Source organism: Nicotiana tomentosiformis, chromosome 9, assembly GCF_000390325.3.
Source record: "Nicotiana tomentosiformis chromosome 9, ASM39032v3, whole genome shotgun sequence".
In the NCBI taxonomy this organism is placed as follows: Eukaryota; Viridiplantae; Streptophyta; class Magnoliopsida; order Solanales; family Solanaceae; genus Nicotiana; species Nicotiana tomentosiformis.
Window position 1 is genome coordinate 32,667,124 of NC_090820.1, and position 72,089 is coordinate 32,739,212.

Below are 72,089 nucleotides of genomic sequence, written 5' to 3' on the forward strand. Positions count from 1 at the left end.
ACGTCGAAACCTATCAAATCAAGTCCGATTGACCTCAAATTTTGCACACAAGTCACATTTGACATAACGAAGCTATTCAAATTTCCGGATTTCGACCTCGATATCAAAAAGTCAACCTCCCGGTCAAACTTTCCAAAAATTTAACTTTCGTCATTTCAAGCCTAATTCTACTACGGACCTCCAAATAATTTTCCGGACACGCTCCTAAGTCCAAAATCACCATACGGAGCTACTGGAATCATCAGAATTCGAACCCGAAGTGGTATACACATAGATCAATATCCGGTTGACTTTTCCAACTTAAGCTTTCCATTTAAGAGACTAAGTGTCTCATTTCACTCTAAATTCTCTTCGGACCCGAACTAACTAACCCAATAAGTCATAATACAGCTACAAAGCACAAATAGAGAAGTAAATGGGGAAACTGAGCTATAATACTCAAAACAACCGGCCACTTAAACATACGTTCGTCCTCGAACGTGCCAAGAGTTGTTTCCAACCCATCAAATCACTATTCCATCTTACCACGCGCGTACCCGGGGGTGATCCCACGTCACCCTATTCCACATAGTCCTGACTACACAATATAACTGAAAATCCTTAATTTAACCTTAGCCCAAAAACCTTGGAAATCAATTCCCAACCTTGAAGATTTCGTTTCAAGACACGAATCTTACATTTACACACTGTATAAGTCTGAACAAGCTGCATCGAGCCATAACTACAACCACGAATATAATCACCTAACATATTACACAACTCGCATGCTCGTAGCACCATTTCTGATCACAATAACTACTTCAAAACCAACCAAGTACTAGTATTAAACCCCATGTCGAACCAAACCTTATCCCAAAACCTTCGTACACAGTCGATAAATAAAGAAACACACAGAATCTCGTAACCCCTTATCAAATCAACAAGTCATGGATCTCTCTCTCGCCCCAACCAGAACCATAATCACTTGCTAAGACGACTTTCAATATTATCCTCCCGAATATACCGTAATCGAACCTGATAGTACCCATTCTAGGTCCAGTGACCTTATATTATTATACACAGCTATCCCACATACATGCCACACCAATATAACTCAAAGCCATAAACTGTGCAATCCGTGCGCCAATACGCAATAATTCAAATGTATTCAGTCATGGAAAATGACTCAAATGAGAGGACTGCCTCACAAGATTAACAAGTACCGCCACAAAGAATTGCTGAAAATCCATCACACACCGTAGAACCATCACAAGATTCTAACACAAGGTTCATACCTTAACATAACTCCGCTGCAATGCGTGACCCCATCCAAACACTGGTCTATATTATTACCCCGAGCCATCCTGCTCAAAAATCAATAACCCCGGAGTGGCAAATGACACAATGCCACACAAAACCTGAAAAAATATAACCAATATGCAATCAATCATGCAATACCCAAATACTCATCTTGCTCAAATTCCACCATAAGGCCCCTAATAGAACCGCGCCATATGTACGTATAACCAATGAATCACAACTCCTCATAGCATGGAAGAGTAACTCATAGATCATTTCAGAACACGAATAAGTCCAACACTAACCGAATGGCACATCCCTCAATAATAGCAGTATGGCGGTAACCAATTCGACTCGGTGTAGAATACACATCCTAATTGGGCCTACCAGTGGACCCCCAAATAACTCTGGTCACCCACAAATAGATAAATAACCCTCCAAAATCCACATCAACTGAGTCATAATACATGCTATCATCTGGCTAACTTCGGCCACTACTTCACAGTCCACAACCATGAAACAAGCTGCTCTTGAGAACTTCCAGTCTCCAAATCCATAGAACACACGAATCGCCATATCTGATCCCAACTCCACCGCCAGAATGTCTAACACATCTCTCATACACGATCATCCCACGAGGAATACTTCTAAAATTCTTTCGTGCCACATAAAAAAATTTGAATATCAGCAGTCGATCAACCAGGATAGTGCCGCAATACCTATGAAATATCCATGATTCAAAACATAGTGCGCCTTCTGAAATGTACACTCTACTCACGCAATACCAATTAGTTATAGCATTAATCTAAATATCAAAAATCATCCATGCCCTCTAAGAATTTATTACCTCCCTTTTAAAACTAAACCATGACCTGGCACACGCAAACCTTAATCTCACACAATACACCGCATATATCATGCCATCATGTGAAAACAAAACACGAGAACCTCATAATCACTCGGAGTCACAAGTAGAATACATATCTGATCAGCTAGAAGCCTTCCATTTGATCCCATCCGGTAGAAAATCACAATACTCAACATGCCACCTCACATCGGTAGAAAATATCCATCTCAGACTGTGGTAGAAATCCTTGAGAATGCCTTGGAATCCATTTGCACATAATCAAGCCATCAGAACTGAATCTCTCTAACTCAACCAAGCCACGCAGGTCACCAAACCCTAGAGTATTACCACAAGGTACCTGCAGAAAACCCCCATATCATAAGCACCCAAAGAACCGATCATATCCATTACCATACTGATCTAACCTACTACCAAGTTGTCCTATTTCTCTGAGCCCCTTCCGAATTTGTCTTCAGATTGATACTTCTCCTTGCTAAAAAGCCACGATCTCTAACCACAACTCACTCCACGAACCTTAGCATAGAACCACAATGCCTTTAAGAAATTATATTCTTCTTAAGCACCTCCATAAATGCCATAACTGTAACACTCACTCTGAAAATTCCTTATGTGAATTGAAATTGTTCTTCTTACCTTCCTTATGCAAAAATGTAGAATCCTTAGTCATAAGGAATTTCCGCAAGTCCAAGCACCATCAAATGCAAGTCTCAGATTTTTATCCATACACAAGTCCGGAGAAATTTTCAATTGCTATATATAAATCTCGGACCTATTAGAACTTTCTCGAGAGTCACCCACTTTGCTCAAATCTAAAAATTGCACCGCCCAAAATGGCCCAAAGACACGTGCCCCATTAGCACAACAACGCTCAAAGAAGTAACTCCACTTTAATACCACCTATCAAACTTACTTTGTGTGCACTACATCATTCACAAATAACAAATCACTCATCCCACGATTTTCATATACTCATAACGTGCAATATAACCTGTATCCAGAAATTTCCTTACTCGAGTCATTCTTGAACTTTACGTCTGCAAGTCATCACTGATTCCCAAGTATACCTCAGACCAAAATAAAAATTTGACACATAGCCATGAATTAAATTATCAATAGCAGACTTCCCCACTTGGCTCAAAGCCACAAATTTAAACACTCGATAACTCATAATATCCATACTCTATTAGTGTCATAATACCGTATTCAGTACAACAAAAATTCTTTTCAAGCTCATACAATGCCAACCATAAAAATACCTCCATCGTCCGCTAAGCTCGCATTCATTCTCTTAACACTCAAGTCACCTTTCTCAACCATATTCAAATTCAAATCTCAACACATACGCCCCACTGGCAGAAAAGAAACTCTCCACTCACATTATACGGAGCATACCCACGTAGATTACTTCGGAGGGGATAGTCCACATGCTTAACCTCAAATTGGTATCTTGTTATACCCTTTCACAGTTACAATTACTATGAAATCGCAAGGCCATTCCACCGCTCACCGAGCCACAAATTCCACTCGTAGGTACATTACCGGACATATGAGTCCAAATGTACAAGTTACAACTGAAGCTACCGAGCTTAAGCTACGGTCCAACCATGGCCTCAAGTCCTCCAGACTGGCCCGTCACCAAAACATAGAATACTCATCTCGAACTTCGTTCATGGAATCATAAGCTGGTGATGCACAGCTGATACCGAGCGCTTATGTACGCATACGAATGCGTGGAAGGAATTCAAAGAGTTATGTCTCAAGCTGAATCAATTCCGCATGATAATGAAAGCAAGAATGGGAAGTATATATCCTAAATGTCATGTAGCCTCTGGAAGATAGGTATGGACGTCATCATACCGATCTGCAAGACTTTACTAGACACTTTCTCATGACTTGTAGAACCTATGAACCTAAAGCTCTGATACCACCTTGTCACGACCCAAAATCCAACTAGTCGTGATGGCACCTAACCCAACCCGCTGGTAAGCCAATTATCAACTATCCAATTCTATTAACAATTATTAAAGCAATTTAAGTAAAGAAAAATCTTAACCTTATATATTCCCCAAGAACTGGTAGTACAAATCACGAGCTTCTAAGAATAGAGTATACAAAGCTGGTATGAAATAAATACATCATCTGTTTGAAAAGTACAGTAACAGAGTTTTATGAGTCTAAGGCTACCATGAACAAGAGGCAGCTACAACCTGAACGCAGATACATCTTCAGATCCAGCTCCCAACGAACGCAGCAACATCAACGACCAGTATCTGCACGCAAGGTGCAGAAGTGTAGTATGAGTACAACCGACCCCATGTACTCAATAAGTAACAAACCTAACCTTAGGTTGAAAGTAGTGATGAGCTTGTACCAAGGTCGGGTCCCAACTTCAATAACCAACAGTAGTTCATAATAATATAAAACAAGTAATACCAGAAGTAACTCAACAATCAAATGCGCAACAAAAACATGATTTCTAAAAATAGTTCTGCCTTTCAAGTACATCAATGAAAAACCCAATTCGTTTGCCGGAGTTGCCAAAAATATGAATAAGCTTGAAAAACAATAATTTTTCCCGAAATCCTTTTCGTAATAAATAAGATGTTTCATTTTCTTTTCAAATAACCAGTGTAAAACAAATGCATCAAAACGCCCATCTGTCAACATGTGTAAGAAATCATGAATGGTGTGATACCGTACAATATGAGGAAAATACATCTCTATGCGTGTAAGTCATGTGTGCATGTCAATGCAATGTATCTTAGAGATGAACTCATGTACTCACACTCTCAGAGTACTAAATCTCACTTTCTCACACATTCCACTCATCATGCCCAATCACTCGGTACTACTGTATATGGCCAATCCGGTCCAGGGAAGATCCATCCAGGAATTTACACATCAACTGATCATCAGTCACTCAGTACCGAGTAGGGCCAATCCAGCCCGTGGAGAAGATCCATCTCCGGATATATAATACTTCGGACAAGATCTATGTCCAGGGAAGATCCATCCCTCAATAATATCAACCACGCTCACTAGGGGTGTACACACTCTAGAGGGGCTCCTTCAGCCCAATCGCTATAAATCGCACGGACAACTCACATGCCATAATATCAAATATCTGGATACGCACGGAACACTCACGTGCTGCAGGGACAACTCACGTGCTATAGTATCAATATCCTCACAAATAATCCCCCTGCCTCACTCAGTCATCAATCTCTCCAGTCTCACTCACATGCTCTCAATGTCATGAACTAGCCCGATAACAATGATAAGATGTATCAATAAATAACAACTGAGACTGAAATATGATATGAATGCATGAATATGACTGAGTACGAAATATCAATGAAATCATTGAAATGACAGCTAGAAACGACCACTATGGGTCCTAGCAGTATCGTCATATAGCCTAAACATGATATCTAGCATGATTGACAGCTCAATTACTTTATCACGTGGTGAAAATATGGACATCAACAAAGTAGGACCACTATACAGTGCCACGAAAACAACATAGTCCCAATTCACATGGTGCACGCCCACACGCTCATCACCTAGTATATGCGTCACCTCAATACCAAATACATAACATATATAATCAGGGTTCATACCCTCAGCTCCAAGATTAGAAGAGTTACTTACCCCGAACAAGACGAATCCAATTCCGAGAAAGGCAAAAAATGCTCCACAAATTCCATTCTGCGTGTATCAACTCCTGAACAGCTCGAATCTAGTCACAATTAATTTGATTCAGTCCACACAATTTACATGAATTAATTTAATATCAAAATACTAATATTTTCCCACAAAATCCGAAATTACACTCCAAAAATAATCTGTAGGGCCCACGTCTCGGAATCCGACGAAACTCATAAAATCCGATAACCCATCCAATTACAAGTTCAACCATACTAATTTCACTCAATTCCGACTCCAAATCGATGTTCGAAACTCAAAAATTCGTATTATGAACTTTAGGCCAACACCCCCAATTTCCTCTTTAAATTCATCAACCAATTATTAAAAATGAAGATAGATTCATGAAATATAATCACAAGGGAGTCAAGAACACTTATCCCAAGTTGTGTGGAAAACGTCCTCTCCAAAATCGCCCAAACCGAGCTCCAAAATCCGAAAATGGTGAAAAATAGCGAAACCCCGAACTTAAAGGATTCTGTCCAGCCCTTTCGCAGATGCAGACAACAGGTCGCACCTGCAACCCTCACTTTTGCGGAAGAAGGCACGCATTTGCGAGGCTGGCCGCTTCTGCGATGGCCATGGTCGCATCTGCGATTGCGCAGGTGCGTCCAAGCACCCGCGTCTGCGGTCCTCACGCCCAGCTCCCTTCACGCTTTTGTGATGGCACTGCCGCTTTTGCGGCTCCGCACCTGTGCCCAACACTCCGCAGGTGCGGTCACACCAGAACCAGAAAAATTCCAGCCTTAGCCAAAACTTCAAAAATGCTCCGAACCTCATCTGAAACTCACCCGAGCCCCTCGGGACCCCATCCGAACATACCAACAAGTGCCATAACATAATACGGACCTACTCGAGGCCTCAAATTACATCAAACAACGTCAAAATCACAAATCATACTCCAATTCAAGCCTAATGAACTTTGAAATTTCCAAATTTTACAAACAACGTCGAAACCTATCAATCAAGTACGAGTGACCTCAAATTTTATACGCAAGTCACATTTGACATAACGAAGCTATTCAAATTTCCAGAATCGGATTTTGACCCCGATATCAAAAAGTCAACCCCCCGGTCAAACTTTCCCAAAATTCAACTTTCGTCATTTTAATCCTAATTCCACTACAGACCTCCAAATAATTTTTCGCACACGCTCCTAAGTCCAAAATCATCATACGGAGCTACTAGAATCATCAGAATTTGAATCCGAGGTCTTTTACACATAGATCAATATCCGGTCGACTTTTCTAACTTAAGCTTCCCATTTAAAAGACTAAGTGTGATGACTCGCCATGTCACCATGCCACATAGGCACCATTTGACATATATTAATACCATGTGGAAGCTTACATAGGAGGAAAGCTAGTATTTGTGAGAAGATTCTAGAGAAGTATGGACATTTCCTTTGGAAGATCCTAGATGCTTATGGATTTGCTAGGAAAGTCCTTGGAATCTTCTAGGCTTGTAGAGAATTCTAGAGAAAGCCTTTATCTTGTAAATATTAAGGACTTGTGTAACAATTAATATTTACATACTAACCCCTAGTATACTAGTATATAAAGGGGGCCATTCATTTGTAATTCATCAAGTAAACAATTCAAGTTCTCTCTAATACAAAGCACCCTTTAATAATTATCTTTTGTTCTTTCTACCATTTTATTAGCGATCTTGAGTATAGTAAGACTGACTTGACATAGAAAGAACGTGAGCAAGTTGTGCAAGATCGTTAGCGAGTTGTCAAGTGCCGCACGTGTACTTAGTTAACTACTAAGGACGTGACAACGTGGTATCAGAGCAAAGGTTGCAACTAAGAGAATGGCGAACGACGGAGAAATTAACTCTGCCAATACCCAAGCCAACGTCATCCAGGATGCTGCTGGCAAGAGTGGCCGTAACAAAAAGAGGAATGCCACCAACAAGAGCTAGAAGGTGCCACCCGAGGTTGTGTCAAATGAAGGGCTTACATCCCAAGAACTATCTGCCAATGAGGCGAGCAGGGATGAGGTGGAGGTCCTTCCCGAGGACGTCTCGCTCGGTAAAGAGTGGGTGATGAAGATGAACGCGGGGATTGACGCCGTGGAGATTTTTGGCCAATGCTTGGGGAAGGTAAAAGGCACCCTTAGCTTTCTTGAGGGGAACACTCTTGAAGAGATTGAGAGTATCCGAAATGACTTGGAGGGACGTACATAGACTGAGATGGAACTAAGGCAAACCATCACTGCCTTAAAGTGCAGACTCATAGAGGCTTTTTGTACTATCGATGCTATGAAGGCAAAGATAGAGTCACTCGAGGATCATGTTAGTGCTGGCGTGACCGATGCAGCCAACAATGTTATGGTGGCAAGGGAGGCCAAGATTGAGGCTCCCAAACCCCCGGTGTTCAAAGGTGTTCGTAATGCACAAGAAGTGGAAAACTTTCTTTGGCACTTGGAGAACTACTTTAACCATGGCAAAGTGAGGGACGACGAGGCCATGATCAACACTATAGTGTTGTACCTCTCAGAGACTTCCATGCTATGGTGGAGAAGGAAGATGGATGGCGTGGATAAAGGTCTATGTACTATTAGCACGTGGGATCAGTTCAAAGCCGAGTTCAAGAGACAATTCTTTCCAAACAATGTATTGTACGAGGCAAGGCGCAAGCTTAGGGAGTTGAAGCAAACAGGGAACATACGTGTCTATGTCAAGGAGTTCACTACACTTATGCTTCAAATCCCCAACCTGACAAATGATGACTTGTTGTTCCACTTCATGGACGGGTTACAAAATTGGGCTAAGCAGGAGTTGCAATGCCGGCAAGTCGCAGATATAGACCAAGCCATAGTGGAGGCCGAATTATTGATGGATTTCAGGCATGACAAGCACGACAAAGGCAAAGGAAAAGAAAAAAAGTTTAACATTGTCAAAGGTGGGGGAGACCGTGGCAAAGGTAAGGAGATACAACAACAATACTACAAGACTCAAGATTCCAAAAAGTCGAGTGGCCATCAGGGCTACACCGAGAAGAAGGCACAGGCCGAGAAGAAGGGATGTTACTTATGCGGAGGGCCGCACAACTTCAGGAATTGTCTCGACCTAAAGAGCCTCAGCGCCATGGTCCGTGAACAGAAGGAGCAGCCGCAAGCAGAGAGTTCGGGAACCGCACAGTTGGCTATGATCGGATTATGTGGTTCCGTCACGAAGCAAGCTATCCAACCTACCGAGAATGGCAATCAGTACATGGATCTCATCATCAACAACAAGCCTGCTCGTGCAATGGTGGATACTGGAGCAACTCATAATTTTGTGATTGAGGCTGCCTCAAAGAGACTAGAATTGAAGCTTGATCCAACCAACTCTTGCATCAAGACTGTGAATGCCGAGGTATAGAATGCTCGTGGGGTAGCTAATGGAGTTGGTGTCAAATTGGGAACTAGGAAAGGTATGACAAACTTTACCGTAACCGCTATGGATATCTTTGACATCATATTGGGGCAAGAGTTCTTTAGACATTGTCATACTTTGATCGACCCCTACCTCCAACATCTCTTGGTTATGGAGCGAGAAGGAGCTTGCATGTTACCTACAATGACTATGCCACACGGACAGATCCAAGCACAACTCTCAGCTATGCAAGTTGTCAAGGGGATCAAGAAGGGGGAGTTGACATTCGTGGAAACTATCATAAGTCTAGAGTAATACAAGAGTTTTCAAGAGACACTGCCACCTTGCATGGAGAAGTTGCTTGAGGAAAACAGAGACGTCATGCCCGAGGAGTTGCCTAAGCATTTGCCGCCTAGGCGAGAGGTGGATCACAAGATTGAGTTGGAGACAGGGGCTAAGCCACCCGCATTTGCCCCATATCGTATGGAACTGCCCGAGCTAGAGGAGCTCAGGAAACAATTGAAAGAGCTGCTAGATGCTGGTCACATTCACCCATTAAAGGAACCTTTCGGCGCACTGGTATTTTTCCAAAAGAAGAAGGATGGATCATTACGCTTGTGCATAGACTACCGAGCATTTAATAAAGTCACAGTGAAGAATAAGTACCCGATCCTGCTCATTGCTGATTTGTTCGATAGACCTGGGCAAGCCAAGTATTTTACCAAGGTGGATCTTCGCAAGGGCTACTACCAGGTTCGCATTGGAGAAGGGGATGAGCCAAAGACAGCATGTATGACGAGATATGGAGCCTTTGAGTGGTTGGTGATGCCCTTCAGCTTAACCGATGCACCGACCACATTTTGCACCCTTATGAACACGCTTTTTCATCCTTACCTTGATCAGTTCGTGGTAGTCTACCTAGACGACATAGTCATCTACAACAACACCTTGGAGGAGCACATGGAACACTTAAGGAAGGTTTTCCAAGTCTTGCGGGAGAACGAGCTATACATCAAGAGGGAGAAATGCGAGTTTGCACAATCAAAGGTGCACTTCTTAGGCCAGGTTATTAGCAATGGCGAGCTACACATGGACGAGGCTAAGGTACATGCTATCCAGGAGTGGGAGGCACCTATAAAGGTAACTGAATTGAGATCCTTCCTTGGCCTTGTTAACTACTATCGTCAGTTCATCACTGGCTACTCAGCAAAGGCCGCACCATTGACTGAGTTGCTAAAGAAGAACAAGCCATGGGTTTGGACGGAGCATTATCAAAGGGCGTTTGAAGACCTCAAGGCAGCTGTAATAGAGGAGCCAGTCTTGGCATTACCTGACTTTGCCAAGACATTTGAGGTGCATACAGATGCCTCAGATTTTGCTATTGGGGGTGTCTTGATGCAGGATAAGCATCCCATAGCATTTGAGAGGCGCAAGCTAAATGAGACGGAGCGGCGTTACACAATGCAAGAGAAGGAGATGACTGCTATTGTGCATTGCCTTCGTACATGGCGACATTATTTTCTTGGGTCGAGGTTCGTGGTCAAGGCCGACAATGTAGCTACTAGCTACTTTTAGACGCAGAAGAAGCTCACCTCAAAACAGGCTCGGTGGCAAGATTTCTTGGCCGAATTTGATTTTATACTGGAGTATAAGCCGGGCAAAGGTAACGTTGTAGCCTATGCCTTGAGTCGGAAAGCCGAGCTTGCTGCAATCACTTCAACAAGATGGGACATTCGTGAGGCTATAAAAGAAGGCATGCAACATGATCTAGCAACCAAACAACTTTATCGAGTTAGCCAACTAGGGCAATACGAGACGTTTTTGGGTCGAAGACGACCTACTACTTACCACAGGTCGGCGGGTCTACGTGCCTAAGTTTGGAGACATTAGACGGTGGATCATAAGGGAAAGTCATGACACAATGTGGGCTAGTCATTCAGGCCAACATCGCACTAGGGCCTTGGTTGAGTCAGTCTACTATTGGCCATGCTTGCGAGATGATATAGAATGTTATGTGCAAACTTGTCTTGTCTGTCAACAGGACAAGGTTGAGCAACAAAAACCAGGAGGATTTTGGAGCCGCTACCAGTTGCAGAACGTCCATGGGAGAGCGTGACTATGGACTTTATTACTTGCCTACCAAAGTCCGACAGTTATGGTACTATTATGGTGGTGGTGGATAGGTTTTCCAAATATGCCACCTTTATGCCCGCCTCACCAGGCTGCACTGCCAAGGAAGCCGCCAAACTATTCTATAAGAACGTGGTGAAGTATTGGGGCTTACCAAGGCATATTATCAGTGATCGAGACCCCCGTTTTACTGAAAACTTTTGGAGAGAGGTATTCGACATACTTGGCACGGAACTGTACTTTTCCACTAGTTTCCACCCACAGACGGATGGACAAACAGAACGGGTCAATGCTTTACTAGAATGCTACTTGAGGCATTATGTAATCACGCATCAGAAAGATTGGACAAGGCTCCTAGACATCGTTCAATTCTCTTATAATTTGCAGCAGAGTGAGTCCATGGGGCGGACACCATTTGAGCTAGCCACAGGCCAACAGCCACAAACTCCACATTCATTACCGGCCGCGTTCGAGGGAAAGAGTTTGGGGGCTTATCATATGGCCAAATGATGGGAGGAGCAGCTTGACACTGCTAAGTCCTACTTGGATAAGGAAGCTAAGAAGATGAAGAAGTTTGAGGACCGTAAGCGGCGTCCCACGGACTACAGAGTTGGGGACATGGTCATGGTGAAGTTTAACCCAAGACAATTCAAGGCACTATGGGGCATGCATAAGAATTTAATTCGCAAGTATGAGGGGCCATTTAAGATCGTCGCCAAGGTAGACAAGATCTCATACAAGCTTGACATGCCATCATATCTTAAGATATAACCTATCTTCCATGCCAGCATTCTTAATCCATATCATGAAGACAAGGATGATCCAAGTAGGGGCCAATCAAGTCGAGCGCCTATTACTATCACTGCCTCGCATGACCGGAAGATTGAGGCTATTATTGATTACCAGGCCAGGCGAAAACAAGGGCAGAAAGCCACCGCAATGTTCCTCGTCCATTGGAAGGGGCAATTTCCTGAGGAGGCCACGTGGGAACGATATGAAGACTTATGGCAATTCAAAGATAAGATCCGAGAGTTTATGCAGCAACATTGCACCGCGGTCATCGCAACATTAGGTGGGGGAGAGTGTGATGACCCGCCACATCACCATGCCACATAGGCACCATTTGGCATATATAAATACCATATGGAAGCTTACATAGGAGGAAAGCTAGTATTTGTGAGAAGATTCTAGAGAAGTATGGACATTTCCTTTGGAAGATCTTAGATGCTTGTGGATTTACTAGAAAAGTCCTTGGAATCTTCTAGGCTTGTAGAGAATTCTAGAGAAAGCCCTTATCTTGTAAATATTAAGGACTTGTGTAACAATTAATATTTATACACTAGCCCCTAGTAGACTAGTATATAAAGGGGGCCATTCATTTGTAATTCATCAAGCAAACAATTCAAGTTATCTCTAATACAAAGCTCCCTTTAACAATTATCTTTTATTCTTTCTACCATTCTCTTAGCGATCTTGAGTGTAGTAAGGCTGACTTGGCATAGCAAGAACGTGAGCAAGTTGTGCAAGATCGTTAACGAGTTGTCAAGTGCCGCACGTGTAATTAGTTAACAACTAAGGACGTGACACTAAGTGTATCATTTCACTCTAAATTCTCTTCGGACCCGAACTAACTAACCCCGTAAGTCATAAGATAGCTACAAAGCACAAATAGAATAGTAAATGGGGGAATGGGGCTGGAATACTCAATCTGTGAGGTACAATCTGTGCGTGGCTTATGGTATCATATTCAAAATTCAGTGAGGTAGGTCAACTAAAGAGCAATTATGCTTTAGAACATGACATTTTTGTTGACTTATCGAGTTAAGGTCCCTAGTTGAAACTTCGAAATCTTTCGGACATGTGAATTGAAGATAAAGTATGTGTAAACCTGATCATTATTTTTAAATATGGTATATTGTTTATATTGAAAAAAAGAAAACGGAAAATAGGCTCAATTTGGTCGTGGGATAGTAGCGGCCCAACTTGAATTCCAAATCCTATTGAATCCCAAGCCAAGCTCAGATATACGACGTCAGGACACATGTGGATAATTTTTGTTATTCTATTTTTCTTTAACTAAGAATTCCTAGTGCTATAAGCTAACTGTCATACTTCACTCTCGGAGTCTTGCTTCTAGCATAGGAAGTCAGGTTCAACCAAATATCGGTCATCAAAAAGATATTATTATTGAAACGTGATATTGTGATTCAAATTTTAATTTCTTAGCTATTGATTTGTCCTTTGGAGACAAACTTATTATTTATCTCGAGTTATGTCGTGACCATGATACCTCTATTTAATAAGTATTGCATAACTGAATAATTCAAGGGAAGACAGACTGCAAGGAGTGTCCTTTTAAGTAGATGACTCGTTTGGCGGTTGGAGCGGGACTTCTTTGGGAAAAAGAACTTGAATAAGTTCGTTTCTCTGAAGGAGTAATCATTTTCTATTAGGAATGCTATGCCATTTTCAATCTCGACGAATTTCGGATGCTTGAAGGCTCTGCTGACACGAAGTGATTTAGAAAGATATTTCTTTAGCCAAAAATGTAACGACCAGACCAGTCGTTTCGAGCCTTAGCGATCCGTTCAGTGGTTCGAGGTCTTGAGTAGTTACATATTTGTATTATGACTTGTGTTCATGGTCGGATTTGATTTTCGGGTGGTTCGGAATGAATTTAGATGAGTGATTATTTGTCACGCCCCGACCTCGGGGAGCGTGACCGGCGCTCAACCGAGTAAACCCAGTCGAGCAAGCCTAATTTACATCAACATCTCATCATTACTCATGCATGATTTACCATAACATAATTAGATCTTGATTTTTAAATTAAATACATTTGGCTCAATGGCCTAAAATTCTCCTCATGATGGATACATAGCTTCATAAATAACTGTAAATAATGTGAACATAAATATATGACAAAACTCAAAATTTTAAGTACATGACCCACAGTGTACATGGAGCTTCTATGATAATAGATACCTAAGTACATAAAATGAACTAGACTCAAACACCCACTCGAACTGTAGCGGGCTCACCATAAGCTGAGTAGTGAAGAAGATCCCTATCATCCAGTAGAAGTATACCTGCATCCATTAAAAGATGCAGCGCCCCGGCAAAAGGGACGTGAGTACACGTGGAATAGTAATCATATGTAAGGCAGACATAACAACACATGAAAATACGGTAACTCAAATAAGAGGCAATTGAAGTACAATAAGAAACTACGAAACGTCCCATCGAATCACATTTCAAGTTTTATTATACTTACATCATTCAGAACTTATTTTGGGATCAATTGAGCCATATGAACTATGCGTGGTATACAAAATATAATGTAATTATAACAACATGTACAAACATGGGCAATGAAAGTGGCACCTATTGTTCGTGTTGGCTATGCGTCTCACAAGACCGTCCATATCCCTCTCTTACTATGCACCTATGCGTTTCATATACCGTCCACAATGTTCACATATTATATTATACACTTATGTGTTTCATAGACCGTCCATAGGGTTCACATATTACATTATACACCTATGCATTTCATAGCCCGTCCATAAGGTTTATTTATACCATTCACCTATACGTTTCATAGATCGTCCATAGGATTCATTCATAACACATAAACCTATACATTTCATAGATCGTCCATAAGATTCATTCATATTATACACCTATGCCTTTCATAGACCGTCCATAGGATTCATTCATATTATACACCTATGCGTTTCATAGACCGTCCATAAGAATCATTCATATTATACACCTATGCGTTTCATAGACATTCCATAGGATTCATTCATATGCGTTTCATAGACCATCCATAGGATCTATTCATAACACATCATTATGCACATGACCATATATAAGCTCAAAGCGACATGATTGACATTACATTTAAGGTCGTAAGTTCTCGAATCATTGGAATACTTCATGTTCATGCTCATCATGGAGAAACACAACTTATTACATTAACACATGCATTGATGAATCAATAAGTCGATTTCAATGGCACATGGGCCCAATTTCTTTTCTCAAGTTTCATCATCATTTATCATAGGACATCTCCCTTTCATCTTGTTATTCACTCACTTGTCATCTTAAGGTCATTAGCTAAGTTCATGATTCTTGGGGACTTAACATCGAAGTCATTTGCATTTATTATTTTTGAAGCATACATACTATGATTGAAACCATTGGAACATATAATGCCTCATATTGGAAAGCGTCCACATTTCATGTTCATACTATCACTTCTTTTTTCTTGCCATGGATGACCAGAGAACATAAGAGCATTTAAAACATTTAGGAACACCATAGCCTTTACTCATGGGAATGTAGGAGCTTATAACACATTGGAAACAAAAGTACAAATACGTTCATCTCATAACCCTTCACACAATATATCACTTCATTCGTACTTTCAACCACTTACAACATCATTATTTAATTGACTCTCTTGGCCATACATATGATTCTTGTTTTATGGCACAATGACCGTATTTCATATTCCACACTTTTATTTCTTTACTTTCAAGGATCATCATCATAAATATCAGCATATAGAATATTTCGAAAATCACAACTTTAAGTTCATTAGAAATGAAGACTTTAAACACAATGGATTTCTTTCCAAGAAATGGAGTAAAATGATTAGCAATCGAAGCGTGAGTTAAAAAATCATAAACGAGTGACACACCATTTATTTTTGAAATATTTTTTCCTAAAAAGGGCAATACACAATTTCAACTCATGAATATGTAAGAACTCAAAACACATTGGAAATACTTACAAAGCATAGCATTAGTTAAAACAACCACATTTGGGCATGACTTGAGTACATAAGCTTTTAGGCAAATCTATTTTCGAAGTCATTTTGGAACAGTTGAATCAAAGCTCATTTCTTTTCATTAGCACCATTGACCACAAGTATAACTTTCATTATTGGCACGGTGGCCACACTTTACATCTCCAACCTACTTCTTTTACTTCCATCATCTTTATAAGTTATTAACAATAAGGAATTTCTAATCAAGACTTTAGGTACGCATATGAGCAATTAAGAGTCTTAAGCACATCGAGTTTTTCTGACACAATTTGGCATCATAACTTTCATTTGAAATACGACTCCAAGCCATAACATTTTAATACACAACCTATACTTTGAACACATTCCCAAAGGATAACATAACATGATAAGAGCATTCGGAACACATATTGAACATATCTCTTTCGGTACAAAGCTTATTCGGAATAGTCAATTTATAATGAACAACTCGGGACTTGCAAGAACATCGTGGGATTCGATTCTAAGAGGAAAGTTTAGCCAACATACCTTGCTTGAGCTTTTCTTAGATTACTACACGTCCCGATACTCTTAGCAAATTACATCTATAGGAAGATAGCAAAAATCGGATAATAATTAGAAGGATTCTCATGACATAAGTCTTTTGGGAATTTTGTCAAACACCTACTATGCAAAATCATCTACAAATCTCTATAATGATAATACCTTCCTCCCTCAACCAATTTCAACAAGAAACCACTCAAAATTGTTCAACAACCCCACATACTACCTCCTAATGTCACATGCATGGCCTATCTCTATCCCCACAATATATATAAATCCATAACTTCTTGAATAAAACTTAGGAGAGTGACTTACCCAGATAGATGATGGTTTAGGGACTACCTTCCATGATTCTTGAAGATTTTGGACAAGATTGGATGAATAAAATTTCTAGGTCTTCTCTCTCTCTCTCTCTCTCTCTCTCTCTCTCTCTCTCTCTCAAAATATCAGATACTCTCATTTCTCTCTAAAAATATCAGATTTTATCTTGTAAAATAACCCCCTAAGGCCTTATATCAAAATAGGGTCGGATAAGAAAATTTCTAAAAATGTCCCCCGAAGTCAATTATATGGTGCAATTATGTGATAACAGAATCGATATGTGGCCAGTAGAATAGATATGTGGGCAGCAAAATCGATTATGCAGCCAGCAGAATGGATATATGGGCAGCAGAATCATTATGCGACTAACAGAATAGTTTTCAAAATTTTCCCATTTTTCTGTTCCACTCTGCAACGGATCTGCGGTCCGCGGAGTGATTCCGCGGTCGCATAATTGACCGCAGAAATGCCATTTTCTGCAACAATTAACCTCTAACTCCCTAATACATTGTATAACCCAAAAGGTCTGTACCGTGGCTCATTTTCTACAATCCTCAAACCTATTAGCCTATCTCGGCACCACGAAACCTCGTATTCTAGGTACATTTTGTACGAGGCCTTACATTATCTCTTTAGAAGCTCATTTTGAAAATGTTTACAGAGGTTTGACTTTTGTGGAAACGACCCCGGAACGGTATTTTCATGGCTCCAATAGGTTCGTATCGTGATTTTGGACTTGGGCGCATGCCCGAAATCGAATTCGAAAGTTCGTAGGTTGATTTGTGATGTTTTGTAGAAAGTTGGCAATTTTAAGGCTTTGAATTTTCATAAGTTTGACTATAGGTTGACTTCATAGTTATCGTATTTGGATTTCTATTTCGAGACTTGGAATAAGTCCATTTTGTCATTTGGAACTTGTGCGTAAAGTTTGGTGTCATTCCGAGTTGATTTGATAGGAATCAGACGCGCGGTTGTGTTTTAGAAGTTCTTGAGTTTCATGTTGAGTCATGTGTTTTGAGGTCTGATTCGTGGTTTTAGATGTTATTTTGATGATTTGATTGCATGAGCGAGTCCCTGTTATGTTTTTAAACTCGTGTTGATGTCTGATTTGGAGCCCCGATGGCTCAGGTGAATTTCGGACACGTTTCAGAGTGTTTGGAGGGGTTTAAGTACTGCTGGTGTAATCTGGTACCGCAGGCCTCAGATTTGCGATGCAAGGCTAAAACTGCTAAGTTCGCAATTGCGAACAAATGGTTCACAATTTCGATGGGGGCTGGATAAGCTTTATTCGCATTTGCGACCAACCTGGTTGCTTTTGCGAAGTGTCTTGGGTTCGCAATTGCGAACATAATGTCGAATTTGCGATTGTAGAAGGGGTGTGAAGGTCTTCGCGGTTGCTATTGGTTTTTCGAATTTGTGGGGTTCGCATTCCAGGTCGCAATTGCGACACATGCGACTGGACATAAGAGCTGAGGGACGGGATTTTGTTCTCATTTTCATATTTTGGAACCCTAGACTCGGTAGGAGGCGATTTGGAAGAGGGATTTGCATCTACAAACTTTTGGTAAGTGATTCTAATTTATTTTCAATCATATTCCATCATTATATCTTGGATTTTAACATCAAAATCATGCGAATCAAAGTAAAAATTTGTGAAACTTTGTCAAATTGTTAAAAAAAAATAAGAATTTGAGTTTTAACAGTCGAAATGGACTCAAATTTTGAAACTAATCGCATATACGAACTCATGGGGTCATGGGTTGTAACACCGCAGACTTTAGACAAAGTCCCACATCGGCAAAACACAAGAGTGATGCTGGGTATATAAGTTAACAAACCTTAGACCCTAGCAACATACTTTAAACCCGTGAGGGCCTAGGCCCAGAGCAAACATGGGTAGACGGAATCTACCATTGGACCTGGGTTTTGACCGAGTGAGTCCCGGGTTGACTTTTGTTGACTTTTGAGCGATTATGTAAAGATCGTAGCTTTAATTATTGGAATTAATTTATTTTGCATTATTAGATGTTATTAAGTCAATTTTGATTAGATTTGCGCCGAGCGAGAGTGAATTGTAAAGGAAAAGCTATTTTTTAGAATTGATTGAGGGCTTTAGAGGTAAGTATTTTGCCCAACGTTGTGTGGGGGAACTACCCCGTAGGAATTGGTTTGTTTGCACTATTAGAACTACGTGAAATACATGTACACTAGGTGACGAGTGTGTACACGACTTATATGTGGAAATTTTACCGTCTTAGACTCTTAGGTTCTTATGTTCATTAAAAATAAAGTTGTCTTATCATGTTAAATCCTCTATTTTCTGTCTTATTTGAAGTTGATAGATTCATGTTCTACCCTTGTTGCCAAATAAACTCTTATATGCCTTAATTGAAGTTGTTGCCTCTTTACTTGTCATGTTATCTCTTCCGTAATTGCTTAACCTTAATTGGAGTTATTGCTATCTCTTCCATAATTACTTAACCTTAATTGGAGTTATTGTTATCTCTTACATAATTGCTTAACCTTAATCGAAGTTATTGTTATCCCTTCCATTGTTGACTTATCCTTTTTTGGAATCATTGTTACATGCTATCTCTCTTATCGTCGAGTTGTACTTATTTGGAAACATTGTTACATGCTATCCCTTCAACTGTTTAGTTACTCTTATTGGATTTCATTGTTACACATTATCTCTCCCATTGTTGAGTTATTCTTGTTTGAAATAATTATTACTTGCTATATCTTTCATTGTGAGCTCGTTCTTCCGTTTCTTTGTGTTTTGTAATTCTTGTATTGATTTACTTGCCGTACTCTCATGTTATTATTGGTGTTATTGTTGTACTCAGTGTCGTTGAGCCGATGGCTATATGTGGTTGTGGTATTGGAATTGTTTTAAGGAAATGTTGTGGCATATAAACATATGTGGTACAAGTCATTATATTGTGTTGTTATGTTTTTGTCACACGTGATATTATTGAGAGGAATGTTGGGTGTTCACATGTGAGTTATCCGTACTATTGTTATTGTTAATTGCATATACGGCGTGACAAGGCGGGCTATATATATTTGGATAGTGGTGTGCCTACTTTGTGTGAGTTATGCATTTTATGTTTCGTTGTGTTGTTTCCTATATACTATTCGGTTTCTCTGCTCTTACTTGTCGACTTGTGTTGTGGTAGAACACTTGCACAAGCATTCACGTAATTAATCATTCATATCGGTTTAAGAAGATGAATCCTGACGTTTATTGACCATTTACATGTATTCTTGTTTACTTGCCTTCTGTGTGAGAGTTGTACTATTGGCACGTGAGTCATCCGTTCGGTCATGAGTTATTGTTATTGTTGGCACGTGAGTTGTCTGTGCGATTATGCGTCATTGTTATGGTATTGGCACGTGAGTTGTCTGTGCAGCACGTGAGTTGTCCATGCGATTGTGAATTGTAATGTGGGCACAAGATTCTAAGTGATTAGGATTCGTGAATTGGGACACGTGAATTTAAAATTATGAGGTGTGGTACCTCGAGGAAACTCTTGACTAGATCTTGTGTGAAAACAGTCATTTTTATTGAGTTGTTACTTGTTTTCCTTACTTGGTTTCAACGGACTTAAACTGTATTCAGCTTACCCTATTGTGCTATTACCAATTTGTTCCTTGTTGATAATCACTGCTTCTAGTTTCTGTTGCAAGTACTATTGTCATTTACTATGCTTAGCCTTATATTGATCTTGTTCCTTGTTAGTTTCATATTTATACTCGTACAGGTTGTCATGTCTAGTAGGTGTCTTGACTGTCCCTCGTCACTACTCTACCGAGGTTAGTCTTAATACTTACTGGGTACCGCTGTGGTGTACTCATGCTACGGTTTTTGTACATTTTTGTACAGATCTAGGTACTCCGGAGTTTGTGGATCATTAGCTAGTTTATCAGACACTGCTGTGGAGACTCAAGATATACCTGTCATCGCGTTCGCAGGCCTTGGAGTCACCTTCCGACACTTTACTTTGTACATTTTATTTCTATTCTGAAACAGTTGTACTTAGAAATTTCCTAGTGAACTCAGTAGAGCTTATGACTTGTACTACTGATTTTGGGATATTGTATTGCACTCGAGATTATTGGTTTACTATAGAAATTTCAGTTTCATGCTTAATAGTTATTTCAGTAAGTGTTAGGCTTACCTAGTCTTAGTGACTAGGTGCCATCACGACATCCTACAGAGAAAAATTTGGGTCGTGACAATTTGGTATCAGAGCTCTAGGTTCATAGGTGCTACGAGTCATAAACGAGTTTCGTAGAGTCTTGTGGATCGGTACGGAGATGTCTGTACTTATCTTCAAAAGGCTGTAGTTAGGAAATATTGCGTCTTTCATTCCTATCGTGCGAGTTTATTGATTTCGGAGTTTGAGCTTTTGTCATTATATTCTTTCACAGATGGTGAGAACACGAGCTGCACTTACTGATGACGTTGCCCCCAAAGCCGGTGTTGCTAGGGGCCGAGGATGAGCACATGCTACAGCTTGAGCACCTGCTGTTAACGAATAATTTTGACCCTCCCTTTTAAAATTAATTTACTTATACTTAATAATTTACAATAAATATTTTAAAAGTATTTTCTAGTAATAAATACATATTTCTGCAAAATAATTAAGTATTAGTTTTGAAATTAATTACTTAGTATTAGTATTATGTAATTACAAATATTTACTACTTTAAGATGATTAAAATAACCTTCATATACATTACATAGACCTTATAATTAATTTGACAAAATTACTCCTTAATTTCTAGTAAATTAGGTTACTATCTTAATATTTTAAAATTAGTGCTATAATTCAAAAAATGAAGCATTTATAAAATATTAATTAAAATAATTAGTAGTATATTTGATAATTATAATATTTACTACCTTTTATTGGAAAGTGGTTAAGTTTATTTAAATTAATTTAAAAGGGGGTTAAAAGACAAAAGACTACAATTGCAAATCTCCAATTAAACATAAAGTGGCTATTCTTTAAACTAATTTTGGCCTAATGCAAAAGCCTAGTCCGAAAATATCCAACCCAAATAACCCCTTCAATCTCTGTTGGCGATCATTGCCATTACTTTTGAACCATTCACTGCGTGCCACATCACCGCTCTAATTCCCTCACAAAAGAAACACAACTGATCTGAGCCGTCCATCTCACAGATCAATGTGTCTGAATTTTATCTACATCTCCCTTTTAATTTTAATAACCTGGCGAGCTTATATTGGCCGTTGAAACCAATGAATCTAACAGCCCTCAAATTTCGTCCATAAAAAGCATTTAATCTTAAATTATAAGGACCGTTGATTTCAAAGATCAACGGTCCAGATCCGATCGCTCAAACTTAGCTCAGAGACGGCCTCCCTATCTCCCTAACCCCTAATCATTTTTTTTTGACCATGTCGCCTCTCTTTCCTTTTCCTCTCTCTTTTCTCTCATCCTTTCGAGCCCTATCAGTCATGGAGCCTTGCACAAATCAGTACAAGGTCACAAACCCTTAACCAAATCGTCCTTCTCTACTTCTCCGTCCCCAAATCCTACCAATTTTCCTTTTTTTCTCTTCAAATCTGAGACGCCAGACACGACCTATAAAGTTGAAGCATCCATTTTACCTTCGTTCTTTCAAATCTAACTTGCAGATTCGTCTGCTTTGTCTCTAGGTTGTGAGGCCAGTGATTGAGTTTCCATTTTTGTTGATTAAATTCAAAATCCCCAATTTGAAACCCTAGACCTAAATGACGAAACTTTATTCGTCTGATTTCCTCACTCGTTCTTTCAAATCGAAGCATGCATGGCTGATATCTCTAGTTTCATCATTAATATTCGTTGTCTAGAGGTTAAATGTAATGACCTCTAGACCTCCGGTCTTTACCCGATGGATTCTTCACTTGTAACGGTTGTCTTGAACTGAGGTAAGAGTCTCACTCATTTTTCTCTCAGATTCACTCAGATTCACTCTGATTTCACTCTGTGTCTTTAGATTTTCACTCAATCATGCTCACATTATCTGCCATCCGTCATCTTCCATTACTATTTTGAATATGTTGAAACCCTGGAGCCATTTAATGACACTATAAATAGAGGCTTAATTTCTCTCACCTAACATGACCAACCACCGAAGAAAAACAACATTAAGAACACCTAACAAAAGCAGAAAATCAATAGTAATGTTTTAGAACTTTTTCAACTAGGGGTAAGTTCTTAATAGATTTTTGATTTTTCTCTGAGGTACTCATTGGTTGAAGTTTTGAGTTCTTGGATCCTAAATGGCTAAACAAATTCTTACTTGGTATGCTGCCCTAGAGAAGGTCAGTACACCTTCACCCTCTTCTCTTTTGATTGTCTTACTTGAATATCATGAGCATGTTGTTACCTTTTGTCAATTATGTTCATTTATAATGTTTGTCATTAGTCTATAGATGTCATTTCCAATTCATGATAGTATGTTGTTAACATGTGGTCATCTGTCATACTTTGAATGTTTCTAATCAGTGTTGATTAAGCTGCTATATGATTTTAATGACTTTCATTATGATCTAATATAGTAAACATGATTAAGTCTCCTTAATATGCTTTAAATGATCTTTCATGCTTGCCTAGGTTTCAGATTTTCTATTAATGATCCTGTTGTGATCTCTATCCCTATACATTATTTTCCTGCATTCTGTTGTCTTATGGTCGAGAGTTAGCTTAATCCTTCACCATTTAACTGAAACATGAAAAGTCTAAGTGTTTAAGTGTTCTTCTTCTCTATATCTATGTCTGTTAACTCTAAGAGCAACTTCTGAGTTGTCACTATGTAATTCTTATGTTCATATCTAATTGTTGGTTGCACCTAAATTAAACAGTCTTATTAGGGTGAACTCTTATAAACTTTAGTGACTTTTTGCATATATTCTGTTATTATCAAGTTGTCTTGCATAAAAATAAGACATTAGTCATTTTGTTAAAGTTGAATGATTGCTACTTTCAAGCTTGAGCACAACTACCTCATGTTTAGATGTAAAATCTCAGTCTGTATATCTAAGTTGAACTTATTTGAAATAATACTTTCCTTATCTTTAACCCCTTTATGATATTGCTGACCTTGTTAAGCTTACCATGTCTTTGTAATATCATTAAAGTATCTATGTGTAGCTGATGTTGTATATTCCCCTGTTTGGCTTCATGATTCTGTGCTTTTGTTTTGAAATTGTACCCAGTCCCCTCTTTCCTGCTAATCTGAACTGAATCTGGTTTTTAAATCCTATGTGAAGTTCTTTATTGCTACTGCCTAAACACAATGGTTTGCTTAAGGTTAATACTATTGTGAGAATTATCCTGTTAAGCATCTTTAGGAACTCCATGTTTGAACCTGTAAACCCGTAGTCATACTAAGAGTCCTGATCATGTTCTGGTAACTTTGGTAACACTTGTAGAAGATGCTTGATTATAACTGTTTGTCTGAATTCTTGTTGATGATTTTTTAGTTTCAAGTAATGTTGTTAATCTATACATATGCTTGGGGGTAAGACCCAAGCTAATCAATCTATAATTAGTTTACCAAGGCAGAAGTATCTATTTCTGGGTTGCTGCCTATCTGAGTTATGTGTTCTTTACTTATACTTTAAATATGATTCTAAGTGTGTAGATCTTTAACAGTAATGCTATAATGTTTCTGCCTCCCCCCTCCCCATGCGTGTTTGAAATCTGACTTTCAGACTTATTTAATATGCGCATCATTCATTTAGTATGAGAAGTGTAGTTATAAAAAAATGAAACTGTTTTTATATGCTTATGTTATTCTGACAAAGGACAAGTATACTTCTATGGTAGGGAGTATTATGGTAGTTAGTTTACGTTGAAAGGGATTCATTGGCACTTAAACCCATAGGAAAAAATAAGTCATTAGTGGTTAGGGGAATTTGGGAGTGGAGTTTAACTCTAGGTTGGCCTACTCTCCCCGGCACAAGTATTTCCCTGGATCTTGAGATCCTTGGGAACTTTGAAGTGTTGCGGGATCCAAAGGGGGCATCGACCCTGAGTAGATATTTGTTGTTCTATTTGGGTTTAGTGTTATATGACAACGAAAGGTTTTCAATGTAAATTACTTGCCATGTATAACCACCACATTAGTATAAGTTCCTCATGGTATTTGAGTGTTGATCGTTTATTGTATTTTGCTCCAATCATTTGTTTATGAGTTTCATACATGGCTGATCACGCATAATCTGTATCTAATGACTTTTTTTTTAACATGTGCATTTGTTTGGGCCTACTGAGTTCTTAAGGAATTCAGGCCCAAGTCCAGCCTTGCTGTATTTTTTTGGAAAACCTGAAGTGTGTTGTAGCCGTCACTTTACTGCTGGGCCTACCTCTTTGAGGCCCAAATATCAGATTCCAATCCTCTTCCCTTAAACTCCTTTATTATTATTATTGCTTTGTTACCTTAGTCTACTGCCTTGTAACACTTTGTTGTTGATTATTCTATCTCACATGTATACAACACTTATATATTGGATTGAATGCTTTATTTTTATACCTTAATATCATATAAAATATAGGCAAGCCCTAAATAACATAGAATTAAAAAGAATTAGTTAGTAATTAATTTCTCGTTCGCTAATTATAATTGCTTATATCATTACTATGTTTTCGCTCACCTTCTTTCTTAAAAAGATTTTGAAGTCCAAAGCTTAGTAAGGACGGCATCCCCCACATTCAAAAGGAAAAACCGAACTGAATCGCAAGCTTTATCTTCAGAAAAGGGAATCAATTATTTTGAAAAAATGAAGTGTTGTCGCCCCAAGGGATTTTTAAAAAAATAATTTTTCTTTAAGTCTTCAAATCAAGGTATATCTTAGGCTTACCCCACCCCCATCTCATTAAAGCAATATACGCCTTCATGCTTTAGGAATAAGTATTTTAATTTAGCTCCCCTTTTCACATACTTTCCCAAATACAAACATCCTACACTCCTTTAAAGCTCTTTCAAATATATATATATATATATATATATATATATATATGTATGTATGTATGTACTAATATTATTTTCTCTATTAATTCATATCCTTTTAAACTACACCCACCCTTCGTAAGAATTATGCGGTAAGCCATATCTTCAGAATACTAGTTAAGGCATAGTATAAATAATTGATTCTAAATTTAGTCTAAGTCCCATGGAGCTACCTCAGGTAGATTTTAAGGGGTGCCTAACACTTCACCTTAGAAGAACAAGACTCCTTACCCATAATCTCATCGGTTAGCAGACTAATAAAGAATATGACTTAGTAATTAAATAGGTACCCTAGTATACCTTTAAACATTAGGTGGACTCTCTTTAATCAACAACAGAGAAACCACAAGTTGAATCTTGTTTTGACTTGTGCAAAATAGGATGCAACAACATGGCGACTCCGTTGGGGATCTCACACTAAGGTTCTAACTTTAGCAGACTTAGACTAATTTGGCATCTAGATTTATTTGTACATTGCTTTAATTGTAGATAAAATTTCAATTATGTGCTTACCTGCCTTATTTGCTCTTCATGCTTATTATCATGCTTAATTGTTGCTACACTCTTATCTGTTATTGCTTTATATACATTGTCATCACATTTCTTCTTATCAAGTCTTGGCTGTACACTATCACACACAATGGAACGCGAAGGTTGTCTTTTACACCCCTCCGAACCTTCTTTCAAAAACTCTCTAGTTTCAGAGAATGGCTTTGTCAGGTCAACTGACATAACTTCTCGGAGCCTTCAGTCAAATCAAAAGTAGGAAATACTCTACTCTAGCAAAAATTGGGCATACTGCATAAACCTTAGATGAGTCGGTCCTTGACATCGACACACAATTAGGAAAGCCACCCTAATGTCAATGGATCATGCACCCAATGACATGACTTCTGTGGAAAGACAAATAAAAGTGACAAGACACTTAAAGATCCGAAGCAAACACTTACCAAACTCCTTTATTTAACCCACTTCAGAAAAATAGAAATCAACCAAAACATCCTTGAGATTAACATGGTAATGGGAGCGCCACATAAATTGAAGCAGTGGTGGAAGAATATTTTTCCGGGAACACGTAGATGAGGTTTAGACGCACCTGGGAGCACTAACCGCTTTGCTGAACATCCAAGCAGACAGGGTGCTCACTCACCTATTGATAGAATTTTGGGACCCGGCTAAGGTAGTGTTCAAGTTTACCGACTATGAGATAGTACCGATATTAGAGGAAGTCACTAGTTTCACGGATCTGCCGTTCAACGAAAGGAAGTCGATATTGCTAGTTACTATGCACAATTACCGGTTCTTGGATGCTTTAGGGTTGGCCAATAGTAGGGTTTTAGAAATATCGAGGACGGATGGGTGAGCCTCGACCAGTTGTTCGATGGATTTGGGCATCGTGAAAGCTACGAGTGGTATTCGGGAGAGTTTCAATGTGACAAAGTGACGTGGGAGAGTCTCAGGCCTATCGCCTTCTCAATGGCACTGTTGGGGTTATTGGTCTTCCCGCAGTGAAGGGGTTGGATCAACATCAACCTATTACCTGTGGTTTTTGAAACCTTCCGTGGCAACCTTCAAGCTACTTTGGTGCCGATGGTGCTAGCTGAGATACTGAGGGCTTTGTCCGCATATGCACAAGGGTATGATTTCTTTAAGGGTTGTAAGTTGCTGATTCAGATCTGGGCTACTGAACATTTCTTCCAAGTGAGAGGCCACCATCGACGACTTTGTGGGCATCAACAATATGATCTGCAGCCACAACGAGAGAATGAGACATTGGGTCTCCCCACATGGGCAAGAAGAGTGGAGGGAAATGCTAACCAATCTGAGTGGAGAATGGATCAACTGGAACCTATCATGGTTAGGTGGAAGAGCAATCTTGAGTACTCCTCAGAAATACTTCATTGAGCTGATCGGACATGAAGGTATTCAACCATACTCACCCCTACGGGTTCTCAGACAGTTCGGGATGATCCAAGATATGCCTATGTGGACAAAGACAACATTATACGAGGATGAGTACAATGGACAGATTCCAATTCCCAGGATAAGAAGGCTCCAAGAAGAGTGGAACGACCTGGTCACAATGCCAATGGGTCAAAACTCGTGGTGCACTCCTGAGTATTATGTCTGGATCAACGAGGAAGACGAGCTGGCCTGGTCAAACAGAGAGGGTATAGCCTGGTCTGAAGATGCAGTGGCTGCTTTGCAAATTTACCATGAGATCCTGCCACATTATCTTGTAACTACTTCAATGCACCTACAAGCAGTCCTACGATCCATCAATCATATGTTGCCACCTGTTGAAGATGATGACGTAGTAGTGGAGTGCATCCAAATAGAGTCTAGCACATAGCCCGAAGAAGATCCGGAGAAGGGGTCAAAGTTCAGCGAGGACGGGGAGGAGTTTGAAGAAGACCCAAAGGAGGATCCGGAATAAGAGCCAGAAGAAGAAGAGGAGATGGAAAATGACTCAGGGGATGGTTATTAGAGTTGGTTGATTTCCCCCTCTTTCCCACTTTGTACCCTTATTCCCAGTCTTCTATTACTTTCCTAAAGGGCAAGTTGTCCAAGCCCATGAGTTCTATGAAACAGTTTTTTAATCTTTGTTCCCACTTATATCAGTCTAAATTATCAATGAAAACAAACTTGCTTCGGATCTAAATATGTCAAGTCTAAATGTTTGTCAAATATCTGCGATTTAGGCCTACCTCCGGCAATGAGAGGCCCCCACGAATTCTAGGAAATGCGCTAGCCTTAATGCAAAAATTAATTACTCTGTGTGATTTCCTGCTTGCATAAACGAAGAAGCTGACCCTTGTTTCTTTTTCTTTTTCTTTCTTCTTATTATCCTTTTGCTTTATTATTACCCTGAAAAGAAAAGAAAGTTGGTTTCTGTCGACCGAAACTGGCGGAACCACCATACAATCTAAGATCAAAGGGAAAGATGTCAGTCACAGAAAACCCTACTAAACAAGCTCTGGTCATAGCCGACAGCCTGGGGCTATTGAGGGAGAATGACGATACCAGGAATAATGAACATGTGGCTAGGATGGCCCGGGAAATGAAGTATCTAAGGGAGGAAGTACAACATATCATGGAACTAGCGCATCTGGCCGTGACAACGCTTCCTCAACCTCCTCGTTTTCCTTCTTTGGATTGATTTCCTAACCATTTTCCTTCCACATCACGTCAAAAAAACAATACCCCAACTTTAGTTCCCACCACTCAAGTCATACCTGCATTGACCTCCGCAAACCTACCAAATCTCCCTATCCACACACCCTACGTACCACAGTATGTTTATACACCACAAAACCCTCTTATCACCACCAATGCAACTAATACCCCCACCTCGTGACGCAGTCACTTTCACCACTAACCAGCATATACATGTGGCACATACCACCTCTCATGAGCGATACATTCTCCCTGTATATTCCATTTTTGAACCTACCTTTACATCGTCTGTCATGGTCAAGGTGACTTATGAGATTGACCAATATGCCGAGATGGAAAGGAAAGCCACGCGTAAGGAATAGGAGTCAGTATTTGAGTAGTTGCAAATCTTGAGAAAGCAAATAAAGAACCTCTAAGTCGCCCGAGGAAGTGAAAGTTTGGACTACGAGGATTTGTGTATTCACCCGGATATGGATATGTCAGCATGGTATAAACCTCTAAAGTTTGATATCTTCGATGGGACGCGTAATCCCCACGCACATTTGAGGGCATATTGTGACAAATTGGTCAGGGTGGGGAGGAATGAGAAGCTAAGGATGAAATTATTTATAAGGAGCCTGACGGGAGAATGACTCACCTAGTATACTCCACAGGATCCGCGAAATTGGAGAACTTGGCAAGATATGGCAGAGGACTTCATGAATCGTTTTTGATTCAACGCAGAGATCACTCCCAATCGATTCACAACCTGTAGAAAAAACCATCCGAATCATTCCAAGAATATGCACGTCGGTGGAGGTCATAGGCCGCCAGGGTGCAACCTCCGCTGGACGACATTGAATTAACCAAGTATTTCATCAGAGCCCAGGAAGGGATAAACTTTGAAAAGATGACGGGAATGATGGGACAAAAATTCCCCGAGTAATTTAAGAGCAGGTCGGTCTAGCTTCTTACTCTTTCACCTTTCAAAGAAGTCTAGTCAAGATAAGACAATTCTTAGAAGAGGGCATAAAATCTGGTAAAGTATAAACCATGGAAGCATTGTAAGTGGCCAACAAGGCCATCCAATCAGGGTTAATTGGTAGCGGAAAGAATAAGAAAGAGGAGGTCTCAATAGTCGTCCCTTACTATCAACCCAACCCACATCACGAAAATACTTCTTATTCCACAAACAATCATTCACTACCACCCACTTACGCTCCAATCTATAACGCTCCAATCTATAATGCCCAGTTGAAAAATGAGATTGAAACACTGATCAAAAGCGGAGCCATTCAGTGCACTCTTGTGCCGCCCAATATGAATTGCAATCCGCTGCCAAATCACCGAAACCAGGGAGTCAACATGATCACATTGGACGAAGAATATGACCTAAAGGGACCGATTGTCACTATAGGAAATGCAGAAGCCACCAAGATCTCTCCCCAAAAGGCGCCAATGATTACAGTACAAGTGAGACCTACAGTGACTGGTCAGACTTATCAGCGATGACCTGCCGTTGCTATAGAAGACGAAGAAAGTAAGGAATACAAAACCATCCCATGGACGTACCAGTAAAAGGGAAAGGCCAAAATAACAAACTCTGCCACAGCCCATGGTATGACTAGGTCTGGGAGATGCTACGCTCCTGAAGATGTCAATAGAGGGAACTTAGAAAGAGAGCAAATTCAAAGAAGGAACATAACAGACCCAGAAGCCACCGAGTTCTGGAAAAGAATATCGATCAAAGAGTATTCTGTGGAGGAGCAGCTAAACAAAACTCTAGCACAAATATCAATCATGGATTTGTTGATGAGCTCCAACAGTCATTAGGATGCCTTTTTTAAAGTACTAAGTGGGGTAAGTGTACCAGTAACACCATTAGTGAGGCATTGGCCGCAACAATTGGGAAAATGGTCGAAGCAAATATGATCACTTTCAGAAGAGATGAACTTCCTATCGAAGGCGCAAGTCACAACAAAGCTCTTCATATCACTGTTAAATGAGGGGACAAAGTGGTGTCCCGAGTGCTGGTAAATGGAGGGTCAGGAGTCAATATTTCTTCACTCATCACCGTACGGGAGTTAGGAATTCATTTGAGGGAAATCAAGGAAAGCCACGTGAGGGTGAGGGCCTTTGATGGTTCGTAGAAGGATGTCATTGGAGAAATTTATTTGGCCTTGCAAATCGGGCCAGCCGAATTCCTCATATTGTTTCAAGTAATGGACATCTCTTCTTCCTACAACTTGCTGCTAGGAAGGCCCTGGATACAGATGGTAGGAGCTGTCAAATCCACTTTATACCAATGCATGAAATTTGAATGAGGATGTCAGGAGATTGTGGTCCACAACGAGTGGGATCACTCCGCTTATTTGGAACATGTTGTTCCATTCATTGAAGGGCTAGACAGAGTTGCTTTCTATGCGGTAAAAATCATGCAAACTACCGAAATGGAAAATACTGAACAAAACTTAGGAATGCAGTCGCCGTATAGATCCAAGATGGCTATGAGGGAGATAATGAAATATGGATATAGGCCAGGAACAGGGCTAGGAGCTAGGTCGAACGGAATCATAGAGCTATTTGAACCTAAAAGTTAAAAAAGAAGGGTCGACATAGGACATCAGCCTCCAGAAGGGAAAGCTCATACCGGTAGCTCCGGGAAAAAGGTTTTTGTGCCAGAGCATGTTTCAAGTCCGGGTCAGAGTTCAGTGCCAGAAGATTAAATCATCGACTGGATGGGAAAACTATTCGTGAATATGATTGAAGAATACTGCAAAGGGACTGGCATAAAGACACCGACTATCAGGGATGCCGAACCAGGAGAAGAGCTGTAGAATTGGACCGCCAGTCCATCTCTGGTTCGCCGGGAGTCTTGGTAGTGTGGAACTGTAAAAGGTTTCTTTTTAAAAGCACATGTTCAATTGAGGCTTCCACCGTGTCTGTACCTTTTTGTCATTTGCCTCTTTTGAACGCTTAAGATGTTCCTCTTTTGATGAAATAAAAATAATTTTCTCAAATATTGAAACTTTATTTACCACTTCATTTATACTTAGCTTTTCTTTTCAATAATCAAAATTCTAAAAATCTGCATTCCGCGACTATGACATGTAATGAAACCGTCGAGCGCAACGACCTAGATTATGAGGAGTATGATGAGATTATGATGCCAGACAATCTCCCAGTTGGAGATTCAGAAAAAGCCCAACCTTGAAGAAACGGAAGTGGTCAATCTTAGAAGTGAAGAGGATATGAAAGAAACAAGAATCAGCATTCATCTAGAAGCCGAGCATAAGGAAAAACTGATTGAGCTCCTCTGACAATATATCGATGTGTTCGCATGATCATATGATAACATACTGGTATTAAGCACTGACATTGTCTCGCACCGATCCTACCAGATTGTTGGTTAAGCAGAAACCCAGGAAATTCAAACTCGATTTAAGTTTGAGGATAAATGAAGCAGTCACCAAGCAGATAGAGGCGAATGTGGTAAGGGTCACCAATTATCTCAGTTGGTTGGAAAATATCGACCCAGTAGCAAAGAAACATGTAAAGATCAGAATATGTGTGGATTACCGAGATCTCAACAAAGCTAGTCCAAAGGATAATTTTTCTCTGCCAAATATCCACATCCTCATTGACAACTGTGTGAGGCATGAACTGCAGTCGTTTGTGGATTGTTTTGCTGGGGTATCACCAAATCTTGATGCACGAGGAAGATGCATAGAAGACAGCCTTCACCATACCTTGGGGAGTCTATTTCTATAGAGTTATGCCGTTCGGTCTCAAGAACGCCGGTGCTACCTACATGAGGGCTATGACAACCCTTTTTCATGACATGATTCATAAGGAGATTGAAGTGTATGTGGATGACGTTATCATAAAATCTCGAAAGAGTTCCTAGCGCTTGGACGATTTGAGAAAGTTTTTCGAACGCCTGCAAAGGTACAGTTTGAAGTTGAACCCTGCAAAATGTGCGTTCGGAGTCCCTATTGGAAAACTGTTAGAACTGGACCCATCAAAAATTAAGGCCATTCCGAAATTTCCACCACCGAAGAGCAAGAAAGATGTAATGAGCTTTCTGGGTAGATTGAATTACATCAGTTGCTTCATAGCCCAGTCCACAGTAATTTATGAATCCATTTTCAAGTTTCTGAAGAAGGATGCTACCACAAAATGGACAGAAGAATGCTAGAAAGCCTTGGACAGAATCACGGAGTATCTGTCAAATCCACAGTAGCGAAGCCATTGTTACTATATTTGTCAATCTTGGATAACGCCTTCGGTTATGTGTTGGGACAACATGACAAAACTGGGAGAAAGGAACAAGCCATCTATTACTTAAGCAACAAGTTCACGCCATGCGAGGCCAAGTGTACTTTGATAGAACGCACTTGTTGTGCTCTAAATTGGATTGCCCCAGAAACTGAGGCATTATATGTTTCCATACACTACGCATCTGATATCTCGGCTCGACCTGCTCAAGTACTTCTTCCAAAAGCCGATGCCTAGCAGGAAGCTAGCTAAATGGCAAATTCTCCTTAGCGAATTTGACATTGTATACATAACCTAGAAGGCTATCAAAGGGCACGTTTTAGCCATTTACTACTTATTTTCTCGATGAAGAAGTATTATTTGCTGGAGAAGATATTGCAGAATTGTACCCTGGATAGAGAATTTTTTCGATGGAGCAACAAACTTCATAGGAGTTAGAATTGGGGCAGTCCTGATTTCGGAATCTGGACAACACTATCCAGCATTGGCAAAGATAAGACTCCCATATACTAATCCGAAGCGTGCATCCTGGGGATCAGAATGGCAGTTGACATGAACGTCAAAGAACTTTTGGTAATAAGGGATTCCGATCTATTGATACACCAAGTCCAAGGGGAATGGTCCACTAAGAATGTTAGGATATTTCCGTACCTGCACTGCGTGAAGGAGCTATGCAAAAAGCTCACGAAGATTGAGCTCAATCACATCCCCAAGATTCAGAACGAGCTCGCCGACACCCTTGCAACCCTATCATCAATGATTCAGCATCCAGATAAGAACTATATCGACCCTATCGAGGTAGAGATTAGGGATCAACATGCCTATTGCTTCCATGTAGATGGAGAACCAGATGGTAAGCCATGGTATCATGACATTAGGAAATTCCTTGCAACTAGAGAATACCCAGAGAATGCTAATAATAGTCAAAGGTGAGCCCTCAGAAGGTTGGCAAACCACTTTCCTCAACGGGGAAGTCTTGTACGGGAGGACCCCAGATTTAGGTTTGTTGAGATATGTAGACGCTGCCTAGGCAACCAGATTATTGGAAGAAATACATGCAGGAACATGCGGACCCTACATGAATGAGTTCACATTAGCTAAGAAGATCTCGAGCGCCGGATACTTTTGGATGACTATCGAAAGTGATAGTATCCGTTACGTACAGAAGTGTCACCAGTGCCAGATTCATGGGGATTTCATCAGAGTTCCGCCAAATGAGTTAAACATAATGGGTTCACCCTGGCCGTTCGGTGCCTGGGGCATGGACGTGATTGGACCTATAGAGTCTTCCGGATCAAACGTGCATAGATTAATCTTGGTAACTATCTACTATTCACTAAATAGGTGGAAACGTCTACTTACAAGGCAGTCACAAAGACGGTAGTGGAAGATTTCGTCTGGAACAACATCATCTATAGATTTGGAATACTAGAGTCTATCGTCACTGACAATGCCGCTAACCTCAACAAGGACCTCATGAGAAACATCTGTGAGAAGTTTAGTATCGTTCACTGCAATTCCACAGCCTATAGACCACAAATGAATGGGGCAGTCGAGGCAGCCAACAAGAATATTAAGAGGATTCTGTGAAGGATAGTGGACAATCACAGACAATGGCACGAGAAACCATCTTTCGCTTTACTGGGTTATCAGACCACCATGAGGACATCCATTGGGAAAACGTCGTACATGTTGGTATACGGCACTGAAACGGTGATACTTGCAGAGATAGAAATACCATCTTTAAGGGTAATTCAAGAGGCAAAATTGGACGACACAGAATGGATACGGGTCAGATATGAGCAACTCATGCTCATCGACGAGAAAAGAATGGATGCAGTATGACATGGTCAGCTATATCAGAACAGGATGTCCAATGCATTTAACAAGAGAGTGAAGCCTCGCCAGTTCGCACCGGGGCAGTTGGTCTTGAAGAAAATTTTTTCCCACCAAGAAGAAGCCAAAGAAAAGTTCGCACTAAACTGGCAAGGTCCTTACGTGGTTCACCGAGCACTGTCAGAAGGAGCTCTAGTCTTGGCAGAAATGTATGGAAGAATTAACATGAATTCCATCAACTCAGACACAATCAAGAGATACTATGTTTGAAGACAAATAGAGTTAGGTTTTGTTGTAACAGAACTACGTTCAACCTAACTTCCCACGGAGGGATATGTAGGCAACCCACGTATGGTTCAATTTTTCTCCCCCCCCCCCTCTTTTGTAATATAAAACCAAATATCACTTTTGTATGCTTCTCAGGAACTACGCCGACTTGATTTCCTTAGAAAGGAATACGTAGGCAATCCTCATTGGATTCGTTGGCAGTTTGAGTCAGACTCTGCCATTTTCATTCTTGAACTCATCATTTTGCATATGTTGTAATTGAAATACGTCTTGACTTGATTCCATTGGATATGTAGGCTGCCTAAGTTAGGCTCGGTCATCTTCATCATATTTTATCATAATCCACGAACTACGTTCAGACCTGATTCTATTTTGGATACGTAGGCAACCTGAAAGGGTTCGGTCATAACCTTAGGAAAGCCTTTGTAATGCATTAGTTCGAATTAGGACGCATTCACAACGGCAAGCAACCGCATTGATAGAAGCATCACAAAATATCGACAGCAACAGGCCGGAGTTTTCAAGAAGATACGCTAGCATATGGAGAACTTGTGTAACATGTCATAATCCGGAACGACGACATTTGTCTTAAAAAACAAAGTATTTTCAAAATGTTTTCCAAATATGCAGTGATCTATTCCACCTACCGAACTTTGTGGCACGACCGTATTAGAGGCCGGGGCAAACCAACACTGTGTTTGATACAAACCAACTTCCCCGCCCCCTACTAGAATTTTTGTTTGAGTGCAACATCAACAGAGAGCAAGGAAGAATTAAGACCACGTTGGGGAAAATAACGGATCAGCCACGTGCCTAAGATTATTTCTCTCTCATTTGCTTGAAATTTTCTTGTACAGCTCGGGATAATATTTGAATCCTTTGCAGGTACTTCGGAGTGAGACAACAGATACGAAAAAAAATGTTCATTGCAAACCGAATGCTCAAACAATTGGAGCATCTTGTACAAAACAGACTGTTGGCTTCATCAATGGGAGCCCTGTATATAGCAAACTGCCTGCTCAACTAATCGGAGCACCCTATACAAATGAGCCATCGACTTCACCAAATAGAGTCCTGTATATAGCAAACCGTCAGCTCAATCGATCGGAGTGCCTTATACAAGTCGAACGTCGGCTTTGCCAATCGAAGCCTTGTATGTAGAAAACTGCACTTCGTCAACAAAATAATTCGCATAGTCGCTCCATCAGCTCGGATGCCGGAATAGACAGTCACAAACCTCCTCACCGATGTTCTGCCAATCGATGGCCGCAATTTAGCTTTGCAGTCAAGAGTATCTCTTGAGCTTTGTTTTATTTCCTTTGCTATTACTTTGAATGTTTTGACGTTTGCTCATGCAGCTTCAGGCATGATTACGGTTTTAGTCAATCACTCCCAAGCGGAGATTACTTTACATTTCAGTGCAAACCTCTCCCAACAAGCGGAGACGCACTTTACAAATCAAGCTCTCCCAACAAGCGGAGACAATTTTCAAATGCTCCTACAGCTGCGAAACGCTACACAACCTGGCTAACAAATCGAGTCAAGGTCAAGTATCCCATCATCCCGATCCCAAATAACAGCTCACCGGTTGCCATGCATCATCATTTGTTTTGCATTGCAATATATTGGTATGCGTGTATTTTATTTGTTTTGCTGGAACAAACACCGCAGCGTGAAATGTTTCTAAGCAGCAGACCAAACTACAATGCTACGAGGGACAACAAACCCATTAGCGGGCAAGTTCAAGCACAAAACGACCAGTGAAACTCAAAATTTTCAAATCCTTCAAATCAAGTCGCAAAATTCAAGCTATCATAAGTGCCCAATCCTCTGTCTCGTCGTATTGTCATAATACGATACTGGGGCAATTCCTGCAAGTATCGCTTCCTCGAAAATCTTCACTCCAGAACTACATGAGGCCTGATCCTCGTTAAGCCCGAGGTATGTAAGCAATTCAAAGCCAGAATTCGGCCCCAATCTCTCCAAAATTCTTCCCAAAATCCTCCCAGATTTTCCCTTAACTCAATCCTACAACTCATAATCTTCATGCCACTCTTGTAATGCATGCCTAAAGCCGGGACAAAATTGACTTTGGTTCAATTTTTTTGCCCGAAAACTCTTTCATCGTCTCCAGTCAAAGAGGGGCAGCTGTTGATGGCCAATTTTGACCCTCCCTTTTAATATTAATTTACAATAAATATTTTGAAAGTATTTTCTAGTGATAAATATCTATTTCTGCAAAATAATTAAGTATTAGTTTTAAAATTAATCACTTTGTATTAGTATCATGTAATTACAAAATATTTACTACTTTAAGATGATTAAAATAACCTTCATATACATCACAAAGGCCTTATAATTAATTTGACAAAATCACTCCTTAGTTTCTAATAAATTAGGTTACTATGTTAATATTTTGAAATTAGTGCTATAATTCGAAAAATAAAGCATTTATAAATAATACATTAAAATGATTAGTACTATATTTGATAATTATGATTTTACTATATTTTATTAAAAATTAGTTAAGTTTATTTAAATTAATTTAAAAAGGGATTAAAAGACAAAAGGCTACAATTGCAAATATCCAATTAAACATAAAGTGGCTATTTTTAAACTAGTTTTGGCCCAATGCAGAAGCCAGCCCGAAAATACCCAACCCAAATAACCCCTTCAATCCCTGTCGGCAATCCTTGCCATTATTTTGAACCAATCACTGCTTGCCATGTCACCGCTCCCATCCCCTCAAAAAAGAAACATAACTGATCTGAGCGGCCCATCCCACAGACCAACAACTCTGAATATTATCTCATTTTCCCTTTTAATTTTAATAACCCAGTGAGCTTATCTTGGGCGTTGAAACCAATGAATCTAACAACCCTTAAATTTCATCCATAAAAAGCGTTTAATCTTAAATTATCAAGACCGTTGATCTCAAAGATCAACGGCCCAGATCTGATCTCTCAAACATAACCCAGAGACGACCTCCCCATCTCCCTAAACCCTAATCATTTTTCTTTTGACCCTGCCACCTCGCTTTCCCTTTCCTCTCTCTTTTCTCTCATCTTTTCGAACCCTATCAATCATGGAGCCTTGTACAAATCAGTGCAAGGTCACAAACCCTTCACCAAATCATCCTTCCCTGCTTCTCCATCCCCAAATCTCGCTGATTTTCCTCTTTTGCTCTTCAAATCTGAGACGCCAGACACGACCAGTAAAGTTGAAACACTCATTTTACCTTCGTTCTTTCAAATCCAACTTGCAGATCCATCTGCTTTGTCCCTAGGTTATGAGGTCAGTGATTTAGTTTCTATTTTTGTTGATTAAATTCAAAACTCCCAATTTGAAACCCTAGTCCTAAATGCCGAAACTTCATTCGTCTGATATTCCCACTCATTTTTTCAAATCGAAGCATGCATGGTTGATATCTCTAGTTTCATCATTAATATTCGTTATCTAGAGGTCAAATGCAATGACCTCTGGACCTCCGGTCTTTACCCGATGGATTCTTCACTCAATCGTGCTCACATCATCTACCATTTGTCATCTTCCACTACCATTTTGAATCTGTTGAAACCCTAGATCCATTAAATGGCACCATAAATAGAGCCTTGATTGCTCTCACCTAACATCACCAACCACCGAAGAAAAACAACACCAAGAACACCTAACAAAAGCAGAAAATCAATAGTAGTGTTTTAGAACTTTTTCAACTAAGGCTAAGTTCTTAATCAATATCCGATTTTGCTCTAATATACTCATTGGTTGAAGTTTTGAGTTCTTGGATCCTAAAAGGCTAAACAAATTCTTACTTGGTCTGCTGCCCTAGAGAAGGTCAGTACACCTTCTCTCTCTTCTCTTTTGATTGCCTTACTTGAATACCATGAGCAAGTTGTTAATTTTTGTCAATTATGTTCGTTTATGATGTTTGTAATTAGTGTATAAATGTCATTTCTAATTCATGATAGTATGTTGTTAACTTGTGGTTATCTGTCATACTTTGAATATTTCTAATCAATGTTGATTAAGCTGCTATGTGATTTTAAAGACTTTCATTGTGATCTCAAATAGCCAACATGATTAAGTCTCTTTAATACGCTTTAAATGACCATTCATGCTTGCATAGGATTCAAATTTTCTATTAATGATCCTGTTGTGATTTCTATCCCTATACACTATTTTCCTGCATTCTGTTGTCTTATGGTCGAGATTGTTGTTTGATAATGCTAACTAGGATAGACCTGAAAGTTTATAGCTTAATCCTTCACCATTTAACTGAAGCATGAAAAGTCTAAGTGTTTAACTGCTCTCCTTCTCTATATCTGTGTCTGTTAACTCTAAGAGCAACTTCTGAGTTGTCACTATGTCATTCTTATGTTTATATCTAATTGTTGGTTGCACTTATATATGAAACAGTCTTATTAGGGTGAACTCTTATGAACTTCAGTGACTTTTTGTATATATTTTGTTATTATCAAGTTGTCTTGCATAAAAATAAGACATTAGTCATTTTGTTAAAGTTGAATGATGGCTACTTTCAAGCTTGAGCACAATTTCCTCATGTTTAGATGTAAAATCACAGTCTGTATATCTGAGTTAAACTTGTTTGTCATAACACTTTCCTTGTATTTAACCCCTTTATGATACTGCTGACCTTCTAAAGCTTACCTTGTCTTTGTAAGATCACTAAAGTATCTATGTGTAGCTGATGTTGTATATTACCCTGTTTGGCTTCATTATTCCATGCTTTTGTTTTGAAATTGTACTGAGTCCTCTCTTTCTTGCTAATCTAAACTAAATCTGGTTTTTAAATCCTACGAGAAGTTCTTTATTGCTACTGCCTAAACATAATGGTTTGCTTAAGATTATTACTATTATGAGAATGATCCTGCTAAGCATCATTAGGAACTACATGTTTGAACCTGTAAACCCGTAGTCATACCAAGAGTCATGATCATGTTCTGGTACCTTTGGTAACACCTGTAGAAGCTTTCTTGTTTATGACTGTTTGTCTGAATTCTTGTTGATGATTTTTAAGAATTCCAAGTAATGTTGTTAATCTATACATGTGCTGAGGGTAAGACCCAAGCTAATTAATCTATAATTAGTTTGCCAAGGTAGAGCTATCTATATTTCTAGGTTGCTGCCTATCTGAGTTATGTGTTCTTTACTTATCCTTTAAATGTGATCCTAGGTGTGTAGATCTTTAACAGTAATGCTATAACATCTCTGCCCCCCCCCCCTCCCCATGGGTGTTTGAAATCTGACTTTCAGACTTGTTTAATATGCACATTATTCATTTAGTATGAGAAGTGTAGTTATAAAAAATGAAATTGTTCTTATATGCTTATGTTATTATGACGAAGGACAAGTATACTTCTATTGTAGGGAGTATTATGGTAGTTAGTTTACGTTGAAAGGGCTTCATTGGCACTTAAACCCATAGGGAAAAATAAGTCGTTAGTGATTAGGGGTATTTGGGAGTGGAGTTTAACTCTAGGTTGGGCTACTCTCCCCAGCACAAGCATTGCCCTGGGCCTTGAGACCCTTGGGAACTTTGAAGTATCGGGGGATCCAAAGGGCATCGACCCTGAGTAGAATTCTCTCCTTAGCCCTTAATCCATTGACATTTATTGTTCTCTTTGGGTTTAGTGCATAATGACAACGAAATATTTTCAATGTAAATTACTTGCCATGTATAACCATCACATTAGTATAATTTTCTCATGGTAATTGAGTATTGATGGTTTATTGTATTTTTCTCCAATCATTTGTTTATGTGTTTCATACATGGTTGAACACACATAATCTGTATCTAAATGACCTTCTTTGTTTTGAACATGTTTTGGGCCTGCTGAGTTCTTAAGGAATTCAGGCCCAAGCCCAGACTTGCTCCATTATTCTGGAAAACATGAAGTCTGTTTTAGCCGTCCCTTTACTGCTAGGCCTGCCTCTTTGAGGCCCAAATATTAGAGTCTGATCCTCTTCCCATTAACACCTTTATTATTATTCATGCTTTGTTACCTTAGTCTACCGCTATGTTACACTTTGTTGTACTTTGTTGTTGATTATTCTATCTCAAATATATACAACACTTACATATTGGATTGTATGCTTTTTTTTATACCTTAATATCATATAAAACATAGGCAAGCCCTAAATAACATAGGATTAAAAATAATTAGTTTGTAACTAATTTCTCGTTCGCCATTTATAATTGCTTATATCCTTACTGTATTTTCGCTCACCTTCTTTCTTAAAAAGATTTTGAAGTCCAAAGCTTAGTAAGGACGGCATCCCCCACTTTCAAAAGGAAAAACCGAACTTAATCGCAAGCTTTATCTTCAAAAAAGGGAATTAATTATTTTGAAAAAATGAAGTGTTGTCGCCCCAAAGAATTTTCAATAAAGTGTTTTTTCTTTAAGTATTCAAATCAAGGTATATCTTAAGCTCCTATAGTACCTTCATCTTATTAGAACAATATGCACCTTCATGCTTTAGGAACAAGTGTTTTAATTTAGTTCTCCTTTTCACATACTTTCTTCCTATATCTCTTTCAAAAGCTTTTTTCAAGTATATATGCACTAACGTTATTTTCCTCTATAAAAGTCATACATATATATATATATATGTGTGTGTGTGTATGTGTGTGTGTGTGTGTGTGTGTGTGTATGTATGCATATATATGTATGTATATGTATATATATGTACTAACATTATTTTCCTCTAATAATTCATATCGTTTTAAACTACACCCACACTTTGTAAGAATTATGTCCTAATATGCAGAAGCCATATCTTTAGAACACTAGTTAAGGCATAGTATAAATAATTGATTCTAAATTTAGTCTAAGTCTTATAGAGGTACCTCAAGTAGATTTTAAGGGGTGCCTAACACCTTCCCCTTAGAAAACAAGAACCATTACCCATAATATCACTAGTTAGCAGACTAATAAAGAATATGACTTAGTAATTAAATAGGTATCCTAGTATACCTTTAAATATTAGGTGGCGACTCTCTTTTATCAACAACGGAGAAACCACAAGTTGAATCTTATTTTGACTAGTGCAAAATAGGTTGCAACACCTGCCATAGCAGCAACTGAGGAACCATCAGTAGACTGTTGCTACCCCCGGACTTTAGGAGACTTTAGCACAGTTCCTGAGCATGTTTGGTTCATTGGCTCAGGCGGGATTGATTTCGGTTGCGCCAGCTACTTCACGGGCCAGGGGAGGAGCTCAGACTCTCATTTCTCGTACTCTAGAGCAGCGAGTCCACGTTGGTCAGGTCCCAGGTGTCATGCCAGTACAACCTATTGTTTTGGTTTAGCCCACAGTTAGGGCAGCAGCATTTTAGGAGGAACAACTTAGACTTGCGATGTTCAAGAAGTATCACCCTCCTACTTTCAGTGGTTTGGCTTCAGAGGATGCATATGGTTTTCTAGAGGAGTGCTACCGTATTCTTCGCACCATGGATATTGTGGAGACGAGTGGGGTTGCTCTTACTATATTCCAGTTGTCAGGAGCAGCATATTAGTGGTGGCTGGTTTACGAGGAGGGTAGCCCAGCCAACGCAGCGTCACTTATATGGAATCAGTTTTCAGAGATGTTCTTGAGAGAGTTTGTTCCCCAGAGCCTTCGGGGTGCATAGCGCATGGAATTTGAGCAGCTACGCAAGGGTACTATGTCAGTGTCAGAGTACGCCATTAGATTAAGTGATTTGTCTAGACATGCACCTACTTTGGTTTTCACAATTAAAAAAGCGAGTCTGCACGTTCATTGAGGGGCTCAGTTATAGTATCTAATTCAACATGGCTCAGGAGTTGGAGACGGATATGTCATTTCAGCAGGTGGTAGAGATCGCTCACAGATTAGAGGGTATACAGGGTCAGGAGAGAGAGGTCAGGGAGGCTAAGAGACCTCGTGGACCGGGAGGATCTACTGATCCTTATTTTGGAGGCAGGGTACATTATGGTAGAGGTTTTGTGGGTTAGCCAGTGCAATTTGCATTTCAGGCTTCACGTCCCAGAGTACCCATACCGGACAACTTGATACCAGCCACATGGTGAGAGATTATCCCGGACTTTGGACAGATATGTCATAGTGAGGTATTCAGGTTATGAGATCTCCTCCAGTTGCTGCTACACCTGCACCGCCAACTAGGGGTGGTGATGATAGGCTATAATTACGTATTTTAATCACTTATTATACTCTAATTTACTGTACTTTAATTGAGTTTGAGCTTTAATCGCTAGTGTTTTGCACTAAATATATGTTTTATGCCTTGTAGGAGTGATTCCGATCTATGTAGATGCTATGGAATGAATTCAAGCTATTCTGGAGCTTTGAAGTCTGAGTAAAATCCCAAGGATTAAATTGGTATCGTGTTCGGGGATCAACGGATGATAGTGCACTTTAAGAATGAAACGAAGAATCGAGTAGGCATACTGAGCATTGTCCAGTACAATGCACATAACTTTTTGTTCGCAAATCCATTTCGGCTCCACAATATATCGTTGGAAAGCTATTTAAAAGGCTACAACTTTCATGTTTTATATGTTTCCAAATTTGCACAGCCACGCCGAGTGGGGCGCCGCGTAGCGCGCCGCGGCTGTGTAAATTATTGCTGCCCTCAAATTGCATGCCCTCTGAAATTCCCCACAAGCACACCGCATGGCGTGTCGCCCCATGCGGCGCGCCTGTGCAAATGTTACAGAGCCAGAGTCCTATTTCACGCGGGAGAATGTGTTTTCATCTAGGCCCAACTCTATTTGGTATAAATACATGTAAAAAGGTTATTTTTGTAACTTTTGACAAACGTTTGACAGACTTTTGACCTAAGGGGAGAGCACAGAGCTGCCGTGGAGGCCGGGTCTCATTTTTTCTTCCACCAAACTTTGTAATTTTTATGTTTTTTTGTATGATTTGTTGTTTTGCTACCATGTCTATGTGGAGCTAAACTTCACGTTCTAGGGTTGTGGTTCTTTCATGACTATTGTTATTCGGATATTGATTTTGCTTTCGTGATTTATCATATTGGTTTATTTATTCAATCTTGCACTTAATTATTTGATTGCTTGATCACCAATTGAATACTATCGACGAATCTAGAGTTGAACTCGAAACTGGGAATTCTAGATTGCACATAGGATTGAGTAGAGTAAGTTCTTGAACCTGGGCATCGGGGAACAGATTCGTGGTTAGGATAGACATATACCTAATTTCCTTGCTTGGTTGATTTATAGGAATTATAAATGCGTTCTTTTTAGTTCTAATTCCATAGATATATATGCGTTAGGTTAGCATGAATAGGCGAGTAAGAACTCGACAGATTCTTATGAGCAATATTAACCCTGTCAACCAATGAACTAGATGAATTAGTTAGTCAATTCAATTGAAGAATACAATAGGAATGTTAGATAACCCTAGATCGTTTTCATTACATTGATAACATAAAAATTTGTTCTTTCTTTGTTCAGAGTTCATTATTTATTTTCTTTTTAGTTTAATTACTTTAGCATCACTACTTTTGGGTTCAATTCATGTTTAGATAATTGGAATAGCTTAATTTAGTTAATGGTTGATAACAAGTCCTCGTGGGTTCGACACTCTATCTTATCACTTTATTACTTGACGACAGCGTATACTTGCATGTGCGTTTGGCCGCAACAATTTTTTGCGTCGTTGCCGGGGACTTAGAAATTAGCTATTTTTCTAGATTAGACAATTATTTTTTTTCTATTCTTTCTTTAGTTTAGTTAGTATTTTTTATTTATTTTAGCATGGTATCTTGGAATGAAAATTATTCGAATGATGGTTATTCTTATTTTGATGATCCCTGTCCATATTGTGGAGGACCCCACTGGTGAAAAAATTGTCAGAATGTTCCCGGGAGCGAGTTGTGCGCACAATCTCAATCCTTTGAGTGGAATATTTGTAATATGTGTGGTGGTCAAGATAGCCATTGGGATAATTGTCCTAATTCTTTTCATTCTTCTCTGAGCCCTTATTATGATCTTTCTAACAGTGTTTGTGAGTTTGATAGGGGCAATGAAGTGTAGGATATTGAACGTGATGCATATCATATATTAGGGATATTGAGGCAAGTAGCAGAGCAACAGGATGAACTCAAAAAAGATATGAAAAGAATGAGGGCAACAATCACAAGAATGAAGGCTAATATGGAAGAATTGAATGAAGTGGGAGAGTTCCAACAAATGAAAATTTTTGAAAAAATGGAGATTTTGAGCCAAACATAGCTAGTGGAACAAGCTGAAAAGTTAGAAATATATGAGGCTCAACGTGAGAAAATTACTGATGGGATAAGATACTTTATAGAAGGAAGAGCTGAACTGAGACAAGAGATTGAAAATTTTGACACTGATATTCATGACTTGGGAGCTAAATTAATTTCAAAGATTGATACGTCTAATGCCCAACAAAATAGTTCTGAGTTGTGTGAAGCTGAAAAGGAGCTTATACGCCAAATTGAGGAGCTAAAAGTGGAAAGTAAATCATTCGGCCATACTTGTATTAATGATGTCCTTATTGAGAAAAGCACTCTAGAGTCATGTGAGAAAGTAGATAATATTATATGTAAAGACTCTAGTGTGTGTACATATGAGGATGTAAAGAGTAATACAATTAGAGTTAGGGCGTATTAGTCCTCATTTCATACATTCTTCAACATTGTGTTTGGATGATGACATGAAAATCGAGTCATCTGAGCCTTTGGAGGAGCCAATAGATGAGGAACGCGGTGCTTACATTCTTGAATTCGTCGTGCCAGAGAAACAGAATTACATACCTTATCCGAAGGGCAAGAAGTGTAAAACGTGATATTGGTTGCTTGGCCCAATTAAATTTGTCTCACCGCCTCGGGAGCATAACAGAAAGCTTGAAGCCAAATTAGGGGCGCAATTCATAAGTTTGAGGTGGAGGAAAAAAATGGTCACGTCGTGCCGCGGCGTTAAATTAGGCGCTTGTTAGGAGGCAACCCAGCTTTACTGCTTTCTTTTATTTTTGTTTATTTTTGGTTTATTTTATTTTTCTATTATATTTTTAGTGTTGTTTTATGTTGTAGGATTATGAGTATAGGAAGCAAAGCCATAAGATGCGCAAAAGCGAGCTACATGGTGAGAACTAAGTGTGGGATGCCCACACAAAAGACCATGCCTGGGGGAAGTCTGAGTACCCCGTGAGCTGCGATTGCTTCAGCCTTTGGCCTTTCAGGGAGTTTCTTATTCACCCTTGTTATTTTTGCGATATTTGTGCATTGGGGACATTGCACTCTTTTAAGTGTGGGATGGAAGATTCTCTGTGCTTTGTATATTATTATATTAGTATATTATTAGTTTCTTATCTTTTTATTGTTAACTAGCTTCTTATTTTTATTTACAGAGTTAGTAGAATTAATGGTGTAGTAGTAGTAGTAGTTTTAGTAGCTTAATAAAAAAAATAAGAAAAATCGAAAGAAAAAAAAGTAGAAAAATTGGACTTTTCCCGACAATGGATTTCCTAGACGGATTTCTTGAGGGATTTAAGTCTAAAGAAAAAGGACAAAAAGATTTTCTTTGTAGGTAGTGTAGTAATTCCCCCCTTGGTTTTTCTTTGTGCCGCGGTTCTTTTCCAAAGGTTTTGTTTGAACCGGGTGTAGTTAGTTTTTATTTTGTTAGAAGTAGGAAACCTTGTGCTATATTTTGAATTGAAGCAATATCTCTTGACTTTGTAATGCCTTGAGAATAATGAGTACTTTAGTTGTGACGCATAGGCTCAGCTTTTGACTCTTGTATAAGTACCTTAAATTATATGATCTTAACCTTGCTTAACTGCTTTGACTAGAGTGTCTTGATGAGTCCAATCTTGAGTGAGTTATGTGCCATGTGTGTGTGAGGTTTGTGTGTTATTCTGTGCATTGCATTTGATGTCTAGAACTTGCCCCGTGTGTTTGCAAAGCGGAATAGTAGTTTTGTTCAGTCTTGGAAATGATATAGGCGTTTCTTTGTTGAACCAGTTATATATTTTACCCGCCTAATTGTTATGTATCGTAGTTAACCTATTTTAGCCTGTAATCCTATTTTGTTGGCAATCACATTACAAGCCTTACCCATTTGTTTGAATTAACCATCTATTTGAACCTTTACACTTCTCATGAGCACTTGAATTGTTATGAACTTTGTAAAAGTTGAAGTGTGGGGTGTGCTTTTGAGTGGAACTAATGAAATAAGGAGAAAGGTGCATTGTTTTGAAAAAGTAAGAGCCACTTGAATTGAAAAAGAAAGAAAAAAAATAGTTGTATTGTAGTGCAAATATTCCTCGATAAGTGGTGACTCTTAATATAATTATGCTTAAATAAGTATGGAGTTAATATACATTGATGTGAAGGTGGAGTATGGTTTGACATAAGTGTGGGATTTTAAATGTTAAAGTGTATGTATTAAAGTGCTTAGGGAGGTGTAGTCACTCTTATATCTAAATGTATCCTACCCGTCCCGCAACCTACATCACAACCAATTAAAGTCCTACTTGATCCTAGACTGGATGAGCTCGATTAGTAGAGTAGTACATTACGGGAAAGCCTATGGTACGTCTTTTATGGAATATGAATGTTATTTGTGAGAGTGAATGAATTCTTTCTATCTTGAGTATCAAATTGTTCTTAAATTGTATTGTGTGTGGAACTACTCTCTTTTGTTGTGTGAGGGCACTTGATTCATGAAGGAAAGGTAATGTCATTGACCTCTATGTTAGATTAAGTGAGTGAGTTGTGAATAATGCTTGGTACTTGTGAGTCAAATCTTGAGGTGAAGAGGTTACACTTTTGTGCTTAGTCTATTTTAAATATTCTTGGTGTAATGAGTTAAGAGAATTATTTAAAAAGGTCGTGTCTATATAAAGTGTAGTTTGATTGCTCGAGGACAAGCAATGGTTTAAGTATGGGGTGTTGATGATAGGCTATAATTACGTATTTTAGTCGCTTATTACACTCTAATTTACTGCACTTTAATTGAGTTTGAGCTTTAATCGCTAGTGTTTTGCACTAAATGAGTGTTTTATGCCTTGTAGGAGTGATTCCGATCTATGTAGATGTTATAGAATTAATTCAAGCTATTCTGGAGCTTTGAAGTCTGAGTAAAAGCCCAAGGATTAAGTTGGGATCGTGTTCGGGGATCAACGGATGATAGTGCACTTTAAGAACGAAACGAAGAATCGAGTAGGCATATTGAGCATTGTCCAGTAAAATGCACATAACATTTCGCTCGAAAATCCGTTTTGGCTCCACAATATATCGTTCGAAAGCTATTTACAAGGGCTACAACTTTCATGTTTTGCATTGTTTCAAATATCGAAAGACGCGCCGCGTGGGGCGCCATGTAATGTGCTACAGCTGTGTAAATTGTTGTTGCCGTCAAATTGCATGCTCTCTGAAGTTCCCCACAAGCACACCGCGTGGCGCGTCGCCCCATGCGGCATGCCTGTGAAAATCTTACAGAGCCAGAGTCCTATTTCGTGTGGGAGAATGTATTTTCGTCTGGGCCCTACTTGGTATAAATACATGTAAAACATTATTTTTGTAACTTTTGACGAACCTTTGATAGACTTTTGACCTAAGGGGAGAGCACAGAGCTGCCGTGGAGACCGGCTTTCATCTTTTCTTCCACCAAACTTTGTAATTTTTATGTTTCTTTGTATGATATGTCATTTTGCTACCATGTCTATGTGGAGCTAAACTTCACGTTCTAGGGTTGTGGTTCTTTCATGACTATTGTTATTCGAATATTGATTTTGCTTTCTTGATTTATCATATTGGTATATTTATTCAATCTTGCGCTTAATTATTTGATTGCTTGATCATCAATTGAATACTATCTACGAATCTAGAGTTGAACTCGAAAATGGAAATTCTAGATTGCACATAGGATTGAGTAGAGTAAGTTCTTGAACTTGGGCATCGGGGAACAAATTCGTGGTTAGGATAGACATATACCTAATTGCCTTGCTTGGTTGATTTACAGGAATTATAAATGCGTTCTTGTTAGTTCTAATTCCATAGATATATATGCGTTAGGTTAGCATGAATAGGCGAGTAAGAACTCGACAGATTCTTATGAGAAATATTAACCCTGTCAACCAATGAACTAGACAAATTAGTTAGTCAATTCAATTAAAGAATACATTAGGAATGTTAGATAGCCCATAACCCTGGATCATTTTTATTACATTGATAATATAAAAATCTGTTCTTCCTTTGTTAAGAGTTCATTATTTATTTTCTTTTTAGTTTAATTACTTTAGCATCACTACTTTTGGGTTCAATTCTTGTTTAGATAATTGGAATAGCTTAATTTAGTTAATAGTTAATAACAAGTCCTCGTGGGTTCGACACTCTATATTATCACTTTATTACTTGATGACCGCATATACGTGCGTGTGCGTTTGGCCGCAATAGGTGGAGGTCAGACGGTTAGAGGTCACCCTAGAGGAGGAAGTCGGGCCGATTGTTACACTCTTTCTGGTTGGGCAGAGGTCGATGCACCAGATGATGTCACTACATGTATGGTTTCAGTTGAGTATAAAGATGAATTTGTGTTACTTCGATCCGGTCCCATTTATCGATAAGATTCATCGTACCTTGCTTCAAATATGGTTGTGTTTTGTGATTCTTTTACTCAGTTCATGTGCTCACGCTAGTTGAGAAATTTATTATGATAGCCCGTGCCTATCGTTCTGGTTTTATTGCTATGGTAGGTCATGAGACTTGGGTGGACTTTAAGTTAGTTATATAGGGTAGGATTTGGTGTGATTTTTGGAAGGTTTGGCCCGACTTATGGTTTGGATGCTCTACAGGTACGGGAAGTTGTTATGTGTCGTGGTTCTGATTTTACGAGGTTGAGTTAGTAGGATAGTTTAGTTGCTGAGATGTTTACTTTACTTTTAACTCTGAGTGAAGGATGGGAACCTGGTGTTTTGATGGATAAGTGTGTTTGTGATTGGCTATGTGTCGCGAAGAGGTCATATTAAGGCATGATTTGTTGTGGTTATTGCGTGTGTCTTGCTTTTCCCTTGTGGATTGGATCCGTAGTATGGTATCTGTGAAGAGTTATGCCTATTTGTCTTGTTTGACTGTTCTCTCATATGTTTTTCTTTTCATATTTCAGTCATATTTGAGTTGTGCTTGCCCGGTTTGGATTGCGATATGGGTGCCCATGTGGTGTTTGGGGTGGCTATTGATATGATGCATAGTTATGAGTTTTGCATGTTTCTTGTATTATTTGCAGTGTTGTGAAGATTTGGAACAAGGTCCTAGTCGATATGAGTTTGTTTGCTGGTATAATGGGCGACTATTCCGGTCAGAGTTATTGCTGGGGGCATATGGATGATGTGTTATGTCGTATGGTTATACTTTGTGGGTGTATGCATGAGTTGTCGTAGCTAGTTGAGGATTTTACAATGTGTTTGTGTGATAATGGGGCCCTTGGTAAAGGTGGAAATTTGATTTTAAGGCTTTTCGGCATGAGTAGAATGAGTAATATCTAGTTGGGATGATGTTGTCAGGTTTATGTATATTGGGGTGATGTGGAATCAACCACTAGTATATGTATGGTGAGTTTATACAGTGATTTGATGGCTTTGGGAAGATGTTTGGAGGACAAACGTTTATTTAAGAAGGGAAGAATGTAAAGACTTGATCGGTCGTTTCGAGCCTTAACGATCTGTTCAGTGGTTCGAGGCCTTGAATAGCTACATGTTGTATATTATGACTTGTGTTCATGGTCGGATTTGATTTTCGGATGGTTCGGAATGAATTCTGATGAGTGATTATCGATTTAGAAGCTCATTTTAAAAATGTTGATCGAGGATTGACTTTTTTGGAAATGGCCTCGGAGCGGTATTTTAATGGCTCTGGTAGGTTCGTATCGTGATTTTGGACTTGGGTGCATGCCCGGAATCGAATTCAGAAGTGCGTAGGTTGATTTGTGATATTTTTCTGAATGTTGGCAATTTTATGGCTTTGAATTTTTATAAGTTTGATCGTAGGTTGACTTTATATCTATCGTGTTTGGATTTCTATTTTGGGACTTGCAATAAGTTCGTTTTGACATTTGGAACTTGTCCGCAAAGTTTGGCGTCATTCCGAGTTGATTTGGTAAGAATCGGATGTGCGGTTGTGTTTTAAAAGTTCTGGAGTTTCATGTTGGATTCATGTGTTTTGAGGTTCAATTCGTGGTTTCGGATGTTATTTTGATTATTTGTTCGCACGAGCGAGTCCGTGTTATGTTTTTAGACTTGTGTTGATGTTTGGTTTGGAGCCCCCAGGGCTCGGGTGAGTTTTGGACGTGTTTCGGAGTGTTTAGAGGGGCTTTAGTACTGCTTGTGTAATCTGGTACTGCAGCCCTCACATTTGTGAGGTGGGATATCGCATTTTTGTTGCAAGCCTAAAACTGCTAAGTTTGCATTTGCGAACAAATGGTTCGCAGTTGCGATGGGGCTGGATAAGCTTTATTCGCATTTGCGACCAACCTGGTCGCTTTTGCGAAGCGTCTTGGGTTTGCAATTGCGAACATAATGTCTCATTTGCGACTGTAGCAGGGGTGTGAAGGTCTTCGCATTTATGATTGTTTCTTCACATTTGCGGGGTACACATTTGCGGGGTTCGTATTTGCGGGGTTCAGGTCGCAATTGTGACTGGACATAAGAACTGAGGGATAGGATTTTTGTCTTATTTTCATATTTTGAAACGCTAAACTCGGTAGGAGGCAATTTTGAAGAGGGATTTTCATCTACAAACTTTGGGTAAAAGATTATAATCTATTTCTAATCATATTCCATCATTATATCTTGAATTTGAACATCAAATCATGTGAATCAAAGTAAAAATTTGTGAACATTTGTCAAGTTGTTGAAAAAAATGAATTTGAGTTTTGAGAGTTGATTTGGACTCGGATTTTGAAACTAATCGCATATACAAACTCGTGGGGTCATGGGTAGACAGAATCTACCATTAGACCTTGGTTTTGACCGGGCGGGTCCCGAGTTGACTTTTGTTGACTTTTGAGCGATTATGTAAAGATCGTAGCTTTAATTATTGGAATTGATTTCTTTTGTATTATTTGATGTTATTAAGTCGATTTTTGTTAGATTTGTGTCGAGTGGGGGTGAATTGTAAAGGAAAAGCTATTTTTGAGAATTGATTGAGGGCTTTTGAGGTAAGTGTCTTGCCTAACGTTGTGTGGGGAACTACTCCCATAGGAATTGGTTTGTTTGCACTATTTGAATTACGTGAAAGACGTGTACATGAGGTGACGAGTGCGTATATGACTTATATGAGGAAATTTGACTGACTTAGACTCTTAGGTTCTTATGCTCATTAAAAATGAAGTTGTCTTATCATGTTAAATCCTCCATTTGCTAAACTCACCCTTGCGTGTCTTATTTGAAGTTGATTGATTCATGTTCTTCACTTGTTGACAAATAAACTCTTATATGCCTTAATTGAAGTTGTTACCTCTTTACTTGTCATGTTATCTTTTCCATAATTGGTTAACCTTAATTGGAGTTATTGCTATCTCTTCCGTAATTGCTTAACCTTAATTGGAGTTATTGTTATCTTTTCCGTAATTTCTTAACCATAATCGAAGTTATTGTTATCCCTTCCATTGTTGACTTATCCTTATTTGGAATCATTGCTACATGCTATCTCTCTTATCGTCGAGTTATACTTATTTGGAAACATTATTACATGTTATCCCTTCAATTGTTGAGTTACACTTATTGGATTTCGTTATTACACATTATATCTCCCATTGTTGAGTTATTCTTGTTTGAAACAATTATTGCTTGCTATGTCTTTCATTGTGAGCTCGTTCTTCCGTTTCTTTGTGTTTTGTAATTCTTGTATTGATTTACTTGCCGTACTCTCGTGTTATTATTGTTGTACTTAGTGTCGTTGAGCTGATGACTATATGTGGTTGTGGTATTGGAATTGTTTTGAAGAAATGTTGTGGTATATAAACATATGTGGTACAAGTCATTATATTGTGTTGTTATGTTTTTGTCACACGTGATATTGTTGAGAGGAATGTTGGGTGTTCACATGTGAGTTATCCGTGCTATTGTTATTGTTAATTGCACATGCGGCGTGACAAGGGGGCTATATATATGTGGGTTTGCGCAGGTGGCGAGACAAGGTAGAAATATTAATATGCGCGTGAGGCTAGACACGGCAGGCATTTACCTTATTGTTACGCACGTGGCGAGACAAGGGGGGCTATGTCGGGGATGCTTTGTGATGACTTGTGATGGCTTGGGGGCATTGTTATTGACGATATTTGGGTAGTGGTGTGCCTACCTTGTGTGAGTTATGCATTTTACGTTTCGTTATGTTGTTTTCTATGTACTATTTGTTGTCTCTACTCTTACTTGTAGACTTGAGTTATGGTAGAACACTTGCACAAGCATACACGCAATTAATCACTCACATCGGTTTAAGAAGATGAATCCTGACGTCTATTGACTATTTACATGTATTCTCGTTTACTTGCCTTCTGTGTGAGAGTTGTACTATTGGCACGTGAGTCGTCCGTGCAGTCATGAGTTATTGTTATTGTTGGAACGTGAGTTGTCCGTGCGGTTATGAGTTATTGTTATGGTATTGGCACGTGAATTGTCCGTGCAGCACGTGAGTTGTCCGCGCGATTGTGAATTGTAATATGGGCACAAGATGCCAAGTGATTAGGGTTCGTGAATTGGGACCCGTGAATTTAAAATTATGAGGTGTAGTACCTCGGGGAAACTTATGAATAGATCTTGTGTGAAAACAGTTATTTTTATTGAGTTGTTACTTGTTTTCCTTACTTGGTTTCATCGGACTTAAACTGTATTCAACTTACCCTATTGTGCTATTACCAGTTTGTTCCTTATTGATAATCATTACTTCTAGTTTCTGTTGCAAGTAGTATTGCAGTATACCATGCTTAGCCTTATATTGATCTTGTTCCTTGTAAGTTTCATATTTATAATCGTATAGGTTGTCACGTCTAGTAGGTGTCTTGACTGTCCCTCGTCACTACTTCACCGAGGTTAGTCTTGATACTTACTGGGTACCGCTGTGGTATACTCATGCTACGCTTTCTGCACATTTTTGCGCAGAACCAGGTACTTCAGAGTTTGTGGATCATTAGCTAGTTGATCGGATATTGTTGTGGAGACTCATGGCATACCTGTCGTCGCGTTCGCAAGCATCGGAGTCACCTTCCAACACTTTACTTTGTACAATTTATTTCTATTCCGAAACAGTTGTATTTAGAAATTTTCTAGTGAACTCGGTAGAGCTTATGACTTGTACTACCGGTTTTGGGATATTGTATTGGTTTACTATAGAAATTTTAGTTTCATGCTTAATAGTTGTTTCTAGTTAAATTCTGTCATTTAATTCAGTAAGTGTTAGGCTTATCTAGTCTTAGTGACGAGGTGCCATCACGACATCCTACGGAGAAAAATTAGGGTCGTGACAGAAAATCAAAGTTTATCCGATCCCTGAAAAATTCGCTTTTTATGATTACATCGGCAATAATCTAAAAAAGAGTGGATTGTTCATATCGGACTCAATGGATTTAGCTATAGCATCCTGCTTATTGTTACAAAAGAAAATTCATTAGAGAGATGAGCAAAGAAGGAATTGATAGAGGTGCATCGAGAAGTTTAATACCTTCTTGATCAAGAAAATGCCTTTGCTTGTACTTCTCTTTATTTTTCAAGATTGGGTTGGTGTTCTTTCTTTCTAATGATCCTATCAGCATCATATCACTATAATTACATTCTTCCAACTCCATCAGTTTGACATTTGCTCCAACTGCTAACATCTCATTAAGCACATCACGTAAAAATATATTTTTATCATCTAATTGACGAATAGATCATGAACAAGAAACAACAAGAGAAAGCACAATGCGAACAATAGTGGCACAAATAACATGATTAAAAGTCTTGTGATTGTCAATGCCAGGTTGCTGATGAGAAGTTTGTGCTACAAAACAAGCCTTGTATAGCTTAATAAACCCATCTGAATCACACTTAATTGTGATAAACCCATTTACATCCTACCAAGTTCATGTTTGGATTATCGGTAACAAGCTGCACCCAAGTTTGATTTTCCGACGGTGCATTAAATTCATTGGCCATGGCTTGTTGCCACTTTGAATGTTTCATAGTCACAGAGAAACGTGAAGGTTCAGTAATATGTACAGTAGCACTCAATAAAAGAATCTTTTCAGGTTTAAAAATTCCAAGCTTTGAACAAGTTTGCATAGGAAGAGTGACAGCAGTAGACGTACAGACAGAGGAATAATGTGTAGACAACAGGGTGGATGAGGGTAATTCATGAGCAGTGGATTTGGAAGAGGAATTCTTAGACAAATTTGCATTTGTATTATTTCATTTTTTCAAAATGCAAAATAGTGTTTTTGAAAATTTTCCAAAAAAAATAAAAGAAGAATCTAGTGAACTCTACATATCCCATCCGCAATAATAATTTAAGGTAGAATTCTCAATGTAAGCATCTTGAAGTGGTTGACATTCTACTTATAGAGTTGTTCATTCATAAAACATAAATAATGTAAATAAATTTTATGATATTAGATTTTCCTTCTTTATTGTTATAGAATACTAGGACAACTGGAAAAAGGTCATAATCAGAGGGATCAAGCAATAGTAGAGCTTGTGTGTGATATACACTATATACATATAATTGTGTGATTCCTATTAGTATTCTGTATTCAAAACCAGAAATGAGAATATCCAACAAAGTATTCTGTGATATACACTACATACATGTAAATATGAGACTGAGCCTCTCTATTTATATCCAACAAAGTTGAGTACCAACAGGTGCAAAGGTGCATATCCGTTGATAAGGTGTCTATTCAACAGAAAGTTTGAATTTCTATTAAACGGAATATTTGGTCACGAATTTAACCATTGGAAAATAATGCTGCAAAATTCCGCGCAACAATATTAGGAAAAAAAATTAAATGACGGAAAAGGAAAATAAATTTAGTCCAAAAGATTATCAATTAATCATATCAATTGACCAAATCCAAATCCGAAGCCGAAGCCGAGCCGATTGAGCGACGATGACGACGACTTGAGGCTTGCTCTCTTCTCAACTCTTTAAGAGCTAGAAAAAGTGCTTTCATATATAAGCACAAGAATTTTCCTCTTCCTATCCAATGAGGTACAAAGTTCTTTTGTGAAAGAGACACTAATTCAAAATTTCATTTCCCTCCATTTATTTTCCCACCATTTTTCATTTACACCTCTTTTTGTTTTAATTAAAAAAACCCAACAATCTCCCACATGAATGGGGAATGGCTATGCGAAAAACTATGCTTGAAAAAACTATGTGATTCGCAAGTAAGGATTAATCGTATCTGGATAAGTAGGTTTCTCTTTGAACTTTCCGTAGTGAACATATGTCGGATATACTCGATCAATCGGTAGATTTGATATCTTTGAACCTGCGAACTTTGGTGTATACCTAGATAGCCATACGTCACACAATCAACCCTTAACCGTCTTTGGTTCTCATTGTTGTGTTCGTTTCATCCATAAACACTGCCTGATTTCATAAGTGCGTAGAGAACTGGCCTTACAAAATTCTCCTTGAAGTGGCTTACACTTCGCACTTACAGGGGTGATTCCTAAACATGTTATCTCGTAGATACACTATTTGATATACCATCTGTCAAGCTTAGAAACCATTAAAAAGCCTTAACGCTTTATCCTTGTTACTGAACATTGTCTTCATCATGAGAATGGACCAAAATTTTATTTGACAATGTTGAACCATCACTAATGACTTTGTTTGATGTCCTTGAACCTAGACCTTGAGATCTATAATCTTATAGATAGAATTACCGCCACAGTAACTTATCCTCGGCCATTATCCCATTTCCTTTTGATGACTTCTCAACTTCCTCTCTAGTTAGGCCTTTTGAAAGCGGATCCGATATATTATCTTTTGACTTTACATAGTCAATTGTGATAATTTTACTAGAGAATAGTTGTCTAACGGTATTATGTCTTTGTCGTATGTGACGAGTTTTCCCGTTATACATAACACTCCCAGCCCTTCCTATTGCTGCTTGACTGTCGCAATGTATGCATATAGGTGCCAAATGTTTGGGGCAAAATGGAATATCTTTCAAGAAATTCCGAAGTCATTCAGCTTCTTCATCGGCCTTGTCTATAGCTATAAACTCATACTCCATTGTAGAGAGGGCGATGCATGTCTGTTTGGACGACTTCCAAGACATTTTTCCTCCACCAATGTTAAAAATGTATCCACTTATGGATTTTCATTCTGTTGATCCGGTGATCCAATTTGCATCACTATATCTGTAAGGCCCCGTTAAAATTTCCTAATGATTTAAGATTTTAAAGTGCGCCAGTGGTATTTGGGAATAACATTTCGAGTATTAAAGGAGACCTATGGGATAGAACCATATCATTTTGAAATGAAAATATATGTTTAAGGTGTATTGGAACATATTAAGGAGGTTTGTTAGTGGGAAGAATTTGTGTGGGACAAGTTGGATACATTAAGTGGAAAGGATGTCTCAATTTGCACAACACCTTACTGTAAGCGGGAATTAATCTTATGGCAAAAGGATATTTTCCATGAATTTTGTCCCTAAAGCATTGCCCTTCGAGTCTTGTTTCGAAAGCATCAAACCATTTGTTATTTGGATATTTTTACAAGAATTTATGATCAAATTACTAAAATGAGGCAGGTGGAACAAAGAAAGTTTTGCTGAGGGTTTAAGGCGTGATATCGCGCCTCGAGATCTCCACTTTTCGCTTGTGTACCCCAGATGGCTATGGATAAGGGTAACATCGTGTAATCATGGTTTCATACTTATATGAAAGTTTGGAAGTGAATTGGGGTCTACATCATAGCAAGGTATCGAATGAGGGTAAGTTGGAAAACAAGAATTATAGAAAAGATGCAACTGGGGAGCTCCTCTAAACTCGTGAACCGCGTGGGATTGAACGATCCATGAACCCCATCCATTTCAACAAAACAGCAAAGTATTGCCCCAGCACGCGAACTTGAACGAGAGCTCGTGCATGTTCGCGCGACGCACAGGATGGACAAGCTAGGCTTGAAGCCTTTAAAAAGAGCATTTCAGTAGATCATTTCTCCCACTTCTCTTAGCCGATTCTTGGTGCTCCTCTCCACTCTATCAAGACCCCCAAATCCCCTATTCTTCAAGGTAAGAAATCTCCATTATCTTGATGTGAAATTCCATCATTTCTACACTAGTATTGATGAAAATTACACATAAAATACTTAGATCTTCAAGAAATTTCTTCAAGAACTCAAAGGAGGATTTTGCAAGATTTCTTCCAAAAGGTTATCTTACACCCTTAGACTTACATGTACGGATATATTATGGGAATATGAGTATGAATTAAGTATTGGTACTTATGGTATGATGATTGGAAATCATAAGTTACCAATTTAAATACATAACCATTGTTGAGATTGAAAGGTGATTATTTGATGGAATTTTGTTGGTTGGGTGGGGATGGATGGTCATGTATGTGATGTTGGAAGTTATGAATTGTTTAAGAATGATGGTGGGATAAATTGTTGGAAAATAGTAGCAGTTGGATGAACTAATTCTATGGTTAAAAGATGTAGAGATTCATGCCTACTAGGTGTTTGATAAAGTACCTAAATGGCCTAAATTATGAAATTTGTTACTAATATTGGTCCCATTGGATGTTGTTATTGTAGATTGAAGTTTCTTAGTGTAGTTGATTGTTGTAGTATCATTAAGGGACGAATTTGAGGTATGTTGGCTAAACTTCTATCCTAGAATTGAATCCCATGATGTTCTTGTAAGTCCGGAGTTATTCATTATAAATTAACTATTCCGAATAAGCTTTGTGTTGAAAGGTATATGTTCAAAATGTGTTCCGGATACTCTTATCATATGATGTTATCCTTCGGGAATGTGTTCAAAGCATGAGTTGGGTATAAAAATGTTATGATTCCAAGTAGTGTTTCAAGTGAAGGCTATTATGCCAAATTATGTAAGAAGTCTCAATGTGCTTAAGACTCTTAATTGCTCATAGGTGTACTAAAAGTCGTGATTAGAGATTCTTTGTTGTCGATAATCTATAAAGATGATTGAAAGTGCAGAATATGATATACGGCCACAGTGCCATGAATGAAGAATAATATGTACGGCCAAGGGAGCAAATGAAATAATGATGTTGTAAGTGGTTGAAAGTACGAATGAAGTGATATATGGTGTGAAAGGTTATGAGGTGAACGTATTTGTAATTTTGTTTCCAATGTGTTATAAGCTAATGCGTTCTCATGAGTAAAGGCTATGATGTTCCTAAACTTTTTAAATGTTCTTAATGTCCTATGATCCATGGAAAGTACAAGTAAGTGATAGTATGAACATGAAATGCGGCCGTTTGCCAAAATGAGAATAATGAGGCGTTGTATGTCCCAATGGTTTCAATCATAGTATGTACGCTTCTAAAATAATTAATGTAAATGACTTCGATGTTAAGTCCCCAAGAATCATGAACTTAGCTAATGACCTTAAGATGACAAAGGAGTATATAATGAAGTGGAAGAGGGATGTCCTATGCTAAGTGACGATAAATCTTATGGAAAACGTATTTGGACCATATGCCATTGAAATTGACTTATTGATTTACCATACATGTGATAATGTAATGAAGTGTATTTCTCCATGATGAGCATGAATATCAACATGAAGTGTTCCAATGATTCGGGAACTTACGACCTTAAAAGTAGCACTAGTCATGTCGCTTTGGGTTTATATATGGTCATGTGAATAATGATGTGTTATGATCATATGGACGGTCTATGAAACGCATAGGTGCATTGTGTAAGTAAACACTATGGACGGTCTATGAAACGCATAGGTGTGTAATATAATATGAATGAACCCTATGGACGGTATATGAAATGCATAGGTGTATTGTGTATAGAATCCTATGGACGGTCTATGAAACGCATAGGTTTATTATGTATGGAATCCTATGGATGGTCTATGAAACGCATAGGTATATTGTGTATGGAATCCTATGGACGGTCTATGAAACGCATAGGTGTACTGTGTATGGAATCCTATGGACGGTCTATAAAACACATAGGTGTATTGTGTATGGAATCCTATGGACGGTCTATGAAATGCATTGGTATATTGTTTATGGAATCCTATGGACAGTCTATGAAATGCTTAGGTGTATTGTGTATGGAATCCTATGGACGGTCTATGAAATGCATAGGTGTATTGTGTATGAAATCCTATGGGTGGTCTATGAAATGCATAGGTGTATTGTGTGTGGAATCCTATGGACGGTCTATGAAACGCATATGTGTATTATGTAAGGAACACTATGGACGGTCTATGAAACACATATGTGTATTGTAATGTAATATGTGACCCTATGGACGGGATATGAAACACATAGGTGTATAATGGTATACTATGGACGGGATATGAAACGCATAGGCGTATTGTGTATGGAATCCTATGGACGGTCTATGAAACGCATAGGTGTATTGTGTATGAAATATATAGGTGTACGGTATGAATAAACACTATGGACGGTCTATGAGATGCATACGTGTATAATATGATATATGAACACTACGGATGGTCTATGAGACGCATAGGTGTATAATATGATATGTGAACACTAAGGACGGTCTATGAAATGTATAGGTGTAAGATAAGAGAGGGATGTGGACGGTCTAGTGAGACGCATTGTTAACGCAGACAATAGGTGCCACTTTCATTGGCCTTGTTTGTACATGTTGTTTCTATTACATTATATTATGTATTCCACGTATAGTTCATATGGCTCAATTGATCCTAAAAGAAGTTTAGAATGATGCAAGTATAATAAGACTTGAAATGTGAATCTATAGGATGTTTCGTAGTTTTTGATGTACTTCTTATGCCTCCTATTTGAATTATCATAATTTCATATATATTGTTCTGTTTGCCTTACATGCGAGTACTGTTCCATATGTACTCATGTCTCTTTTGACGGGGGCGCTGCATCTTTTAATGGATGCATGTATACTTCTACAGGATGATATAGATCTTTGATAGGGATCTTCTTCCTAGCAGATTATGGTGAGACGGCTTCCGTTCCAGTGGGTATTCGAGTCTAGTTGGTTTATGTACTTAGGTATCTATTGTCATAGAATCTCCATGTACACTATGGGTCATGTACTTAAGTTTTGAGTTTCCTCATGTATTTATGTTCACAGATATTTATGAAGCTATGTACCCATCACGGGAGAAAAACAAATTTATGGGCTATTGAGCCAAATGTATTGAATATGTAAGTCAAGATCTAATTATATTTTGATAAATCATGCATGAATTATGATGATAGGTTGATGTAACATAGGCTTTCTCGACGGGTTCACTCGTTTGAGTGCCGGCCATGCTCCCCACGTTCGAGGCGTGACAATATCCCTCAATAACTGCAAGATATTTGTATCAACCCAGCCGGTCGTTTTGAGTTCTAATGCATCCTTCGGTGGTTTGAGACCTTGAGTAGCTTCACTTCATGTTTTATGATTGTACGTGTGGTCAGAATTTAATTTCAAGAAGTTCGGAGTTGATTCGGATGGAAATTCTCAGTTCGGAAGCTTTAAGTTGGAAGAGTTGACCAAGATTTGACTTTTGAGTAAACGACCTCGGAATCGGTATTTAAAGGTTCCAATAGTTTTGTATGATGATTTCAGACTTGGGCGTATGTTCGGATTGAGTATCGGGTGGCCCGGGAGCATTTCGGCGCTTATAGTGGAAAGTTGTCATTTTGAAGGTTTTAGAATTTCCTAAGTTTGGTTTGATGTGGGATTTGGTGTTATCGATGTCTGTTTGGGGTTCCGAGCCTTGGAATAGCTTCGTATCGTGATTTATGACTTGTGCGTAAGGTTTGGCGTCATTCCGAAATGTTTAAGTATGAACCGGACGTGTTGTCGAAGTTGGAATATTTGAAAGTTAAAAGAAGGATTATGATCACTGATTCATAGTTTGGATATTATTTTCTGTGATTTGAGGCCTCGAACAGGTTTATGTCATGTTTTGGGACTGGTTGGTGTGTTAGGACGGAGTCTCAGGGGCCCCGGGTTTGATTCGGGGTGGTTTCGGACAAGTTTAGGTGATTTGATGTTGCAGGTTGCTGGTGATGGTGTTGTGCTTCGCGATCACAAGTGGACTTACGCGATTGAAAAGAAGGAAATTGGAGGCTGCCTTTTTTTGCTTTGCGCACGCAAAGGAAGAGTCACGAACGCGAAGGAGAACCGGTGGGTCAGGGGGACTTTACCCTATGCGAACACGACAAGGCAATCGCGAATGCGGTGAGTTGTTGGGCTTGCAGGTTGCCCTTCGCAAAAGCAGGAGTTCCAGGCTGGGCGTGAGTTGGCCATCGCGGATGCGTTGGCTTGGACACGAACGCGATGTTGTGGAATGTTAGGCCTTCGCGAACGCGACCAGGGGCACGCGAATACGATGAAGGACGAGCTTGAGCAGATTTGTTTTAAAGCGTCATTTTCATCTCATTTTCTTCCATGTGAGCCGATTTTGGGGCAATTTTGGGGTTCTATTTTCATCATCTATCATGAGGTAAGTGATTTATGCACATTGTGAGTTAAATATACGAATTTAGGCTTGTAAATTCATGAAATTTTGTAGAAATTGTGGGATTTGGAAGAAAACCTAGAATTTGGTATTTTTAAATTTTGACCACGAAATTTGGCATGGAATTAGGAATAAATTATATATTTGAGTTCGTGGTATTATGGGTAATGTTTATATTCAAAACTTTTCGAAATCCGAGCATGAGGGCCTGAGAGTTGACTTTGTTGACTTTTCGAGTTGAGTTGAAAATTGTTATAAATTGATTAATTACGAGTGTTGGAGTATATTTTTATTGGTATTCATGATTGTTTGACTAGTTTCAGATCGATGGGCATTGGTTGAGCTGATAGAGAGGCTTTCGACCGGTTATGGAACTTCGGAGCGAGGTAAGTCTCTTGTCTAACCTTGTGAGGGAAATTTACCCCGTTGATGTTATACTTATTACATGCTACATGTTATTGGAGCTACGCACATATGAGGTGATGAGTGTCCGTGTGTATGCTAGAGTTCCTGATTATGTCCGGGTACACTTAGATTCACGTCATGCTTTAATTGTACTAATTGAGTTATTCTTGCATATTTAATTACTTTATTTCGCGTTACGACTTGAGACTAGACTCACGTAGAGTAATGCACTCTCTATTTTAGATATTTGACGAGCTACATGATAAGCCGTGGAAAATTGTGCTTCCCTTACGAATTTCTTCCACGTTGTGCGTATTCATCGAAAGGTTTCCTTAAATTTTATAACTCACACGTATATTCCTGGGTGGGGTCAAGGACCCGTTAAAGCTTCTTATTCTAATGGGATCGAGTCATTCGCCTCAGTAGGTTATTGTAACACTCTTATGGGATCGGGTCATTTGCCTCGGTAGGATATTGTAACACACTCTTATGGGATCAGGTTGTTTGCCTCGACAAGATATTGTAACACTCTTATGGGATCGGCTCGTTCGCCTCGGCAGGATATTGTAACACACTCTTATGCGATTGGGTCATTCGCCTCGGTAGTATTACATATTATATTCATATGGGATCGGGTCATTCGCCTCGATAGAATTATGTATCACACTCTTATGGGATCGGGCCGTTCGCCTCGGCATTTCTATGAAACACTCTAATGGGATCGGGACGCTCGCCTCGGCAAAATCGTGCAAATACTTGTTAAGTTGTCCACGTACTCATGAGTTTCCTGACTTGAGGAGGTATCCGATAATTTAGGACTTTGAGGTCATTGTTCATCTGTAGACCATATTATTTGCCTATCATTGTACTCATTATTTACTTACCACATTTCATACTTGTCTAGTTTATTATATTTGATTTACTGGACCTCTAGTAAGTGTCAATATCGATCCCTCGTCACTACCTCTTTGGGGTTAGGCTAGATACTTACTGGGTATGTGTTGATTTATGTACTCATGCTACACTTCTGCACTATATGTGCAGGATCTGACAGGTTCATTTGGTGGTAATTTGGGCGCGTAGGCGCAACTACCGAGGGGACTTTATGGTGAGATGCATTCCATGCTACGATTCATAGCACACAGAGTCTCCATCATAATTATTTACTTTATCCTGTCTATTTTATATTCTAGACAGATGATGTATCGTTGTTGTACTTCCTAGTAGATGCTCATGCACTTGTGACATCTAGTTTTGGGGGTTCCTAGTGAATGGTTATCATTGTAGTTCACTTTATTATTATCATTTTATTTTATAATTTATTTATATTCGGAATTTGGTAAAGGAAGGCACAGATTTCTACGAGTGCCAGATTTTATTCTATTTATTTAATAAAATTCTTGATTTTAAAAAAATGGATAAATATTTAGATGGTTCACCATTGGCTTGTCTAACGACGACGTTGGGTGCCATCGCGGCCTATAGTGGATTTTGGGTCGTGAAAATATTTATTGTAATGTAATGCATAGTCATAGGTATATTTCAAATACCCCAAAACTCGTTTCATTGGTATCCAATGACCTTGGTCGGGATTACTTGTATATCGACTAGGCTTACTTATCAAAAGCTATATCAGGTCGTGTACAATTCATAATGTACATCAAATTTCCCAATACTCGAGCATATTCCAATTAAGACTTGCTTTGACCTTTATTCTTTACAAGAGTATGGTTTAAATCAATTAGCATTCTTGCAACTTTAAAGTCCAAATATTTGAACTTTTCAAGTACCATTTTAATATAATGAGATTGAGACAAGGCTAGACCTTGAGAAGTCTTAAGGATCTTAATTCCATGTCACGACTCAAACAAACCCGTTGTGATGGAACCTAACCCAACCCGCTAGGCAAGCCAAATAACAACAAAACATAATATAATGATAATGATAAGAGTCAAAAATGAAATAACTAAATTTTATACATCCCCCCAAGTATTGGTAGTACAAGTAATAAGCCACTAAGATTTAGATTTTACAAAAAAAACTGAACTGAAATGATTACAACATTTTTTTGGATCGTACATGAACAGTATTCAAATCTAAAGCTACCAAGGACAAGTGATAGCCATAACTAGAACACGGGTACATCTTCAATGCCAACTCCCGCCATACACAGCAGCAATAACTCCAAGATATGCAAGCAAGGTGCAGAAGTGTAGTATGAGTACAACCGACCCCATGTACTCAATAAGTATCCTAACTAACCTCGGCGATGTAAAAGAAGCAACAACTATAGATGATATCCACCAACACTTGTGCAGTTCATAATTTCAACAAGTATAGAATAGATACATGATCAAAACACGAAATCTGAGGTAAAACCACTTTGATACTCATAATTCTTTGTTTTAAAGTTTTCTGCTCAGTCAACAATCCAGTATATAAGGAAGATATGCAAGTAAAATCAGGTAAACAGTCGACAAAATTTCAAGTAAAGATGTAATGCAATCCGTGTGTACACTATCAAGAGAGAAACATGAGAGAGCCACCCCAGGGGGTGGATCCGTATCCACACGCTACATGGACAAATAACGTGTTGCACCACCTCTATCAGGACATCATATAAAAACACTATAACTCCATTATCAACTCTGACTCACAAGCAGAATACATACTTGATTAGTCAGAAACCTTTCACTTGATCTCACCCAGGAGAAAATCACAACATGCCATGCACCTCTCATGCATGTAGATAATATCCATCTTAAGTTGTGGAAGAAATCATTGAGAACACGTCGAAGCCCATTTGCACATAACCAAGTCATTAGATATGAATCTCTCTAACTAAACCAAGTCACGCAGGTCACCAAATCCAAGGCTATTGCCACAAACACCTGTAGAGACTCACCACATCATAAGTATCCAAAGAACTTATCGTATCCATTACCGTGTAGATCCAACCTACTAGCAAGCTATCCTATTTCTCCGAGTTCCTTCCGAATTACCCTCAAGTCGACACTTCTCCTTGCCAGAACGCCAAGATCCTTATCCCAAAGCTCACCACAAGAGATCCTAGCATAGAACTACACTGCCCTAAGGCCCATAAGCAGATGTATTCCCTCCTAAGCATCCCAAAAGTACCATAACCAAGACACCCACTCTAAAAAGACCTTATGTGAATCTAAAGTTGTTTCACTTACCTTCCTGATACTGAAATGTTAAATCCATACTGATATAGAAATACCGCGAGTCTCGACACCATCCAATGCAAATCTCAGATTCTAGCCATATACAAATCTTGATATTCTCAATTGCCACATATAAATCTTGAATCCATTAGAACCTTCTCGAGAGTCATCCACTCTGCTTAAATCTCAACTGCACCACCCAAACGGGTCGAATAACCTGTGCCCCATTAGCACAATAACACCCACAGAAGTATCCACCTCTAAGCAACCAAGTAAATTCTTACTCCATGCGCACTACATCCTTCACAAATAAAAACTCAAATCATTACATTATCTCCATATACCCATAAAGCGTAATATAACCCATATCGAGAAACTTCCTTGCTTAAGTCATCCTCAGAACCAATATCTGCAAGTCATAACCGATCCACAAGTATGCCTCGGACCGAAACTAATACAACACATGACCATGCAATCAAATCGTCGATGACAGACTCCCCCACTTGGCTCAAAGCTATAAAACAAAGCATTTGATAACTCACATTACCCATACTCTATTGCTGCCATAATCCGGCACTGAAATTCAACTAAACCCTTCATAATCTCATGCAACACAAACCATATAATACCTTAAATCATCTGCTAAGCTCGCATTCATCCTCATGATAGTCAAGTCAATTTTTCACAACCTATCCAAACTCAAATCGCAACACATATATCCCACTGGTAGAAAGAAACTCTCCACACAACATTATAAGGATCACGTGTAACAACCTAACCGGTCGTTTTGAGCATTTGCACTTCACTCGGTAGTTTACAGGCATGAGTAGCTCCGTATGATGTATTATGACTTATGTGAATCATCAGTTTTGATTTTTAGGTTATTCGGAATCGAATTGGAAGAATGGATTTCATTGTTGAAGCTATAAAGTGGGAGAGTTGACCAAGTTTGAATTTTTGTGAATTTGAACCCGGAACGTAGTTTTGATGGTTTTGGTAGGTCCGTTGGGTGATTTTGGACTTAGGAGTGCGTCCGGATTGTGATTTGGAGGTCCGTAGTGGAATTTGGCTTGAAATGGCGAAAGTTAAATTTTTGAAAAGTTTAACCAGGAGTGGACTTTTTGATATCGGATTAGGATTGTGATTCCGGGAATTAGAATACCTTCGTTATGTCATTTGGGACTTGTGTGCACAATTTGAGGTCAATCGGATGTGATTTGATAGGTTTCGGCATCGGATGTGGAAGTTTGAAGTTTCAAAGTTCATAGATTTCAATTTGAGGTGTGATTCATCATTTTGATGTTGTTATGTGTGTTTTGAGGCCTCGAATAGGTCCGTATTGTGTTATGAAACTTGTTGGCATGTTGGACGGGGTCCCGAGGGGCTCGGGTGAGTTTCGGACGAGGTTCGGATCATTTCATTGCATTTTTGGATTTTTTGCTAAGCTGTTGGTTCTGGTATGATTGCACCTACGGATGGTTTGCGAAGGTGCGATGGTCGCAGAAGCGACAGAGAGTCGTAGAAGCGTGAAGGGGAGCTGAGCATGAGGATCGCAGGTGCAGGTGCTTGGACGTACCTGCGCAACCGCAGATGCGGTTTAAGTGCGCAGAAGCGCGATCACAGAAGCGGCTGAAAGATCGCAGGTGCGAGGGATTGTTGGGTCAGTTGTTTTTGAAGAAGAGAAGTATTACCGCTACAGCGGTTGTTGCAAATGCGACAAATTGTCCGCAAATACAGAATCGCTGGGCAGAAGCTATATTATCGAGGGTTTTGGTTCTTTCTTCATTTTGGGAGCTTTGGAGCTCGGATTGAGATGATTTTTGGAGCAATTTTCATCTTGTGGACGAGGGTAAGTGTTCTTTACTCGGTTTTGGTTATATTTCATGAATCTACCTTCGTTTTTTGTAATTGGATTGTGAATTTTAAAGAGGAAATTGGGGGTTTTAGCCTAAAGTTTCATAATGTGAATTTTTGAGTTTTGAATATCGAATTGGAGACGGATTTGAGTGAAACTAGTATGGTTGGACTCGTAATTGAATGGGTTGTCAGATTTTGTGAGTTTTGTAGGGTTACGAGGCGTGGTCCCGGGTGTGAATTTTGGCCGATTCTGGGTTTTGATTAAAGATTCGATCTTTATCATTTGGAATTGTTTCCTTGGGCTTTATTTGATGTATTTGAGTTGCTTTTGGCTAGTTTTGAGTAGTTCAGAGGTCGCTACGCGTGTGATGGCATCGTTGGAGCATCGCTTGGCTTGCTCAACATTGGTATTGGCTTGTTCGAGGTAAGTAACTCTTCTAAACTTAGTGCTGAGGGTATGAAATCCCGAAATACGTGTTATGTGATTGGTATTAAGGTGACGCACATGCTAGGTGACGGGCGTGTGGGCGTGCACTATGTGAATTGGGACTCTGTTGTTTCCATGGCACTGTATAGTGGCCCTATTTTGTTGATATCTGTGTTTTCACCATGTGATAAAGTAAATGAGATGTCAATCATGCTAGATATCATGTTTAGGCTTTATGCCGATACTGTTGGGACCCATAGTGGTCATTTCTTGCTATCATTTCACTGATTTCATTGATATTTTGTACTCAGTCATATTCATGCATTCATATCATATCTCAGTCTCAGTTGTTATTTATTGATACATCATATCAGTGTTGTCGGGCTAGTTTCATGACATTGTGAGCCTGTGAGTGAGACTGGAGAGATTGATGACTGAGTGAGGCCGAGAGCCTGGTTATGAGTGACAGTTATGGGATCGGGCTGCACGCCGCAGCATACTATATTGATTTATGCTTGGATATGGCTTATGATAGCACTTGGGCTGTAGGAGCCCCTCCGGAGTCTGTACACACCCCCAGTGAGCGCGGTTGATTATATTGAGGAATGGATCTTCCCTAGACATGGATCTTATCCGAAGCATTTATATACCTGGAGATGGATCTTCTCCATGGGGCCGGATTGGCCTTCCTCGGTATTGAGTGACTGATGGTTAGTGATGTATATATTCCGGGATGGATCTTCCCTGGGTCGTATGGGCCATACACAGTACCGAGTGGTTGAGCATGATGAGTGGAAAGTGTGAGACAGTGAGATTGAGTACTCTGAGAGTGTGAGTACATGATTCATCTCTGAGATACATGGCATTGGCATGCACACATAATATACAGGCATAGAGATGCATTTTTCCTCATGTTGTACGGTATCACGTCATTCATGACTTTTTACACACATTGATAAGTGTTTTGGTTCTTTCTTCATTTTGGGAGCTATGGAGCTCGGATTGAGATGATATTTGGAACAATTTTCATCTTGTGGATAGGGGTAAGTGTTCTTTACTCGATTTTGGTTATATTTCATGAATCTGCCTTCGTTTTTGGTAATTGGATTGTGAATTTTAAAGAGAAAATTGGGGGTTTTGGCCTAAAGTTTCATAATGTAAATTTTTGAGTTTTGAACATCGAATTGGAGTCGGATTTGAGTGAAACTAGTATGGTTGAACTCGTAATTGAATAGGTTATCGGATTTTGTGAGTTTTGTTGGGTTACGAGGCGCGGGCCCGGGTGTGATTTTTGGTGGATTATTGGTTTTGATTAAAGATTCGATCTTTATCATTTGAAATTGTTTCCTTGGGCTTTATTTGATATATTTGAGTTGCTTTTGGCTAGTTTTGAGCCGTTCGGAGGTCGCTACGCGCGTAATGGCATCGTTAGAGCATCGCTTGGCTTGCTCGGCATTGGTATTGGCTTTTTCGAGGTAAGTAACTCTTCTAAACTTAGTGCTGAGGGTATGAAATCCCGAAATACATGTTATGTGATTGGTATTGAGGTGACGCACATGCTAGGTGACGTGCATGTGGGCATGCACCATGTGAATTGGGACTCTGTTGTTTCCATGGCACTGTATAGTGACCCTATTTTGTTGATATCCGTGTTTTCACCATGTGATAAAGTAAATGAGCTATCAATCATGCTAGATATCATGTTTAGGCTTTATGCCGATACTGTTGGGACCCATAGTGGTCATCATATCAGTGTTGTCGGGCTAGTTTCATGACATTGTGGGCCCGTGAGTGAGACTGGAGAGATTGATGACTGAGTGAGGCCGAGAGCCTAATTATGAGTGACAGTTATGGGATCGGGCTGCACGTCGCTGCATGCTATATTGATTTATGCCTAGATATGGCTTATGATAGAGCTTGGGCTGTAGGATCCCCTCTGAAGTTTGTACACACCCCCAGTGAGCGCGGTTGATTATATTGAGGGATGGATCTTCCCTGGACATAGATCTTGTCCGAAGTATTTATATACCTGAAGATGGATCTTCTCTATTGGGGCCGGATTGGTCTTCCTCGGTACTGAGTGACTGATAGTTAGTGATGTATATATTCCGGGATGGATCTTCCCTGGGCCGTATGGGCCATATACAGTGCTGAGTGGTTGAGCATGATGAGTGGAAAGTGTGAGACAGTGAGATTGAGTATTCTGAGAGTGTGAGTACATGATTCATCTCTGAGATACATGTCATTGGCATGCACACATGACATAAGGTCATAGAGATGCATTTTTTCTCATGATGTACGGTATCATGTCATTCATGACTTTTTAAACACATTGATATGTGGGCATAGAGAGGTATTTCACACTTGCTATTAAAAAAAATGAAACATCTTATTTATTGTGGAAAGGATATTACACTTCGGTAAAAGATTTGTTTTTCAAACTTATTTCAAACTTACTCGTATTTTTGGCATCTTCGGTAAAAGATTTGTTTTTTCACTAAGATATTTGAAAAGCATGATTTCTGGAACTGTGAACGAGCTGAGCATTTTACTTTTGAGATACATCTTTTATTGTTTGTCCTTTGTTGTTATGAACTGTTCTGGAATATTGGTGTTGGACCCGACCTTTGTTCTAGCTCGTCACTACTTTTAACCTAAGGTTAGGTTTGTTACTTATTGAGTATATGGGGTTGGTTGTACTCATACTACACTTCTGCACCTTGCGTGCAGATATTGACTGTTGACGTTGATGTGATCGACAGGAGCCAGAATTGAAGATGTACCTGCGTCCCAATTGTAGCTGCCTCTTGTTCGTGGTAGCCTTAGATCTATAAAACTCTATTTATGTACTTTTCAAACAGACTATGTATTTATTTCATATCTGCTTTGTAAA

At 39.1% G+C, this 72,089-nt stretch overlaps 1 protein-coding gene and 1 long non-coding RNA gene across 2 annotated transcripts; one reads left to right on the forward strand and one right to left on the reverse strand.

Annotated features, from left to right (window-relative positions):
- Positions 1 to 8,047: 8,047 nt before the first annotated feature.
- LOC138898566 (uncharacterized) lies at positions 8,048 to 9,529 on the forward strand. The gene is made up of 2 exons (XM_070184643.1): positions 8,048 to 9,214; positions 9,440 to 9,529. Exons 1-2 carry the CDS (start codon positions 8,048 to 8,050, stop codon positions 9,527 to 9,529), a joined length of 1,257 nt encoding a protein of 418 aa, XP_070040744.1.
- A 10,042-nt stretch (positions 9,530 to 19,571) lies between these two features.
- Positions 19,572 to 53,480, reverse strand: LOC138899621 (uncharacterized). Its single transcript, XR_011411372.1, has 2 exons — positions 53,379 to 53,480; positions 19,572 to 19,674 (listed from the first exon to the last, which is right to left on the reverse strand). It is a non-coding gene; the product is annotated as an uncharacterized lncRNA (long non-coding RNA).
- Positions 53,481 to 72,089: the final 18,609 nt, after the last annotated feature.

Excerpts from the sequence above, each read along its gene's own strand:
- LOC138898566 (XM_070184643.1), top strand. The coding sequence starts at position 8,048 with ATGGAACTAAGGCAAACCATCACTGCCTTAAAGTGCAGACTCATAGAG. Across the intron at positions 9,215-9,439 it reads TCAAGACTGTGAATGCCGAG|ATCCAAGCACAACTCTCAGC; the intron begins GTATAGAATGCT and ends CCACACGGACAG.